General features: G+C 39.5%; 1 protein-coding gene and 1 non-coding gene across 4 annotated transcripts; both read left to right on the forward strand.

Moving 5' to 3' along the window:
* The first annotated feature begins 341 nt into the window (after positions 1–341).
* LOC129636429 (cytochrome P450 2C19-like) lies at positions 342–35,052 on the forward strand. 3 transcript variants are annotated; one of them, XM_055559802.1, is made up of 9 exons: positions 342–509; positions 1,659–1,821; positions 1,992–2,141; positions 12,714–12,874; positions 14,196–14,378; positions 23,762–23,903; positions 28,093–28,280; positions 33,819–33,960; positions 34,871–35,052. In XM_055559802.1, the coding sequence occupies exons 1-9, from the start codon at positions 342–344 to the stop codon at positions 35,050–35,052; spliced, it is 1,479 nt and encodes a 492-aa protein (XP_055415777.1). The 3 variants fall into 3 exon arrangements, with proteins under 3 accessions (XP_055415777.1, XP_055415778.1, XP_055415779.1); XM_055559803.1 differs by lacking the exon at positions 14,196–14,378; XM_055559804.1 differs by lacking the exons at positions 342–509; positions 1,659–1,821 and adding an exon at positions 523–547.
* On the forward strand, positions 31,205–31,277 carry TRNAS-GGA (transfer RNA serine (anticodon GGA)). The gene has a single exon. It is a non-coding gene; the product is annotated as a tRNA-Ser (tRNA).
* Positions 35,053–51,673: the final 16,621 nt, after the last annotated feature.

The following is a 51,673-nucleotide window of genomic DNA, read 5'->3' on the forward strand; positions in this document are numbered from 1 at the left end:
TCCTGGAGAATTCCCTGAACAGAGGAGCCTGATGGGTTACAGTCCATAAGTCACAAAAAGTCAGATATGAGTGAACCGACTTGGCATGCACACAAGGGCCCAATCCCAGTACAGCTAAACCAGCTAGACTGGAATTTCCAGAGTGATCATTGGACATAGAGAAAACAAGATTAAAGCACAATTTATTTTTATCATTGGGGCAAAGTCTACTCAGAATAGAGTGCAAAGTGGATGTAACTGGTCTTTTTATATCAGAGAGGCCCAAGTTGAATTAGCAGGGACTGTTATAAAAGCTTTAGATTTCAGGCTCACAGTTGTCTGAGTAAGAAGAGAAGGCGTCAATGGATCTGGCTGTGGTCCTCGTGCTGTGTCTCTCCTGTCTGCTTCTCCTTTCACTCTGGAAACAGAGCTCTGGGAAAGGGAAGCTCCCGCCAGGCCCCACTCCTCTCCCAATTCTTGGAAATATCTTTCAGTTAGATGTTAAGAATATCAGCAAATCTTTAACCAGTGTAAGTAGATTTTATGTTTCTCCAGGGTCTTGCAAATGGTAAGTAAGTTAAGCCTAATTATGATGCTAATACATATATTTCTATGGGCACACTGTCAAAATATGTAAATGTGAAGCAAATTACTTCCTGTAAATTTTGACACTTTTCTTGCCTAAATAGAGGAAAAAGGAATGTGTTTTGCGAGTAGAGAAACACTTAGCTCTTTGTATGGTAAAATGAAAATAATAAAGTATTAAAAGCTGGGAGTATTGCCTCCCTCCTTTGTTTCACAGCCATTTGCTATGATTTGGGGCTGATTTTTGGCGTTTTGTGATTCAAGATTTTCTTCCAGAAGTCATATACTACGTAAGCCGTGTGTTTTGTTCAGAGTCAGGAAAATATAACTTTTTTGCAAAAGGGGATTGTGCCTGATGTAGAGGAATTGACTTGGGATCAAGACAAGCATGAGTGATTGAAAGAAAGAAGTCATCACTCAGGATTCTGCAGGAAGCTGCCGTCTGTACCCTGTGAATGCTGCAGGGTGTCAGATGCTGTTCTTCCATGAGATGCAGTCTCTCCAAGCACTGCCTCTACGATGTTTCCTCTCTTTCTGTATTAGTCATACCAGTGGATCTCAAACGAGGCTGGGAATTTATTTTTTGAAATGATAAATTTCTAGTATTCATCATAGGGCTATACAATCAGAATTCTAAGTGCTGCTGTGTGAGTGATTCTGAAACAGTCAGCTGGCTGATGGTTTAAAGCTGGGCCTTGAGGACTGCTACATTCTTCTCATGGATCAGAGGGTGATTATGAAGATCTTCAAACTGGAATTCTTTATATATTAGCCTTGGGATGCTGGAAATACACCAGAATTCCTCTACTTTAGTTTCCTTATTTATAGTGGGGCAAATAAATATGCTGAAAGTGCTGATTTGAGGATTAATTATAATCTGTGTACCAGTTATTTGGACCGTTATCCAGGCTCTCAGGTCATCCATAAGTGGAAACTGTAACAATCACCATCATACTTATGAATTGAATTGAGAAATATTTTAAGCTATGTGGCAGAATAAAAACATAATAGTAGGATGATAACACATTCTGTATCAGGCACAATATATATCAAGTATTGACTTCTTTTGCTATTACATGCATTTCCATTCCCAGCTCTCAAAAGTCTATGGCCCTGTGTTCACTGTGTATTTTGGAATGAAGCCCACAGTAGTTTTGCATGGATATGAAGCAGTGAAGGAAGCTCTGATTGATTTGGGAGAGGAGTTTTCTAGAAGAGGCAGTTTCCCAGTGATTGAAAGAAATGTTAAGGGACATGGTAGGTGTGTATTTGCACATGTTCAGCTTTGATAATGGGTAGGGGTGGTCAGGGTGAAAAACAGGAATTTCAGAGCCCCCCAGCAGAGCTTGTTCGTCTCAGTCTCCCAAGTGTCAGTTCACGCCTCCTTCCCTAGGACCTCCCTCCTATTCTGTTTCTCCTCCCATCAGGAATCGTATTCAGCAACGGGAAAACGTGGAAGGAGACCCGGCGCTTCTCCCTCATGACGCTGCGGAATTTCGGGATGGGCAAGAGGAGCATCGAGGACCGTGTTCAAGAGGAAGCATGCTGCATGGTGGAGGAGCTGCGAAAAACCAATGGTGGGTGATTCTGTGCTCTGTAACTCTGACCTTAGCAGTCTTCTCTCTCTCTCCGGTGATGCTCTTGGCAACATTTCCAGGCAGCCACATCTTTCCTATGGGTGGTGGTTGTCAGTCTTTAGATGAAGGGGAGGAGGGTGTGAAGCACAGACAGCCAGGGGAGCTTTTGTGTATCTGTGATTGTCATGTGTGTCATAAGATTGTCCCATGATGGTACACACCATGTAGGTATAAATGTGTTTTAATAATACTCTATCTTGCACTTTGTGTTCAATTCAGAAATCACAGAGGATAGTTTTGAGTCTTTTCCTGAAAAAGAGAACAATGTCTTTCCTGTAGCATTAAAGTGGGTTTTCTATTCCAGAGCTTTTTACCAGGAAATACTTGTTAATTGGACAGGGTGAGAAGGACACTTATGGGGATGTCACACTTATGATGAAAATGACACTCATGAAACAGTGACATTTATGTTCATTTAATTGAACAATTTTTATACATACAGCCTCACAGAAGTGTCTGAGAGTCACTTCAGGGCCCAAGGCTACAATTCTGGCAAATAGTAATGACATTTAGGGATTTTAATAGTTTCAGTTCAGTTCAGTTCAGTCGCTCAGTCGTGTCCGACTCTTTGCGACCCCATGAATCGCAGCACGCCAGGCCTTCCTGTCCATCACCAATTCCCGGAGTTCACCCAGACTCACGTCCATCGAGTCAGTGATGCCATCCAGCCATCTCATCCTCTGTCGTCCCCTTCTCCTCTTGCCCTCAATCCCTCCCAGCATCAGAGTCTTTTCCAATGAGTCAACTCTTCACATGAGGTGGCCAAAGTACTGGAGTTTCAGCTTTAGCATCATTCCTTCCAAAAAAATCCCAGGGCTGATCTCCTTCAGAATGGACTGGTTGGATCTCCTTGCAGTCCAAGGGACTCTCAAGAGTCTTCTCCAACACCACAGTTCAAAAGCATCAATTCTTTGGCACTCAGCCTTCTTCACAGTCCAACTCTTACATCCATACATGACCACAGGAAAAACCATAGCCTTGACTAGACGAACCTTTGTTGGCAAAGTAATGTCTCTGCTTTTTAATATGCTATCTAGGTTGGTCATAACTTTCCTTCCAAGGAGTAGGCGTCTTTTAATTTCATGGCTGCAGTCACCATCTGCAGTAATTTTGGAGCCCAGAAAAATAAAGTCTGACACTGTTTCCACTGTTTCCCCATCTATTTCCCATGACGTGATGGGACCAGATGCCATGCTCTTCATTTTCTGAATGTTGAGCTTTAAGCCAACTTTTTCACTCTCCACTTTCACTTTCATCAAGAGGCTTTTTAGTTCCTCTTCACTTTCTGCCATAAGGGTGGTGTCATCTGCATATCTGAGGTTATTGATATTTCTCCCGGCAATCTTGATTCCAGCTTGTGTTTCTTCCAGTCCAGCATTTCTCATGATGTACTCTGCATATAAGTTAAATAAGCAGGGTGACAATATACAGCCTTGACATACTCCTTTTCCTATTTGGAACTAGTCTGTTGTTCCATGTCCAGTTCTAACTGTTGCTTCCTGACCTGCATACAGATTTCTCAAGAGGCAGGTCAGGTGGTCTGGTATTCCCATCTCTTTAAGAATTTTCCACAGTTTATTGTGATCCACACAGTCAAAGGCTTTGGCATAGTCAATAAAGCAGAAATAGATGTTTTTCTGGAACTCTCTTGCTTCTTCCATGATCGTTTAGGTATGTCTTAATGCAGTTCTCAATTATGACTTCATTAAAATGTAGCATTAAAAAAAATAACTTTACTGTGTATTTGCCTTTACCGTGTATTTGAGCTTTCTCCATTGTAATTTTCCCATTTCTAGTTGTGGCTTTTTCTTTTCTCTTAGAGAAGTCTCTTTACTATTTCCTGTAAAGCTGATTTGGTGTTGCTGAAGTCTTTTAGCTTTTGCTTGTCTGTAAAATTTGATTGAGAATCTGATTGAGAAACTTGTGAGTACAGCATTCTTGTTTGTCTATTTTTTCTTTCAATCACTTAAAAAAATTTTTTTTAAGTATGTCATGCCACTTTCTTCTGGCCTGCAGAATTTCTGTTGAAAAGTCAGCTGATTGTGTAATGGGAGTTTCCTTAGGTTTAACTTGTTAATTTTCCCTTGCAGCTTTTAATCTCTCTTTAATTGTTTGACATTTTAATTACAGTGCATCTTGATTTATTGCTTTTTGGATAAACCTGTTCAGGACTCTGTGTTTCCTGGACTTGTTTGTCTGTTACTGATCCCAGGTTAGGGAAGTTTTTAGCTATTTTGTCTTCAGATGTGTTCTCTGACCCTTTATCTTTCTCTTCTCCTGGAACCTCTATAATGTGAGTGTATGATTGCTGGTGTCAGAGTCTCCTAAACAGCCCTCATTTCTTTTCATTATTTTTTCTCTTCCTTGTCAGTGATTTCTGCTACTGTCTTTCACCTCAGTGATCCATTCCTCCATTTCATTTAGTCTGTTCTTGATTCCTTCTAGTGTATTTTTCATGTCAGTTATTATATTCTTCATCTCTGGTTGGTTGTTCGTTATATTTTTCAATTCTTTCTTAAAAACTACTAACTTCTTGCATAGTGTATCCATTCTTCTCCAAAGTTCTTTGATCATCTTTTTTTTTTTTTTTTTCCATTTGAGTCATGTGGCATGTGGGATCTTAGTTCCCTGACCAGGGATGAAACCTATACCTTCTACAGTGGAAACACAGTTTCTTAACCACTGGATCACCAGAGAATCCCTGATCATCTTATTGATCATTACCCTGAACTCTTTCTGGAGTAGATTATATATCTCCACTTCACTTTGAAACATGTTCTTCTGTTACCCCATTTTTTCTCCCTAACTTGCTATTTTTATTTCTGTATATCTGGTAGGTTGGTTATAATTCCTGACCTTGGAGAAATAATGTTTTTTAGGAGACGGCCAATGTATCCCAACAACACACTGCCCACTCATCATTAGAGCTGTATTGATCAGGATTTCCCCCATGTGGACTGTGTTTGTCTTTCTGTTGTGGGCTGACTACTGTAGGCAGCCTGGTAGTCTTGGTTGACCTCGGTCAGATTGGCTGATTGTTCCTGCCTTGTACAGAGGTTGCCAGTTGCTGCTTGGTCATGCTGTCCCAAGAAGTGGCTGATTGTGGAACCCTGGGGCATTCCAGAGGTAGTGCTGGTTCACTAGTGGGTGAGTCAGGGTTCACGAGATCCAAGGAATGGTGCCTGACCACTGGAAGGTAAAGCCAGGTGCTGGATCACATGCTGGCCCAGGGGAGCAGAGCCAGATCCTGGAATCTGCCTAAGGGGCCCAAGGATCCCAGAGTTGGTATGGGACCGCTGGTTGGTGAGACTGGTTCCTGACACAGCAGGTTGTGGGTTCTGGGATATTCAGAAGCTTGTGTTGGCCTGCTGGTTGTTGAGGCTGGGGCAACAGGAAAGGTGCTGGCCTTTTAGAATTGGGTGGCTTGGGTCCACAATCTGCAGTGCTCTGGGGCTGGTGTCTGTCCACCAGTGGGTGAGGCTGGTGCTGAGCCTAGGCAGGTCTGAAGTCCAGCAGGTTGGTGCTGGCCTGATGATAACTGAGCTGGTCCACGACTGTAGGCCTGTGGTAGTCCTGTGACTGGTGTCCACTCATGTTGCAAAAGGCTGGTCACAAGGCTAGGGCAGGCCTACTGGTTGGCAGAGCCAGGGCCTAGGTGGTGCTATTGTATGTATGTGCAGTCAGTTGTGTCCAACTCTTTGCAACCCCATAGACTGTAGCCTGCCAGGCTCCTCCATCCATGGAATTTTCTAGGCAAGAATACTGAAGTGGGTTGCCATTTCCTTCTGCAGGGAATCTTCCTGACCCAAGGATCAAACCTGTGTCTCTTGCATCACCTGCATTGGTGGGTTCTTTACCAGCTAAGCCACCATTTACCTACTGGTATGTGGACTGGGTCTGCATGCTGTTGGGCTGTCATTGTCCTGGGGTTCTTATCCACATGCTAATGGTGAGGCTTGTCTGACGAGAGCAGGCTTGCTGGTGGGTAGGCTGGGGATTCTGGCACTGGTGCCTGACCAGTGGTGTTTGAGCTGAGTCCTTTGCTTTCTGATTGTAGGGCCCTGGAATTCCTGGGTCTAGTGCCTGTGCAGTGCTGTTTGGAGCTGAGTCCTGGTCCTCTGGTGGACAGGGCTGTGTACAGGGGTGGTTGTGAGGTCAGAGAATCTTAAGGCAGCCTCTCTGCTGGTGGGTAGGGCTATGTCTCCATTCAGTTAGCTGCTTGGCCTTGGGCAAGTCCTGGTGCCTACGGGCTCTTGGGAGGTAGGAGGGGGCTGGTCATGATACTAAGCCAGAGGGAAGATTCCAAAATGGCACTTGCCAGCACCAGTGTCCAGGGGGCAGAGCAAGCTCCCCAAAATGGCTCCTGCCAGTATTTATGGCCCCAGGGTGAGCCCCAGGTGCCTCCGACCTCTCTGGGAGGCTTTTCGAGATCAGCAGGTGGGTCTGACCCAGGCTTCTTTCAAATGAATGCTTCTATGCTGGGTACAAAGCCTGTGAAATTTTGTATGCCCTCTTCATGAGTGGAGTTTCTATTTCCTCAGCCCCCTGGGACAGCTGAAAGTAAGCCCCGCTGGCCTTCAAAGCCAAACATTCTGGGGATTCATCTTCCTGTTGCAAGACCATCAGGCTAGGGAGCCCAGTGTGGGGCTCAGAAAACTCACTTCTTGAGGCAGTCTCTGCAATTGTAATTTTTCTTGCCTTTGTGCTTTGTTTATGTGGGGGTGTGGTACTTCACCACTCCTTCTCATCTCCTTGTGGTTTCTTCTTTATATCTTTATTTGTTGAAGATCTTTTCTGGTGGCTTCTGGTTTTTTTTCATCAATGAAACCAGAAAAAACCTTTCTTCTGTATATTGTTATAGTTTGGGGATGCCCATGAGAGGAGATGAGCTCAGGATCTTCCTGCTCTGCCATCTTTGTCAGTCTCCTCCCACATTACTTTATCTGTAATTGTTGATGGACCTTTAGAATGTTTCAGGGGAGTGCAGCCATCTCTTTGAGATCCTGATTCAGCTATTTTGCATGAAAACTCAAAAGTGGGATTGCTGGGTAATATGGTAAATTTCTTTTTATTGTTTGAGAAATGGCCATACTGCTTTTCATAGTAAATCATCTGACATTCTATCAAGTATACATAAGGGTTCAATTTCTCAACTCCCTCATCAACACTTGTTATTTTCTTCTTCTCTCTCTCCTTCCCTCCCTCTTTCCTCCCTTTCTTTCTTTCTTTTCTGATAATGACCATACTAATAGGTGTGAGGTGCTACCTCTTGCTTTTGATTTTCATTTTCTAATGCGTAGTTTAAATTCAGACAGTTCTGGGTTTTTTTCTTTTTTGTAATGCAAATTCCTGATGTTGGCTGTGATTGCCAAGGCATCTGCTTCCAAACAGCATCCGTTTCAAAGGTGGTTATCTGCAATAAACACAAACTAGCCAGGAGACTAAAGAGCTCTTCCCACTGAGCCTCCTTTGTTCTTGGATGCTTTCAATTACAAGCGTTTTGGCTACTTGTTTTTTCTCTTTCAGTGCTTTGTATTTCCACTTTCTATGTTCTAAATTCACCCATAATGAGCCCTTGAAACACTGTGCCCTGAACTTTACCGCAGTGAGAGCAGAACTCCGGGCCACTGTGTGAGTTGTCACTCTCTGTCACTCTCCACTCACAACCTCACAGTGTGTTCCCAGGTGTGTTGGCAATATTCAGGTCTTGTTGGTGATAAAGTTCTATGTTTCAAAGTTTCCTGATGACTTTTGCTGAAGGACTTCTTGCAGTCATAAAAAGCACCACAAGGTCTAGTTCTTCTATAGCTTTGGTTATTGATAGGCTGAGACCAGCACAAAACATGATGATTAACTTAATACTTTCATGTGATTTTCTGTTGCTGCTCAGTGTTCTGTTGTTTTAACTTTATGAACCCTTTTTAGCATTTCTTCTAAGACATGTCTTTGTTGTTGTTGTTATTTAGTTGCTAAGTCATGTCCAGCTCTTTTGAGACCCCATGGACTGTAGCCCACCAGGCTCCTCTGTCCATGGGATTTCCCAGGCAAGAATACTGGAGTGGGTCGCCATTTCCTTCTCCAGGGGATCTTCCCAACCCAGGGATTGAACATGCATCTCATGCATTGGCAGGCGGGTTCTTTACCCCTGAGACACCAGGGAAATCCTAAGTCATGTCTAGTGTGGATTAACTCCCTCAGCTTTTGTTTATTTGAGAAAGTGATTATTTGTCTTTTATTTTTGAAAAATTGTCTTGTCAGATAGGGTATTCTTGGTTGATAGCTTTTTTCTTTCCGCATTTTGAGTATATCATCCCATTGTTTTCTGGCCTGCAATGTTTTTGCTTAGAAATGAGTTGTTAGTATTATGATGGTTCTACTGGATCTGACATATCACTTGTCCTGCTGCTGTCAAAATTCTCTCCTTGTCTCTGATTTTGACAGTTTGAGTATAATGTATCTCACTGTGAGTTTCTTTTGTTCATCCTAGTTAGAGTGTACTGGCCTTCTAGAATCTGTGTCAGTTTTTCACTCAGATGTAGGAAGTTTTTGCCATTATTTCTTCAAATAAGCTTTCTCTCTCTCTTTTCCCATAATGTGTATATAGATCCCCTTGTTGATGTCCTGTAAGTCCCTTGTATTTTCTTCACTCTTTAAATTTTTTTTTTCCTTTTGTTCTTCTGAGTAATAGCAAATGACCCACCTTTGAGCAAAAATTTTATGTGACTTATTGTATTCTTCAACTTGACAGATTTCAGCTGTTTTTAAGAAATGTATTCTGTTTCTTGATATTCTCATTTGTTCATGCATCATTTCCTTGAGTTTGTGGAACATTATGTCACTTTTTTTTTTGGCTTCACTGTGAGGCATGTGAGATCTTAGCTCCCAGACCAGGGATCGAACCAGTGACTTTGCATTGGAAGTACACCATCTTAACTACTGGACCACTAGGAAAGTCCCTGCATCACTTTCTGATAAAAACTTTGTTTAGATAAGTGATATTACTCCATTCCTTTAGGATCAGTTTCTGGGATTTATTTTGTACATTGTTTGAGCCATTTTTCCTGCTTCTTTGTGTGTTTCATGACTTTATGTTTAGATTCATTAACTTGAAAAAATAGCTACTTCTTCCAGATTTTATGGACCAGCTTTATATAGAGCAAAAGCACTTAGCAAGCATCTTGGCTGGAGATTCTGAGGCCCTCCGAAACCTGTTTCTTTTGGTGGCCGCAATTACTGTGGGCTTGTGTGTAGAATTTCATGACTAGGAAAGCTTGCCAAGCTCATTCTCAGGAGCTAGTCCTCTCTTGCTGTCTTTGTTATCTGTTTGCACACTGAAAGTTCTGTAGTTCAACAGAAGTGAGCTCTTCCACCTTCCCCTTTTCAGTGGCATCCAAAATCTGTAGGCTCCCCTTCAATGCCCTGAATCAGGTTAGACAGTTACCAGTCCTTTGAGTTGCCTTCCAAAAAAACCAGGGCACTGGATGAAACTCCACTCCTCTCCCCCCATTAGAGGATGAGCCTCAAGTTGTGCACCTCAAGTCAGGCCATGCTGGTCACAGCAAATCACTTCTCTCACCCTCTATTCTCAGTGATTCCAGACATCCAGACTATGCCAGTTCTGTCAGCACTCCAAGCGAGGCAGGACAGAAGCCACTTCCTCAAGCAGCCCACTGCAGCATTGAATGCATGCCTCATCCATTTCTTTCCTGGGTTAATCACAACCTGGGGCATTCTTTTCGAAGAAGGCAATGGCACCCCACTCCAGGCCTCTTGCCTGGAGAATCCCGTGGACGGAGGAGCCTGGTAGGCTACAGTCCATGGGGTCGCTAAGAGTCAGACACGACTGAGCGACTTCACTTTCACTTTTCACTTTCACGCATTGGAGAAGGAAATGGTAGCCCACTCCAGTGTTCTTGCCTGGAGAATCCCAGGGACAGGGGAGCCTGGTGGGCTGCCGTCTCTGGGGTCGCACAGAGTCGGACACGACTGACGCGACTTAGCAGCAGCAGCAGCAGCAGCAGCAGGGGCATTCTTTTGCCTCAGCATTGAGGTTTTGCGGGGGAGGTGTTGATGCAGGCGAAGTGATATTGCACTTCTTATCAGTTTTATTGTATCTGTTTTCAGCTTCGTAGTGGCCTATGGTATTGTGACTTCTTAAAAGTTTCTGGAAGTCTCATAAAGAAATTTTAATCCACATATCATTGCTAAACAGGTGTTTCTGTGGGGGAAGGAAGGCTGGGACTTCCTCTTACACCATCATTCTGATGTTACTCCTTACTGTATTTTGATTCAAGTAATCTTTAATCACATCTATATATGTGAATATTGTATCTCTCTTTCTATCGTGATTTTTTTTTTTAAAGTTGATTTATCTCAGCCTCAACAAATTCAAATCAGTCGTCCTTTTTAGCTCCCGTGGAACTGTTTTGTACCTGCTTCTTTACTAGTCTACCCTAGTGCCATCCACCAGCTTTACTCACACACACACACAAACACAATTTTAACTTGGTTTTTCTTTTTTTTTTTTGTAAATAATGTACATACTGTCAATTTTTTATTAAAGGAAATATGCTTTGATGTGCTAGCATAACTGCTCTAGCTTCTTGTGTACCATAGTTCTATGTGGCTTCAGGTTTAGTACCTGTGAACAGGTGTACAAGACATTTATTACACTTTTTACCAAAGGGAGTTACCATTGTAGTACTTTTGTGTAAAATTTGTCTTCCTTCTTGCCCCAACTTTTTTTTTTTGTAAATAAATAAAGCTTGGTTCTTAAGGAAAAAAAAAAAAATAAAGTTGATTTATTTATTTGACTGCTTCAGGCCTTAGCTGTGGCACGTGGAATCTTCACTGTGTCATGTGAAATCTTTCGCTGAAGCACAAGGGCTGCCCCAGGGCCTATGGGATCTTAGCTCCCCAACTAGGGATCGAACCTGTATTCCTTGCATTACAAAGCAGATTCTTAACCACTGGACCACAAGGGAAGTCCCAGAATTTTCTTTGATTATTTGATTGCACCAATTTTATTTTATAGATCTCCTACCAAAAAAGAAAACTTTTCTTCTAGTGTAATTTCTTCATTGGAAATATAATAAACTTGATATAAGTGATGAAAAATTTAAATTTATCAAAGTTTAATATTCTGTTGATGGGTAAACAGAAGACTAACCCAGAGGTCCACATAATGCAGCCTTGCTTAAATTAATTAATTTTTATGGTTTTTGTAAATGAAGGTCATTTAATTCTTAAGCAAAGAAATTTTTTTAACATTGAAATGACACATAAACTCCATTTACCAATTAACCTTTTCTGGTTTCACTTACCTGGAATTTATGTTTGATATAAAAATTATATTTTATATTTACTTTGGACAAAAAAATCCAGTTCATAATAATTGTTCACTCATATTAGTTTTTCTTCTCATACAGCATGGATTCTTCCTGCTTTTATACATTTATTTTTTCACATACACGTAGTCTACAATCTCTCTCTCTTTAGCTTCCTCATTGCTGATTCTACACATGACTCTTTCAACTATTCATTATATAAAAAACATTTCAAGGTCCCTAACTGTTGTCATTTTCCTATGTCAGTGTTTATGATACTGATAATGTTAGTAATTAAATGATACAAAAAATGGTCTCTTCAGTGTTTTCATCATTCACCCTTCAAATTAAGATCCCTTAGGTGAAAAAGATATAAGAAAAGGCAGTCAATATGAATTGAATTTATTTTAAATTTTTTGGCTGTGCCATATGGTGTGTGAGATCTTAGTTCCCTGACAAAGGATCCCACCTGCACCCCCTGAAGTGGAAGTGTGGAGTCTTAACCACTGGATGGCCAGGGAAGTCCCTGGATTGATTAAAAAAAAAAATTATTTAAACACCATTTGCAGCAACATGGATGGACTTAGAGATTATCATACTAAATGAAGTAAGTCAGAATGACAAAGACAAATATCATATGATATCAGTTGTGTGTGGAATCTGAAATGTGACACAAATGAGTATATCTGTGAAAAACACAGACTCACAGACATAAAGAATAGACTTGTAGTTTCCAGCAGTGAGAGAGGGAAGGATTGGAAGTTTGGATTAGCAGAGGTAAACTATTATAAATGTAATGGATAAACAACAGGGTACTACTGTCTTCAACAGGGAACTATATTAAACAACCTATGATAAACCATAATGGAAAAAAATTTGAAAAACTATATATATATGTATGTATAACTGAAACACTTTGCTGTACAGTAGAAATTAACAATGTAAATAAGCTATACATCAATACAATTTAAAGATAAATAAATAGATAAACCTTCTTTAAATAGGTTAACATGGTCTTTTAGATTAAGGTAAAAGTTATGTGTCAATTTTTGCATTTTGAATATTTTGCTGTTAAGGGAAACAACAAATATTGATTTAAAGTTTCTAACAGTCTACCTGTTGTTTCAAAGATAAAAGTGTTTCATGTGTATGTTTTAATGGTGTTTAAATGTTTGTTATTCTTCAGGGTTGCCCTGTGACCCCACTTTCATCCTGGGCTGTGCTCCCTGCAATGTGATCTGCTCCATTATTTTCCAGAACCGTTTTGATTATAAAGATCAAACTTTCCTAAATCTAATGAAAACAATAAATGAAAATATCAAGATTTTGGGCTCTCCGTGGATTCAGGTGAGGCCAAGGGCCTTTCTTCTGGAGGAATCACTTATTCTCTTTTTTCTATGAGGTCCAGATCTCTATACACCAAGCTGTGAGGTGAAAGTGTGAAGAGCACAGCCCTGCCCAGAGCTTAGCATCATGGAGTGCTCATCTGGAGCTGCTGGCTGAGCCCTTTAATGTTAGACAGGAAAATACATGCCCACAATTCAGTCCTGTTGACACTGTTCAGTGGTTTTTATACCAATTTTCAAAGCCCAGTTTCCATAAACTACTTTGGTAACATCCCCAAAGCATGCCCACACCAATAGAAGGACTTCCAGGCCCTTCTGTAAAGGCTTCCATTACTCACAAGTCTTATCATTCAGTCTCCACCTAGTTACTACTTCACCACCTTAGTTGGCAGAAATACCTGCATTTAGGAAGGAGAATATCTCCTTTGAGTGAAAGAGTGCTGCCAGGGAACACTGACTAGGTTAGGACTGTTTGATGCTTAAGTTGTCATCCTAACTGACATAGTAATTGCTTTGTGGATGACAAAAAATGGGATTTTTTTTTTTTTTGGTGTAGGAACCACAAACCAACATCACAGGTGTACCCTATACTGAGCTGACATGTTCTGCCTTCTGCCTAAAAGACAGTGGTGTGACCTTACAGAGGTCACTTAAGTGCTCTGGTGCTCAGTTACTTTAGCCATAAAATGTTGAGTTTCATGGTGTCTTTAGGACACTTTCTGGAGAAGGAAATGGCAACCCACTCCAGTCCTCTTGCCTGGAAAATCCCATGGACAGAGGAGCCTGGTTGGCTACAGTCCATGGGGTCGTAAAGAGTCAGACATGACTGAGCGACTTCACTTGCACTTTCTTCACTTAGGACCCTTTCAGTCCTATTAATAAAATACTTATTTTATGTTTGAGTCTATGAGACAGAGGCAGAAACATCAGGGACCGGCTCTGTGCTCTGTATCAGGATGTGCAAACTCTCTTAACCTCTGTTGTCATCTACAAAATGTGAGTCATTGTCCTTTGTGCAGACCCTTATTTCATGGTTGTAGAGAAGAACTGATGTAAAAAACAGGGAGAATTGATATAAAGATGTTTTCATACTGGAAACATGATATGTACATATAGGAAATGATTATTATTTTTGATCCCTGACCAGAATTTTCTCCTTGAAATACTTCTATCAGCATAGAAAATTATGTATTTGTATAATAAAAATACTCCTCAACATTTAGAGACCATATTTATTTTAATATTTATACTACAGTTTCCAACCAGGACTTGGCATGTGAGTTTTAACTATTTATTTAATAAACTGTAGTTTTCTCTTCTAGGTCCTCAATATTTTCCCTGTGCTCCTTGATTTTTTCCCATGGAGTTATAGTTATAAAAAACTTTCTACAAATACTGCTTATGTAAGAAATTATGTTTTGGAGAAATCAAGGGAACACCAAGCATCCCTGGATATTAACAATCCTCGAGACTTTATTGATTGCTTCCTGATCAAGATGGAGCAGGTAATAGGTTAAAGACAGCTCAATTATTTGATTACTTGTGCATTTTATAGATCATTGAATCTTCTGTATTTACCAAGGATGTTTCAGTGGTCTGGCAAGCAATGCTGACAAGCATTTTAAGTACTTGTGTGCATGAATCTATGCTAACCATTAAGAAGATGTAATATTTAGTCATTAAATAAGTGAAATACCTTGATTTTGCTCTTTGGGTGCTAATAATCTACCCAAGGAAAAACAGAATGATGTCATAGGTGAATTGGAAACTGATAACAATGAGTTAAAAGTAACAAAATATCATAGTATAATATGATGATGAACATGATCATAGCACACACAGTGTAAAGGGAATAAAGAATGACTAGGTCTAACTGGGCTTCCTGCTTAGCTGGTAGTTGCAAATAGATCAACATATTTGCATCGAAGGACAAGGGAGGGAATATGAGATATATGAATGAAGTATGTATGCTGCTGTTTACATAGGCATGTGATGGCAAAGAGTAGGTGTGTGGACAGAAGAAGCCTTAACTGAGTGTAAAGTAAATGGATTAGCAAAGATACGGAGTTATATTATATGATGTGAGCATGAACCCTGCACTCCATGTTGGAAAGACCATTTTCCCACATGAATTATCTTGGCAACCTTGTCAGAAATCAACTGACTCATAATTTGAGCATTTTTGCAACCTGGCATCTGTTTCAGTAAGCTAAATGTCAGTTTTTACATCAGTGGCACATCATCTGGACATCTTAATTACTAGTTTTGTAATTAGTTTTGAAGTTGAGTAGTGTGAGACCTCTAATTTTTTGTCATTTTATAAGATTGTTTTTGTTTTTCTGTGCCACTTAAATTTAGGAAAAACTTGTCAATTTATGCAAAGAAATCAGTGGTGATTTTTATAGAGATTGTGTGAAATCTGTCGATTTATGGAGTAATGTTATTTAAAAAATTAAGGTGAAATTCACATCAATTCAGTTCAGTCGCTTAGGCATGTATGATTCTTTGTGTCCCCATGGACTGTAGCATGCCAGGCAGCCCTGTCCATCACCTACTCCCAGAGCCTACTCAAATTCATGTCCACTGAGTTGGTGATGCCATTCAACCATCTCATCCTCTGTCGTCCCCTTCTCCTCCTGCCTTCAATTTTTCCCAGCATCAGGCTCTTTTCCAATGAGTCCTTTCTTCGAATCAGGTGGCCCAAGTATTGGAGCTTCAGCTTCAGCATCAGTCCTTCCAATGAATATTCAGGACTGATTTCCTTTAGGATTGACTGGTTGGATCTCCTTGCAGTCCAAGGGACTCTCAAGAGTCTTCTCCAACACCACAGTTCAAAAGCATCAATTCTTTAGCATTCAGGTTTCTTTATGGTCCAACTCTCACATCTATACATGACTCCTGGAAAAACCATAGCTTTGACTAGATGGACCTTTGCTGGCAAAGGAATGTCTCTGCTTTTTAGTATGGTGTCTAGGTTGGTCATAGCTTTTGTTCCAAGGAGCAAGCATCTTTTAATTTCATGGCTGCAGTCACCATCTGCAATGATTTTGGAACCCAAGAAAATAAAGTTTCTCACTGTTTCCATTGTTTCCCTATCTATTTTCCAAGAAGTGATGGGACCAGATGCCATCATCTTTGTTTTTTGAGTGTTGAGTTTTAAGCCAACTTTTTCACTCTCCTCTTTCACGTTCATCATGAGGCTCTTTAGTTCCTCTACATTTTCTGCCATAAGGGTGGTGTCATCTGTGTATCTGAGGTATTGGTATTTTTCTGGCAGTCTTGATTGCAGCTTGTGCTTCATCCAGCCTGGCATTACATGTGATGTACTCTGCATATAAGTTAAATAAGCAGGGTGACAATATACAGCCTTGACGTACTCCTTTCCCAATTTGGAACCAGTCTGTTGTTCCATGTCTGGTTCTAACTGTTGCTTCTTGACCTGTATACAGATTTCTCAGGAGGCAGGTCAGGTGGTCTGGTATTCTTATTTCTTTCAAAATTTTCCACAGTTTTCTGTGATCTACACAGTCAAAGGATTTAGTGTAATCAATAAAGCAGAAGTAGATGTTTTTCTGGAACACTCTTGCTTTTCTGTGATCCAGCGGATTTTGGCAATTTGTTCTCTAGTTCCTCTGCCTTTTCTAAATCCACTTGAACATCTGGAAGATCTTGCTTCAGGTACTGTTGAAGCCTAGCTTGGAGAATTTTGAACATTACTTTGGTAGTGTTTAAGATGAGTGCAAATGTGTGGTAGTTTGAACATTCTTTGGCATTGCCTTTCTTTGGGATTGGAATGAAAACTGACCTTTTCTAGTCCTATGGCCACTGCTGAGTTTCTCAAATTTGCTGGCGTATTGAGTGCAGCACTGTAAAAGCATCATCTTCTAAAACATGAAATAGATCAGCTGGAATTCCACCACCTCCACTAGCTTTGTTTGTAGTGATGCTCTCTGAGGCTTGCCTCACTTTGGACTCCATGATGTCTGGCTCGAGGTGAGTGATCACACCATCATGGTTGTCTGGGTCATTAAGATCTTTTCTGTATAGTTCTTGCCACCCTTTCTTAATATCTTCTGCATGCCATACAATTAATAGTGTACATTTTGGTTGTATTTAGTGCATTCACAATGTTGTGTGATCACTAGTTCTTGTTTCCAAACTTTCTCATCACTGTACAGAAGCATATGATGTCTATTAAATGATTGCTGTCCATTCTCTCCACCCCATCATGTGTCAACTTAATCTGCTTTATGTCTCTATGATTTGCCTTTTATGGATTCATTGTATAAAAGGACTCATAGCATCAACCCTTTTGTTTCTGGCTTCTTTCACCCTCTATAATGTTTTGGAGTATTTTCTAAGTTGTGATATGTATGAGCACTTTGCTTTTTTCATTTATGGCTGAATAATATTCAATTGTATGTGTGTACTATAATTTTTTATGCATCCACGTAATGGTCAACATTTGTGTTGTTTTTCTTTGGGTGTTCTGAAAGATACTGCTACTAATATTTGTGTACAAATTTCTTCATGGGCACATTTTCCTTTTTGTTTGATATTTTCCTTGGAGTGGAATTGAGAAGACATATGATATTAATAATTTTATGTCTAGCATTTGAGGAATAGTCAGACTTTCCAACAGTGACTGCAGCATTTATATTCCCGCCAGCAATGTATAGAGTTCCTGTTTTCACACATAATTGCCAATACTTACTTTCTAATTCTTAACACTATTAAACCTTGCTTAGGTAATGTGAAATTGCATCTGATTGTGACTATATTTTGTGTTTCCTTAATGAACAATGACGTTGAATGTATTTCCTTGTTTGGAGAAATATCATCTAAGTCCTTCGCCTTTTTAAAACTGGGTTCCTTGTCATTGTTGTTGAGCTGTTTTTCCAACATACTGGTTGTCATTTCACATCTTTCATTATGCTTTTGATACATAAACATTTTAATTTTATTGAAATATGATATATATTAGACAGATACATATGTACACACGTATGTATATTTGTTACTTTGGTGTCAAATTTAAGGATCAGTTGCCATTTCTGAGTTTCTAAAGCTATACTACAAATGTTTTCTTCTAAGTGTTTTATAGATTTAACTCCTGTAAAATATTTTTCTGTTTTTTTTTTAGAATTTATTTTTAATTGGAGGATAATTGCTTTACAATATTGTGCTAGTTTCTGCCATACATAATGGCAGAAAACATAAATCAGCCATAGAAATACATATGTCTCTGCCCTCTTGAACTTCCCTCCCACCTCCCACCTCCAACCCCATCCCACCCCTCCAGGTTGTCAGAGAGTGCTGGCCAGTGTGTTAATTTGATACATGTACATATTATAGAGTGAGTACCACACTAAGTGAAGTTGCTCAGTTGTGTCTGACTCTTTGTGACCTGTGGACTGTAGCCCACCACATTCCTCCATCCATGGGATTTTCCAGGCAAGAACACTGGAGTGGATTGCCATTTCCTTCTCCAGGGGATCTTCCCAACCCAGGGATTGAACCTGGGTCTCCCGCATTGTAAGCAGACGCTTTACCATCTGAGCCACCAGGGTTACCACACTAGCATTGGGTTAAGTCCTCTATCTACTCACATAATTACTATTTCCTTTTTTTATAGTGAGGACATTCAACACGTTACTCTGTTGGTAACTGTCAAGTGTATAATACAGTATTATTAGCTATAATCACCATTATGTACATTAAATCCCCCAAACATATTCATCATACACCTGGAGATTTTTATCCTTTGACCAATTATCTCCCTATTTCTCCTGCTACCCCCACCCCAACTCCTGATTGTTGCTATTCTGCTCTCTCTTTCTGTGAGTTTTTTTGAGTTGGGCATTAAATATATATGTGTGTGTATCATATTTAAATTTTTCATCTATTTTGAGTTAAATTTTTTATATGGAGTGAGACAGGGTCCATTCAATGTCACTGTTCATTAAGGAAACAAACACAAACACAGGGTCATGTCCTGTGTTTTTCCTGCACCTAGTTATTCCTGCACGATTTCACTGTCAGTGTAACTATCTCATAGTAACAAAATAATTCTAATTCTTCCCTTCCATCCCTTGTAGCATGCTGTCATTCATTCCACCTGTATATAAGCATATATATATTTATATATGAAGTATTCATAGGCATTACTCCATCAAATACATTGCTGTTATTTTGAACTTTTAGCTGTTAAACAAGTTATGAATGAGGAAAAGAAAACTTTTTTATGTTTATACATTCTTTTCTTTGTAATTCTTTATTTCTTTATGTAGATGTGGTTTTGATTGATATGATTTTCCTTCTCTTGAAAGAATTTCTTTTAACACTTCTAGCAAGGTAGTCATACTGGTAACAGATTACTTCTATTTTTTTTTTTTTTTGGTCTGAGCAGTTCTTCATTTTTGTACCCAGCAGTTTTGCAGGGTACACAGTCTTGGTTTGTGGTTTCTTTTTCTCAACACTTTAAATATTTCACTCCACTCTCTTCTTACTTGCAAGGTATGTGAAGTAAAGTCAGAATAATTCTTATCCTTTTTCCTCTTAAGCAAGGCACTTTTTACTTTCGGCTTTTTAAGAATTTTAAATTTACCTTTGACTTTTTGTTGTTTGAATATGTATGCCTAGAGTAGGATTTGTTTTTGTTTTTTGGCAATATTTTAATCAGTGTTCTTTGAGTTTCTTAGATCTGTAGTTTGGTGTATGATACTAATTTGGGGGAAATTCTGATTCATTATTATCTCAAATTTTTTTCTATTTCTTTTCCTCTTACTTTTCCTTCTGGCATTTCCAATATGAGTATGTTACACATTTTGAACTTGTCCCATAGTCCTTAGATTTGCTTTTTCTTTTGTCTGTCTCTCTTTTTAAAGTCTCTTTCTCTTTGTTTTAGAGATTTCTACTGTGATATCCTCAGGTTCATAGATTATTTCTTCACTGTGTCTAGTGTAATACTAAGCCTGTCTCCTACTATTATTATAGAACTCTTCATTTATCCTTTCAATTATTTCAATGTTTGCTTCATATATTTTGTGGCTCTGTTGTTTGGTGCACATAGGTGATGTTGTTATTGTTGTTGCTTAGTAGCTAAGTCCTGTCCGACTCTTTTGTGACCCTATGGGCTGTAGCCCATTATGCTTCTTTGTTTATGAGATGTTCCAAGTGAGAATACTGGGTGGATTGCCATTTTCTTCTGCATGGGATCTTCCCAACCCAGGGATCGAACCTGGAGGCAGATTCTTTACTGCTGAGCCACTGGAGAAGCCCACAGATAGATGTATAATGTTATAGCTTCATGAAGAATTCACCTTTGTTGATCCAGTAAAAAAACACTCCATTCTCATTTGTTCCATTTAATTTCTTTGTGATTAAAATCTAACTTTTTTTTTCTAACATTCCTGCTGTATTTGGTTACTCACTGCTTGCAAAATCTTTTTCTCTCTTTTTCATTCAACATATTTTTATCTTTCAGTCTTAAGTGGGTCTCTTGTAGACAATATGCAGTTTTTAATTGAAAAGAATTGACATAAAATATATTAATTATAGATATACAACATAGTGATTCAATATGTGTATATATTACAAGATGATTAGTGTAATAAATGTAGTTACCATCCATTCACACATGTTTATAGGTTTTCTTTCTTGTAATGAGAACTTTTAATATTTCCTTTCTTAGAAACTTTCAGAGATACAATACAGTATTAGCTATAGTCATCATGCTGTGTAGTAGTTACCCATGACTTATTTATTTTATAACTGGAATTTTGTACCTTTTGAGTTCCGTTATTCATCTTGACCACTCCCCATCTCTGGCAGCCAGTGTGTTCTCTGTATTTATGAGATCAGATTTGTAAAATATTTCACATGTAAGTTTGATCATATGGTAGTTATCTTTCTGTATCTGATGTTTCATTTACTGTGATAACTTCAAGGGCCATCCTTCATGATATCACAAGTGTTAGGATTTTCTTTTCTTTTGCATGCCTGAATTATATTCTATATATGTATGGATATATATATATATATATATATATATATTAAAATTTTGTTCTTTAAATATCTGTCTTAAATTGTGAGTTTTAGTCAGAGTGACTAATCACTTTAATTAATTTTGAAGAATTATTTTAATATTAATGGCTTTATTTCTGTTCTGCTGCTTTTTGCTGTAATGCATTTTATGATTGCTGTTTCTCAATTTTTTCATTATAGTCATATTTTTTGCTTGATCAATTTCGCAGGCACTTTTTTAATGCCTTCTTCAAATTTTTTGTGTTATTTTTAATTGATTTCTTAGTACTTATAATTGGGATTACTCTTAACATCCTAAATATATAGCAGTCCAGTATAAATTGCTTCCACAGTAGCTTCAAATTGCATATGTTAACTCTGCTCCCAACCAATGTCATCTCCCTTTATTTTGTTGATGTTATAAATTTCATCTTTGTATCTTTTGTGCCTAGAACAGGTATTTCTAATGATTTTTATTCAATTTTATGTTAAATAATATATAAAAGAAGAGTTTTTATACTAGGATACAATAATATTAGCTTTAGTACTTACCTACATTATTATTTTCAACAAAAATATTTATTTGTCAATCTGGGTTTGAATGATCATGTAATACATTTTCGTTTTAAGCTGAAAGGTGATTCCCTTTAGCATTTCTTATAGGGCCAGTCTTTTAAAAAGGAACCCCTTAGGTTTTATTTTGGAGATGTCTTCTATCACCTATTTTGTGGAGAGATAGTTATACCAGATATAGAATTTTTGGTTGACATTTTTACACTGAGGGCTTAATATCTTTCCATTGATTTATGGTTCCCACAGTTTCTGGAGAAAAATGATATATTATGCTATTGTGGGTCCTTTGTACATGATGAGTCACTTCTCCCTTGATGCTTCAAACATTCTCTAGTTTTGGCTTTTGACAGTTTGATTAAAATACACCCTTGCTCTGGGTCTTTTTGGCTTCAATATTCTTGAAGTTTGTTTAGCTTCTTTTATTCATACATTCATGTATTTCACCAAAATTTGGAAGTTTTTAGCCATTCTTTTTTCAAATATTTATTTTTTATTTCTTCTTTCTTTCTTTTCTGGGGCTCCTATTAAGTGGATGTTGGTGTACTTGTTTGAGTTCCAGTTGTGTCTCAGGCTCTGTTCATTTTTCTTTCTTCCTTTTTCTTCCTGATATTCACAGAAAATTTCTGTTCTCCTGGCTTCATGTTTGGTGTATTTTTTGGTGGGGGAGGCGGGGGCTTCCTCCAAGTCTGCTGTTGAAAAATTCTGGTAATTTTTTTTTTTTTAATTTCAGGTATTGTACTTTTCAGCTCCAAAGTTTCTCTTTGGTTCCTTTTCTCATTATTCCCCACTTATTTATATATTTTCCTGATTTGCTTTAGTTCTTGTATGTAGTTTTCTTCAGCTCTTTGAGCCAGTTTCAGACATGAATTTTAAAGTTTTTATTGAGTAAATCCAATATATCTGGGGTTCATCAGGAATGATTTGTGTCGATTTGTTTTTTACTTGTTAATGGGCAATGTTTACCTGCTTTTGGTATGCGTTCTAATTTTTTTTTTTTAATATATGCACACGGTTTTATATATAATGCAGCATCACACCATGTAGGGCATTTACTCTTATTTTATACATTCAGATATGTTTGAAACACTTCTTAAGGCTACAAAACAGAACATAGAAAAATAAACAGGAATATATTCAACACTTACAAAAAGTGATATGATAAAGAATATAAAGTACTATTTTCCTTTCAACACTTCAAAAGATGTATATATACTTTTTTTTTTACAAGTAACATCACAAATAATCACATCTTCACATGCTTTAAGTATTATTTGTACTCAGTGTAAGGCTATTATCATTTTTCATACATAAATTTTTTTCTAGCTCTGTAACAATGCAATTTTTTATCCATTCAAGTAAATTCAACCCCCAAATTGCTGTTTCCCAGCATTAAGACATGCACCCACCCCTCTTGTAGGATTTTCTAAAATTTTTATTTCAGGGGAGAAAAAACCTAAATTAGTGGGAATTCCCAGTTAGTGGGAGAGTAAGTGGCTTATACTAACAGCAAAACCTTAGTTCTTTGAAACTGACATACTGGAACTGAGCCATTATTAAGATTTGAAACAACACAATAGCATTTAGACATTAAATAGGAAGCAAAATACAGTAAACAGAAATAGTGTAGCCAAATATGCATTCTTTTCAGCTACACTAAAATGGACCTTGCTTAGTACCATAAGTGAAAGACTAAGGTAAAATAAATGAGGCATGAATAAATATTGCTAGTTCTAGGATGGCTGAAAGTTTTCTAAACCAGAAATGGTTAGAAAGGAACTTTATTGCACCAAGTCAATTATAAGCAAGTTTGTAGTTCACAGGCATTATTCAACCTTGAGTCACAAAGGAAACACACTGAAAGAATATAGAGTTGGCATCAAATATGATGACTATCAGTAGGGAAAATCTACTCCAGCCAGGCCCCAGCAGGGTCTGAGCTTAGGTCAGCCGTGAAAACGCACACACAGGTTAACAGGGAACAACAGGATGAGGACTACACAGATGCTAGCATCCTGCCGCCAGTGGGTATGTGGAACAAGAACTGAATCTATATGAGAGGAAATGAAATATACACAATACTAAAAGGAAAGGGGCTGGAATCAAATTCAGCAAAAGCCAACAAAAATGAGAAAAAGTGAGCTTTGGTCATGCTAAACGTTTGTTCTTCAAAATGTATATGATCATTAAGAGAGTAAGTTTCATAATTTCCAACTCAAAATACAAATGATTCTCACTTCTAAGCTTTTGCTTTTCTCTGAAACATTTTTATCTCATGTCAAATCATTCCTAGGAAAAACACAATCATCAGTCAGAATATACATTTGAAAACCTGACAATCACTGTATCTGATTTGTTTGGAGCTGGGACAGAGACAACGAGCACCACGCTGAGATACGGACTCCTCCTCCTGCTGAAGCACCCCGAGGTCACAGGTATGATAACATGGTGGGCAGGGTGATTTCAGGAACGATATTAGAAAGAGACTAGGAGTGTTTTACACTTTATTTCTCTTATGGTGGTAATTTAGTCTCTAAGTCGTGTCCAACTCTTGAGACCCCATGGACTATAGCGTGCTGGGCTCCTCTGTCCATGGGATTTCCCAGACTAGAATACTGGAGTGGTTTGCCATTTTCTTCTCCAGGGGATCTTCCTGACCCAGGGATCGAGCCCAGGTCTCCTGCATTGCAGGCAATCTCTTGTATTGCAGGCAGATTCTTTAGGGACCAAGCCACCAGGGAAGCCCCTTAAATCTCTGTTTGAGCACCTTAATGCTTTTCAGATTTAGTGAAGGAAAAGTAATGGGACATCTTAACATAATATAGCAGGATGACAGGAGTGAAGACACTGTGAAAGGTAGGAAAATCAACACAGCAGCATCTGGATTTCATGAGAGGTCATGTGCAGCAGGCATAGCCAGCATGAATTGACCTGCAGTTGCATAATGGCTTTCTTATGGAAAGATCACTCTGGAGTTTCCCCATTCTGAAAATGCAGTGTTCTAAAGCCAGGGCACAGAAAATGGAAATTCTGCTTATTGAAATATAAATGGAAATCCTGGAAATTTTGTGAGATTGCCTGATGAAATTTTCAGTGTTATGAGGGCTTAAAAAAGTTATATTGACAGGGAATTGGTTTAAGATGTGCATATAAAGGAATTTTATTAGTCAAGAGGTTTATTTCCAGGAAAATATTTCTTACCAAAATAAGAATTTGGTAGTGGTGGGGGTTGGGGTCAATAATTTTATCCTTTGCAAATAACTTTTTGTTAGAAATTAACCTTTAAAGAGTTAAGAGTTGTGAACAGCAGTTTAGAAATACATATGATCTTCTGTCATGTTAGGGTTTCAGTAAAATGACCATAGCCTCTTAACAGGCCAGAGTTAGCTTTTTAAAACTGGAGAGGCAGCTAACACATCTTCAACAAATTTTTGAAACACAGAGCATATTGAGAGGTGACAGTGAAATCAGACAGAGAATGAAGTTATGGCCTACATGTCAGAAGAGAAAGTTGTATAATGAGGAGAGTCATTTGTATCCTTACCATCCTGTAAGTTTCAGTATTTAGAAGTACCAAGAATCAAAGAGGATAGAGGGAGAAATAGGCTGATAAAGGTAGCTGTCCCAGCCATGACCCTTTCAGTTCAGTTCAGTTCAGTCACTCAGTCGTGTCCGACTCTTTGTGACCCCATGAATTGCAGCATGTCAGGCCTCCCTGTCCATCACCAACTCCCAGAGTCTACCCAAACCCATGTCTATTGAATCAGTGATGCCATCCAGCCGTCTCATCCTCTGTTGTTCCCTTCTCCTCCTGCCCTCAATCTCTCCCAGCATCAGAGTCTTTTCAAATGAGTCAGCTCTTTGCATGAGGTGGCCAAAGTACTGGAGTTTAAGCTTCAGCATCAGTCCTTCCAATGAACACCCAGGACTTATCTCCTTTAGGATGGACTGGTTGGATCTCCTTGCAGTCCAAGGGACTCTCAAGAGCCTTCTCCAACACCACAGTTCAAAAGCATCAATTCTTCAGCGCTCAGCTTTTTTCATAGTCCAACTCTCACATCCATACATGACCACTGGAAAAACCATAGCCTTGACTAGACAGACCTTTGTTGACAAAGTCATATCTCTGCTTTTTAATATGCTGTCTAGGTTGGTCATAACATTCCTTCCAAGGAGCAAATGTCTTTTAATTTTATGGCTGCAGTCACCATCTGCAGTGATTTTGGAGCCCCCCAAAATAAAGTCTGCCACTGTTTTCACTGTTTCCCCATCTATTTGCCAGGAAGTGATGGGACCAGATGCCATGATCTTCATTTTCTGAATGTTGAGCTTTAAGCCAACTTTTTCACTCTCCTCTTTCACTTTCATCAAGAGGCTTTTGAGTTCGTCTTCACTTTCTGCCATAAGGGTGGTGTCATCTGCGTATCTGAGGTTATTGATATTTCTCCTGGCAATCTTGATTCCAGCTTGTGCTTCTTCCAGCCCAGCTTTTCTCATGATGTACTCTGCATAGAAGTTAGATAATCAGGGTGACAATATACAGCCTTGATGTATTCCTTTTCCTCTTTGGAACCAGTCTGTTGTTCCATGTCTGGTTCTAACTGTTGCTTCCTGACCTACATACAGGTTTCTCAAGAGGCAGGTCAAGTGGTCTGGTATTCCCATCTCTTTCAGAATTTTCCACAGTTTATTGTGATCCACACAGTCAAAGGCTTTGGCATAGTCAGTAAAGCAGAAATAGATGTTTTTCTGGAACTCTCTTCCTTTTTCGATGATCCAGCAGATGTTGGCAACTTGATCTCTGGTTCCTTTGCCTTTTCTAAACCAGCTTGAACATCTGGAATTTCACAGTTCACGTATTGCTGAAGCCTGGCTTGGAGAATTTTGAACATTACTTTACTAGCGTGTGACATGAGTGCAATTGTGTGATAGTTTGAGCATTCTTTAGCCTTACCTTTCTTTGGGATTGGAATGAAAACTGACCCTTTCTAGTCCTGTGACCACTGCTGAGTTTCCCAAAATTTCTGACATATTGAGTGCAGCACTTTCACAGCATCATCTTTCAAGATTTGAAATAGCATGACCCTTTGACAGCTCCTTTTATCAGGTCATTCTTTCCCCAGTAGGATGGGAGAAGCTTATTGCCTAGAGAAACTGAAACTAAGAGGCTTTACACTCAGGACACTGGGCAGAGACAGGGACAAAGAGTGAGGTCACAACTTGGAGCAAAGTTTAGGGAAAAATTCTCTTCTTGAGTTCAGGGACTCTTAGCTCCTTTCTCCATCCTGCTTTCTGAATTTGAGCATGCCAGAGAAAAACTCCAGAGAGTGAGGACACTGGAGAAAAGGCCTCCAAACTTTACCATGTACATAGAAAATTCTCTCAACATGTCTAGCAGAGTGAATGAAATAAAACTTTCCATCCCATGACACAGGTCATGAAATTTCAGAACACCAGAATAAAAGAGAAAATCACAAAAACTTTCAGAGAGATGTAGCATGTCATAGATAAAGGATTAGAGTTCAGTAAGGCATCAGAATTCAAGTCAAGTATCAAACTTTCATATTCAAATGCCTGAAGTCATGTCAGAGGAAGTCATGGGCTTTGGGAATCTTGAGAACTTGTGAAGCAGAAAAAGTGTCAGGGCTGTTGCTAGATAGCAGGTTTGGCAAATGTCCACTTCTAAATGGATCAGGTGGATAAAGCAAGTATGAAAGGAGATGCCAAGAACAAAAGACAAAAGGTGATGGATTATTTGTGACTTCTGAATAATAGGGAAATTATTATTAGGAGTTTGAAACATCTACCTCAGTATTTGGAAAGACTCATAAATCAGGGTACGGAGTTTTATGAATTGGACTAAAGAAACATAGTAAGCTCCAAGAAAGTACCAAAAGGAAGCATAATCATAGTTTTCTTAAGAGTGAGCATGTTTATTTAGTCAGAATGATGTTAAAATGAATGTTTTGAGAGCTAAAAATTATGGTGTAAATATATTGAAAGTGGAGTAAGGGGATTTGTGTGTGTATTTTGTATGAGGTGGGGATAGAGATGTAAATTCTCAACTCTCAAAGCAGGAAATCAGATATTGTTTAAAAATCTATAAAAAATAGAAACAGAGTCATTGATTAGAAATAGGGCAAACATTTCAGAAGAAACGACTAGAATGTTGAGTGACAGCATTTGGCAATTGGAGGAAGAGAGTAGCACTGCATATTGCACACATACAATACACAAATACACTAAAACACATATAACTTACCTTTTCAATCCACATATTATTTTGATATAAAATTAATAGATTCCCATTTTTCTCCCTCCAATGACTTTAGTTTCTTGACCCTGTGTTGTGTTTTTATTTTCAAACATTTTATCATTTCTGCTTGTATTATTGCGTATGCTAACATAGAAGTCTGTTTAGCTGTATCTTAAGTCTAGCTTGTCAGAGACTTACATGTATTTGTGTTATGGCAATTCTCTCTCCATGTCGAGGTCCATTTCTGAGCATATAACTTAAGTGTATAATGCTGTTGAGATAACTCATGAAGCATCATATATCCCTGAATTGCTCTGCATATGTGGTGTGCATTTTTTTCTTCTTCAGTCTTACTTATCTCTTATCAGCTAAGATCCAGGAAGAGATTGACCGTGTGATTGGCAGACACCGGAGCCCCTGCATGCAGGACAGGACCCACATGCCCTACATGGATGCTGTGCTGCATGAGATCCAGAGATACATTGACCTGGCTCCTACGAGCGTACCTCATGCTGTGAACTGTGACGTGAAATTCAGAAACTACCTCATCCCCAAGGTAACATTGGTTTCTCTTATACTGACCTCAGTGGTACTGAAGTTCCCATTTTAGACAGTTTGTGTGCCATCCTCTATGAAAGCAAGACAAAAGAAGTATAAGTAATCATTTGTGTGCAAGCTTGATGAATTGTGTGCTTTTTCAAGTTTAGTCTGTAAGCTTTATAACAGATTTTGACAGCTAGCAGTGCAAGACTTCCAAATTTTCTGTTTCTTTTATTTGGTTTGATGAAAGTTAACTGTTTACATTTCCAAATAAATCCTTTTTTTCCCCTTAGGTGCTTATTGTTGTTTTAAATGTTTTAAAATGCCTTTTCCATTCTGCTATCTGGATTGAAAATATAACTGATTTTATCATTTTAATAACTTTATATGAAGCAATCTTGCCAAATTTAAAATCATTGTTTAAAATTTCCCTCTAGATTAATTGCAGTTTCTCTATACATTGTCATGCTGTCTGGGCTAATAACTTTCTTTTAGCCTTGTTTTTATTTCTGATCTCAGAAGAATGGCGGTTAACATTTCACTATTGATAATGATATTTTCATGCAAAGATGGGCTCGATAAAGGACAGAAATGGTATGGACCTAACAGAAGCAGAAGATATTAAGAAGAGGTGGCAAGAATACACAAAAGAACTGTACAAAAAAGATCTTCATGACCAAGATAATCATGATGGTGTGATCACTCACCTAGAGCCAGACATCCTGGAATGTGAAGTCAAGTGGGCCTTAGAAAGCATCACTACAAAGCTAGTGGAGATGATGGAATTCCAGTTGAGCTATTTCAAATCCTGGAAGATGTTGCTGTGAAAGTGCTGCACTCAATATGTCAGCAAATTTGGAAAATTCAGCAGTGGCCACAGGACTGTAAAAAGTCAGTTTTCATTCCAATCCCAAAGAAAGGCAATGCCAAAGAATGCTCAAACTACCTCACAATTGACTCATCTCACATACTAGTAAAATAATGCTCAAAATTCTCCAAGCCAGGCTTCAGCAATATGTAAACTGTGAACTCCCAGATGTTCAAGCTGTTTTTAGAAAAGCCAGAAGAACCAGAGATCAAATTAATTGCCAACATCCACTGGATCATGGAAAAAGGAAGAGAGTTCCAGAAAAACATCTGTTTCTGCTTTATTGACTATGCCAAAGCCTTTGACTGTGTGGATCACAATAAACTGTAGAAAATTCTTCAAAAGATGGGAATACCAGACCACCTGACCTGCCTCTTGAGAAACCTATATGCAGGTCAGGAAGCAACAGTTAGAACTGGACGTGGAACAATGGACTGGTTCCAAATAGGAAAAGGAGTACGTCAAGGCTGTATATTGGCCACTTACTTGTGTCTTTGAAATGCCTAGTTACTTTTGGTTAAATACCAATTTTTATAAATGAAAAAATGCAGAGTTCAGATGTTATTTATTTTCTTCCAGAAAGGGTCCATCCCTCTCCTCCTTGGCAGATGGAATGATGTAACCTCTCCCATTTTGGGTATTTTGAGTAAAATTTGAACATTGACAGAGACTAATATTAACTTTATGTGTCAGCTTTCCTCTTTGAGGTTCTCCAAACTTTGGAATATTGAGACAGATTTTTGTCTTAGCAGATTTCTCATGCTCTCTAACACAGAATATCTGTATATATTCAGACTTTCTAGTTGGTGTGCTGAAAACTTCTCTTATCTACTTAAAGCCAAGTCATGGTGTTATTAAAATTATAAAATAATATAACTAAAATTTATATTTTGTTGGGGAAAGAAAGGAATGAGATTCTTAAGATACAAGTACTAGTGCCAATCCTTGGAGAAGACAGAATTGATGATTTTACTAGATTGTGAGACTTGTCTCAGTGATTGCAGTTTTGATACAAGGGTTAGAACTTCAAGTCTACTATTTTTTTTAACCAAAGGACATACTGAGAGAAGACTTTTCTTTTGTGACATTGGGGTCTAAGGTAATAATTGATCGAGCTTGTTTCTCCTTTTATTTCTAAGTATGTGGGAAACACTGTACTAAAATGGAGTGGCCCATCTCTCACATCCACGGTATTGGCAAATGACCATTATATTGTCATATGTCTATTACCAAATACTGGGGATGACCATCCCCTTCTGCATAGTCCCCCCAGTGTAGAAACATAAATATTGAGTTTTATTCTTGTTTAGTCACTAAGTCATGTCCAACTCTTTGTGACCCCATGGACTGTAGCACAGCAAGCTCTGCGGTCCTCCACTGTCTTCCAGTTTCCTTAATTTCATGTCCATTAAGTAGGTGATGCTGTCTAACCATCTCATCCTCTGCTGCCCTCTTCTGCTTTTGCCTTCAATCTTTCCCAGCATCAGGGTCTTTTTCAATAAGATTATTAGGAGGCTGATTCTGTTATACCTTTTTACCAATCATGTAAGTGATTAGCTTTATCCAAGGCTGGAGCTACCGGGCTAACTGGAGAATGCTCTAAGACAGGAGTATTACAGTATTTATGTAATACTTCAAAGTGTAAGTATTTCAGAATTTGAAGCTTTGAAGTGTCTGATGCCTTTTGTATCCTTTTGTATACTTCTGCTGTTGTAGCATGGAAGTAGTCAAGGACACATTAAACAAACAAGAATGGCTATATCCCTGTCTTTTTGGAAGCAAAAATTTAGATTGCATATAATTCCCATGTGTCACAAAGTGTCTTCCTTGATTATTTTCCATTTAAAATACTTAGGTCATTGTTTGTACTAAGGCCATATTTGCACATAGGTTGATATTTGTTAGTATATAAGTCTGTCTAAAAGAACATTTTGCAATGCTGTAAGATTGATGTGTGGGATTGTTTTGTTTGTTTATCTAAAGAACGTTTTCCAGCACAGGGTCTGAAAGATTTACCCTTATAAACTTCATAATTTTAGTGCTTACATTTAGATGATGGTTTATGCAGGGCTTCCCTGGTGGCTCAGAGGTTAAAGCGTCTGCCTGGAATGCAGGAGACCCAGGTTCGATCCCTGGGTCAGGAAGATCCCCTGGAGAAGGAAATGGCAACCCACTCCAGTACTCTTGCCTGGAGAATCCCATGGAGGGAGGAGCCTGGTAGGGTACAGTCCATGGGGTCGCAAAGAGTCGGACGCGACTGAGCGACTTCACTTTCACTTTCATGCAGGTAATTTTTACTTATGACTAAGAGTAATGATTATGCTTCTTTTATTTCTCTATGAAATATGCATTTGTTTGGGCGGCATTTGCTGAAAGTATTGCCTTTTGTACCTTTTTTTGTTATCTTAGATGTTTTATTTCTTATATAAACACAAACAAGGGAATAATAAAGAGTTGTATACCTTTTATATGATAACCTTAGGGGATGGAAGATTCCCCAAGTTTGCATTAATTATTTTTTAAACATAGAACCTTAAAAACATGTTTATATGTATGTTATACATGAATTTGTATATTTACCTGCTTTTGCAATGTTGAGAGATAATCAATAAAAAATCTGTAATAGGAATAGAAAAGAATTTTATTTGAGCTAAACTGAGGACTATAGCCCAAAAGACAACCTCTCAGATAACTCTGAGGAACTGCTCTGGAGAGGTATGGTTTATCCACACAATTGTATATCTTGTCAGAGCAAAGAACATCAGGAAGCCAGAGATACATTCTTACAAGGTTTCAAAAACAGATTATTAACATATGCACAGCAAGTTGGTATGGCCTTGGCACTTGAGAGAGGAGTCTTCTCGTTGCAAGAGTTTCAACATTGGTGTCCAAGAAAGGAGGCATTTAATCTTTATTTTTAACATGGACATTCTTTATTTCTGTTCAATATACATTTTCTTAATAATTAGTGCGTATGTTTGATAGGCCACAAACAGGATGTTCTAGTTAGCATTTAAGTTAAATTCAAGTTTATAAATTAGACTGACTTCTCCATACCTCAATATGTAAAAACTTCTTCCACAAATATTCATTTAACAATCTATCATCTACTTTTCTACACTTCTCTATTTCAGTATGTATAGCTCAAAATAGCAATTTTTGTATACAGAGCAATAATAGCAATTATACTCAAGAGTTATCATTGATAGAATAATATTATCTAGTGTACAGCCTATATTGAAAATTTCCGAGTTTTTCTGTAATAAACTTTATGGCTTTTTTCTTTGAAAATCAGTGTCCAGCCTGGAAACAAGATTATAATTTGGATATCTTTTCCTGGTTCTCCCTGTTCTCTCCTGTTACTAGTTTTGTTTGCCCTCTTTGTTTTCTTTTAGTACATTTTAACTCTGTGAAGAGTTCAATTTAGTAGTCATGTGAAATATTCCTCAGGCTGGTTTTGTGTGATTGTTTTCTGGACATAGATTCCAGTTACGATTTCAACTATATAGGTGCTTTGTGTTTCCCACTGAAATTTATTAGGTAGGTGAAGGCACATATGTGAGTTATCCCATTATTGGTTATGTAGTATTGTTCATAACCTCCCCCACAATGTAATTGTGGTCTGATATGGACTAAAAATGGCACCCCACTCCAGTACTTCTGCCTGGAAAATCCCATGGACAGAGAAGCTTGGTAGGCTGCAGTCCATGGGGTCACTGAGGGTCGGACACGACTGAGCGACTTCACTTTCACTTTTCACTTTCATGCATTGGAGAAGGAAATGGCAACCCCCTCCAGTGTTCTTGCCTGGAGAATCCCAGGGACTGGGGAGCCTGGTGGGCTGTCGTCTATGAGGTCACACAGAGTCGGACACGACTGAAGTGACTTAGCAGCAGTAGCAGCAGTATTGTTCACATGATAAAGTGGTATCTGCCTGATTACTCCATGAAACAGGTCCTTTTTTTCCACATTTAATTAATAAAAGATTACCTGGTACTTTATAGATTTGTATCTTTCTTCTCAATCATTTACCCAATAGTTTTAGTGTTAATGGATAAAACTTGCTTAAATTAATGATCGTAAGCTGAATTACTGTGAAATGATTTTGTGAATTTTACAGTCCTTTCTGTGTTTCAAATCTAGGATTAATCTGTGATGAAGTCTGCCCTATATTTTAAAATAAAGACATACAATCTGCATGTCAATGGTAAACAATAATATTTGTTACTGTACTTACCTTGTTATTATAGAAGAGGTTATTTTGTATTAGATCAAATGCCTGTTTACAAAAGCCATACAAACAGATAATTTGAGACATTTCAAGCACAATAGAGACTTCCACATTAAACCATAATCCACATATGAGATGAGTAAAAATTGAAATGATAAAGCAGCTGGTGGGGGCAGATACCATGTCCTAATGTGGTGATTAGCAGAATGGATTCATAAGTTCTAGGACCCATGTACTGAGTATTTCAGATGCTGCCAGTGTTCATTTTGGCAGCATCACCACCACTAGTCTTAAACTTATCCTTATTACTTGTTCTGTCTGACTCAAAATGCCACTGACCTTCTTTTGAACCAAAATTAATCATCTATCCTAAGATTGGACTAAATGATTTTCAGCAGTTCTTCTAGGTCTGTGACTTCTTCATAGTTTAGTTTATCTTCATCTGTTCTTTCCAGGGCACAGATATACTAACATCACTGACTTCTGTGCTGCATGATGACAAAGAATTCCCCAACCCAGAGGTATTTGACCCTGGCCACTTCCTGGATGAGAATGGCAACTTTAGGAAGAGCGACTATTTCATGGCTTTCTCAGCAGGTAACACACATTTATTTTTTTCATTGCTTCAGTGGACAATTTTCCCTTGTGGCTCAGTGGTTAAATAATCCACCTGGAATGAGGGAGACCAGTGTTCAATCCCTGGTTTGGAAAGATCCCCTGGAGAAGGGAAAGGCTACCTACTCCAGTATTCTGGCCTAGAGAATTCCATGGACAGCACATGGGTTGCAAAGAGTCGGACACTACTGAGTGACTTTCACTTTCAGTGGACAAGGTGCCTTTGGGCATCCTTTGGAACTTCCATAGTGCCCACTCTGCTTCTGGTCAAAATGCTCTTTTTCCATGATGAGAGACAGCAGTACCAATGCCCGCACACTTTCCCTCCCTATGAGACATCCTCATTTTTGGAGTAGATTATTGGAGCTTTGGAGAGGTGACACAGTTCTTTCTAATTCAGAAATAAAATTTAAGCTACATTCTGAAAATACAAGAGAAGTGCATTGTAGACAAAAGTAACTCTGTGTTATAAAACTTTAAAACTTCAAGGTCAATGTAGATTTGATATATTTCCAACAGAGAATAGAGGCTGTGAAGAATGGAAAGAAAGACATTGGACCATCACTAGGAACAAAATACAACCAATATATGAGTATTTCTAGAAAAAAAATTGATGGAACCTTGAAAATGTCAAAATGGAGTTACAATACACTTAATGAAGTATATGATATAGTGCTGATAACTCAATAAATATCTGCTGAGAGGATACCTGTTAAGATTAGACGTTAGATGGATAGCATGAGTGTCTACCCTTTGTCCTTCTGTCTATCTAACCATTTGTGTTCCATCCATCCATTCAAACATTCATCAAAAAGTTACTGCATAGTCTGTTTCTGGCAGCCAGAAACACAGTGTTCAAGGAGTATGTACTCTCTGTGTTTGTTATTTTCAGGAAAACGGGTTTGTGTGGGAGAGGGCCTGGCCCGCATGGAGCTGTTTTTATTCCTGACCACAATTTTACAAAAATTTACCTTGAAATCTGTGGTTGACCCAAAGGACCTCGACACCACCCCAGCTGTTACTGGAATAGCTAATGTGCCACCTCCTTACCAGCTCTGCTTTATTCCTGTGTGAAGAATGCTAAATTATACAGCTTTCTCAGTGGTGTTGTCTTTAACTCCCTTTCATGGGGGGCATTGTTCACCAGTGTCATGTTAATCTTTCCTGAGAACACATCTCTGGCCTCTTCTCATTCCCTGTGCAATTTCACTACAGAAATATATCTGCTATTCTCCCTATCCTGTAACATTTGTATTGGCCATCACATATGCTAATACATATCTAATATTAAGTAGTAGTGTGTGCCTAGTACCATGTACTCAGTACAAAGTAATGCATGATGATTAATGTGTGCCAATGAGACCTATTTCTCCAGTGCATGTTTTTTCTAATAAAAAGCAGAATCTGATGAGCCACTTCTCAGTCTTTCCTTCTTTTGTGCATATTGCAAGTAAGAAAGGAAAAAAAAAAAACAAGACAAAGATGTCATGCTGGTCATTATAGTGATACACACAGAGGACAGAGGGAATGAGAGCAGAAAATCTCCCTTGAATGCTTGTATGTACTTATTTGAGATTTGGTTTAAAAACTGAGAGAAATTGTTTTCAAGAGCAGCTTCATCCTGTAGGGAATATTGAGATCCGTGATAGTGAGCAATTAAAAGTCAGACACAGAAAACCACAATTAAAAATCAGAACAGAAATCAATGAGATTGTGTATAAGAAATCACCTATAGGCAGTCTCTTTCCAAAATAAGAGAGAACATTTCACAAGTTGTAATTAAAAGAGGGGCCATCTCTTTGATGCCATGGATTTTGAAAGCATAATGGAGTATTATGAACAGCAGAAATAGAGAAGCCATGCTAAAATTTGTATGTAACCAAAAAGACCCTGAAAAGCCAAAGCAATCCTGAGAAAGAAGAACAAGGCCAGAGGCATTATACTTTCTGATCTCAAACTATACAATGAAGCTACTGGACTGGCAAAAACTGTTGTGAAAATATTTATACTACCCAAAGCAATCTATGTATTTAATGTAATCCTTATCAAAATACCCTTGAAATTTTCCACAGCACTGTAACAATTTTAAGCTTCATGTAGAACTACAAAAGACCATGAATTGCCAAAGCACTCTTGAGAAAAAAGAATGAAGCTCCCAGACTTCAAACTATACTACAAGGCTACAGTAATCAAAATAGCATGGTATGGCGTAAGCACAGACAGAGCAATGGAAAAGAACAGACAGCTCAGATATAAACTCAAGCACATGTGGTCAATTAATCTATGACAAAGGAGGCAAGTATGTACAATAGTGAAAAGACAGTATCTTCCATAAGTGGTACTGGGAAAACGTGGCACTACATGTAAAATAATGAAATTAGAACTACTTACACCATACACAAAAGAAACTTTAAAATTGGTGAGACACCTAAATGTAAGATGAGAAACCATGAAACTCAAAGAAGAAAACATAGAACACTCTTTGACATAAATTATAGCAATATTTTTTTTGGATTGGTCTCTTAAGGCAAAATAAATAAAAGCAAAAATAAACAAATGAACTTAATTAAACATAAAAACGTCATACAACAAAGGATGTCATCAGCAAAAAGACAACCTTCAGAATTAGAGAAAATATTTACAAATAATATGACCAATAGGGGTTAATATCCAAAAAACATAAACAACTCATACAACTCAATATCAAACAAGCGATTCTGTTAAAAATGGTAGAAGATATGAATAGACTTTTTAAAGAAAGACATACTGATGGCTACCAGGCACATGAAAAGATGTTCAACATTGCTAATCATCAGTTCAGTTCAGTGCAGTCATTCAGTCGTGTCTGACTCTTTGCGACCCCATGAATTGCAGCATGCCAGGCCTCCCTGACCATCACCAACTCCTAGAGTTTACCCAAATTCATGTCCATCGAGTCAGTGATGCCATCCAGCCATCTTATCCTCTGTTGTCCCCTTCTCCTCCTTCCCCCAACCCCTGCCAGCATCAGGGTCATTCCAATGAGTCAACTCTTCGCATGAGGTGGCCAAAGTACTGGAGTTTCAGCTTCAGCATCAGTCCTTCCAATGAACACCCAAGACTGATCTCCTTTAGGATGGACTAGTTGGATCTCCTTGCAGTCCAAGGGACTCTCAAGAGCCTTCTCCAACACCACAGTTCAAAAGCATCAATTCTTTGGTGTTCAGCTTTCTTCACAGTCCAGCTCTCACATCCATACATGACTACTGGAAAAACCATAGCCTTGACTAGATGGACTTTTGTTGACAAAATAATGTCTCTGCTTTTGAATATGCTGTCTAGGTTGGTCATAACTTTCCTTCCAAGGAGTAAGCATCTTTTAATTTCATGGCTGCAATCACCATCTGCAGTTATTTTGGAGCCCCCCAAAATAGTCAACCACTGTTTCCACTGTTTCCCCATTTATTTCCCAGGAAGTGATGGGACGAGATGGCATGATCTTAGTTTTCTGAATGTTGAGCTTTAAGCCAACTTTTTCACTCTCCTCCTTCACTTTCATCAAGAGGCTTTTTAATTCCTCTTCACTTTCTGCCATAAGGGTGGTGTCATCTGCGTATCTGAGGTTATTGATATTTCTCCCGGCAACCTTGATTCCAGCTTGTGCTTCTTCCAGCCCAGCATTTCTGATGATGTACTCTGCATAGAAGTTAAATAAGCAGGGTGACAATATACAGACTTGACGTACTCCTTTTCCTATTTGGAACCAGTCTGTTGTTCCATGTCCAGTTCTAACTGTTGCTTCCTGTCTTGCTAATCATCAGAAAAATTCAAATCAGAAAGACAATGAGAAATCACCTCACACCTGTCAAAATGGCTATCATCAAAAAGACCACAAATAACAAATGTTGGAGAGGGTGAAGAGAAAAGAGAACTCTTGTACACTGTTGGTGGGAACATAAAGTGGTGCAGGCACTATGGAAAACAGTAAGGAGGGTGCTTAAAAACTAATAATAGGACTACCATACGATCCAGCAATTCCACCCCTGGGTATAGCCAAGGAAAATGAAAACAGTAATTCAAAGAGATATATGCAGCCCAGTGTTCATAGAAGCACTGCCTATAAGTCAAGTCATAGAAGCAACCCAGGATCCATCAACAGACAGATGGAAAAAGAAGATGCAGTATAAACATACAATGGAATATTACTCAGGCATAAAAAGAATGAAATTCTGCCAATTATAGGAAGGTGAATGTTCCTAAAGAATATTATGCTTACTGAAATAAGTTAGAGAAAGAAAAATACTATATGATAACACTTATATGTGAAATCTAAAAAAATTATTCAAATTTAGACTTGAGATTTCAAGGTAAAAGTCATGTACATTTACTTACATAGTTGCTTTATATGTCTTTGGTTGTTTAAGAGGTTTAAATTTTATTATTGTTAACTATGAATTCCCAGAATGGAGATCTGGTTGAAATCACGAAGTGTTTATTTGGGATTTGTTAGGACTGCTGCCCAGGACACACAGATCCAAAAAATGCTTAAACTTTATTCTTCCAGACTACAAAATGTGAAAGTTTATAAAGGCAAAAATGGAAAATTGTTTCAAGAATTAGGATTGGATATTTTGTAATAACTGTTAAGGGAAAATAACCTTTAAAAATTGTACAGAAAATTAAGAATTTTAAAGAGTAAGTATTTTGAGACTAGAAAAATACTCTTAGATTACCTGCCACACCCAGTGGAATCACAAGAGTCTCTGAAGGAGGAGGTCAAGGGGATCAAAGAACATTGAAGATGCTGTGCTGCTGACCTTGACAAAGGAGGAGGTGGTCGTGAGTTAAGGAATGCGGGTAGCCTGTAGAAACTGCAAAAGATAAGGAAATGGGTTCTCCTGAGAGCCTCCAGGAGGAATGCAGCCCTGTCAACACCTTAATTTTCAGACTTGTGACCTCTAGAATTGTAATATAATAAATTAGTGTTATTTTAAGCCAGAAAAAATATGAGGATTGGAGATGGCAAGATGTAAAGATTCTTGTTAAGCGAGGTTTGGTTGTGTTTGAAATGATTGAACAGTTGTGAAGCAGGCAGTTTTGAAACTACAAACTTGCAGTTAACAGCTACTAGTCTATGTCATTTTGAAAATGGCTGGTGGAGTACTTGAGTTTGACACAGTTCAGAATTGAAGTAGTCAGTGATGCATGAACATGTCTGAAATCACATCCACAATGACTGCCCACAGTTACTCCATTTTTATTTCCTTAAATATGTCATCATTTTGAAGGCAAAAGAAGAGAGCAGAAGAGGGTTAGATGTTTAGATAGCATTACCGACTTAATGGACATGAACTTAAGCAAACTCCTAGAGATAATGGAGGACAGGGAGTCCTGGCGTGCTATGGTCCATGGAGTTGAAAGAGTCAGATATGACTTAGTGACTGAACAACAACAACTGTAACGTTGGATTTCTGTGGTAACTCAGTGGTAAAGAATCCACCTGCTAATGCAGGAGAGGTGGGTTCGATCCCTGGGTCAGGAAGATTCCTTGGAGAAGGAAATGGCAACCCACTTTAGTATTCTTGCCTGGAGAATCCCATGGACACAGAAGCCTGGCAGGCTACAGTCCATGGGGTTCCAAGAATCGGACATGACTTAGTGACTAAACCATTACCACCAGTGGCTTGGAAACAGTAAGTAAATTAAGCTCAACTAAAATAATAAATATTTCTGTGGGCAAACTGTTAACATAAGTCACATTACTTCTATAAACTTTGATGTTTCTCTTGCTTTTTAACTCTGTCACTGTCATAAATAGAGAAGCAATGTGCTTTTTGAGTAGAGGAACACTTAGCTTTTTGTATGACAGAATCAAAATAATAAAGTGTCTAAAGCATGAGTGTTGCTTCCCTTCTTTGTTTCACAGCAATTTGCTATGATTTGGGGCTGAAGGTAATTGGTAAATGAAATGGTTGGTGATAAAAAATTTCCTTGCGAAAGATGTGCACTGTATAAGCTGTGTGTTTTGTTCAGACAGCCGTGAAAATAGAACTTTTCTGAAGAATCACATTGTGCTTGGCATTAAGGAAATAGCTCTGCATGCATCAGTGAAAGAAGTCATTAGTTAGAGTCCAACTGGCAGCAGCAGCATTCATTGGGATTCTGGAGGAAGCTGCCATCTGTATCTTGTGAATGGTGCAGGATGCAAAATGTTGTTCTTCTATGGGATGCAGCATGTCCTGGCACTGTCTCTATGATGCTTCCTTTCTTTCTGTGTTAGTGATACAAGTGTATCTCAAAGTAGTCTGGGCACTAGAATTATTTGAACTTATTTTTTAAAATACAGAATTATAGTATATTCAGTATTTTGTAATGGCCTATAATGAAACAGAATTTGAAAAAATAATATATGTCATATATATATAATTTAGTCAATTTGCAGTACTCTTGAGACTAGTTATTGTAGTTTTATAACACAGTATTATAAATCAACCATACTTCAAAATATAATCATAGTATTCATCATGCATGCATGCATGCTAGGTCAGTTCAGGCATGTCCAACACTTTGCAACCCTGTGGACTAGGGAATCAGAATTCTCATCGAAAGAATTCTATATGTAACTCTGAAGCAGTCAGCTGGTTATTGGTTTAAAGGTGGGCTTTGATGATTGATATATTGCTCAAGAATCAAAAGTTGAACAAGACGAGTTTCAAATATGAATCCTCTGTCTAGTAGCCATTGGGATTGGAAATTAATTGCTATTTCTTGACCTCAGTTTCCTTATTTATAAGTGGAGCAAATAAACCTGCTGAAGGTGCTGATATGAGGATTAATTGTAATCTCTGTACCAGTTACTTGGGCCTTTTCCTGGCATTGCAGTTAATTCATTAGTGGAAGCTGTAGCAATCGCCATCATATTTATATATTATATTCAGGAACATTTTATGCTGTATGTGGCAGAATCAAAGCATAATTGTAGGATGATAATACATTTTGCATCAGGCACAATATAATATCACATATAGACTTCTTTTGCTATTACATGCATCTCCATTCCCAGCTCTCAAAAGTCTGTGGCCCTGTGTTCACTGTGTATTTTGGCATGAAGCCCACGGTGGTTTTGCATGGCTACAAAGCCCTGCAGGAAGCACTGATTGATCTGGGAGAGGAGTTTTCTGGAAGATACAGTTTCCCAGTGAATGAGAAAACTAGAAAAGGACATAGTAGGTGTGCATGTGTGCATGCTCTGCATTGGCAATAGGGGTGAAACTGAAAGTCGCTCGGTCGTGTCCAACTCTTTGTGACTCCATGGACTGCAGAGTTCATGGAATTCTTCAGGCTAGAATATCGGAGTGGGTAGCCTTTCCCTTCTCCAGGGGATCTTCCCAACTCAGGGATCGAACCCAGGTCTTCTGCACTGCAGATGGATTCTTTACCAGCTGAGCCACAAGGGAAGCCCAAGAATACTGGAGTGGGTAACCTATCACTTCTACAGTGGATCTTCCCAACCCAGGGATTGAACCCTGGTCTCACGCATTGCAGGTGGATTCTTTACCAACTGAGCTATCAGGGAAGCCCCAGGCAATAGGGGTTGGGAGGATGGAAAAGAGGGATTTGAGGAGCATTCCATCAGAGCTGGATCCACCAGAAAGGCTGCCAACAGTCAGCTCACTCCTCTTTCCCTACTGGTTTCTGTTTATTCTCCTAGTGTAGGAATCCTTTTCAGCAATGGGAAGAATTGGAAAGGGACCCAGTACTTCTCCCTCATGATCCTGCAGAATTTGGGAATGGGGAAGAGGAACATTGAGAACCATGTTCAAGAGGAAGTGTGCTTGCTGCCTTGTGGAGGAGTTGAGAAAAACCAATGGTGGGTGATGCTGTATTCTGTAACTATGACCTTAACACACTGCTCTCTTCTCCAATGACTCCCTTGGAAACATTTCAGGAGTGGCCACATCTTTCCTATGGATCATGATTGCAGCCTTTCTTTGGAAGGGAGGGGTGTGAAGAAGAGGAAGCCAAGGGAGCTTTTGTGTAGCCATGCTGATTGTCGTATGTACACCCATGATTGTGCACACAATGTGGGTTTAAAGGTAATTTAATTATACTTTCTCCTGAACTTTGTTCACAAAGAATAGTTTCAAGTCATTTCCTGGAAAACTTAGAGAACAATATTTTTCATTGCATAAATATAGGTTGTCTATTTCAGGGGCTTTCAACAGGGAATATTTGTTAACTTGACAGGGTGGGAATGACCTCCACATACCCTTATGGAGCATGAAACAAATGTCATGTGCATTCACTTAATTGAATTAGATTTATATGTTCAGCCTCACAGAAATGGCTGACAGTATGTGCAGGGCCCAAAGCTATCCTTCTGACTGATAGAATTGTTCTGGTCACACTTGCTAGAAAATATCAGCATTCTTATTGAAAGGTTGCTACTGCAAACTGTGTGTTAGGCCAGGATTCATGACCTCCAGAGGAGAATTTTGACCCGAGGTCAGAGGAGAATTTTGACCCGAGGTCAGACAAGGCTTGACTACTTGGAGCTTTTGCATAGCAGACTTTTAGAGATAGGGAAAGTATAATAGAGATAGGGAAAGCTTCTGACATAGACATCAGAAGGGGACAGAAAGAGTGCCCCCTTGCAAGTTTTTAGCAAGGTGTTTTATGCAGGAGGAGAAGGAGACAACAGAGGATGAGATGGTTGGATGGCATCATTGACTCAATGGACATGAGTTTGAGTAAACTGCAGGAGTTAGTGATGGACAGGGAGGCCTGGCATGCTGCAGTCCATGGGGTCGCAAAGAGTTGGACATGACTGAGCAACTGAACTGAACTGAACTGAACTGACTTTATGCCTGTTAGAAAGCTATTAATCAGATAAGAGAGACACCTCAAGGCTGAGGGAGTTTCACCAGGCCCCTCTTCCACAGTATGCATTTTTGACATAAGATGGCATGATGTCTGTCATCCCTTGGCCATAAAACAATTGACTAGGAATACTAGCTTGTTGAGCCATTATCAGCCCAAGGTTTGAGAAAAGAAAAAAATTTAGTCTTAGGCAGAACCATTTTGAAGAAAGGCAGATTCCAAAACATAGTTTCTCTAACATAGCTTAAGAAAATCATTTCCATAAGAAAAAAGCATCAGTTAGCTCAAGGCAGAACCAGGTGTGCCAACACAGAATTAAAAGAAGCCTCTTTTAATTTTGTGTCAGTCAGTCAGTTCAGTCGCTTAGTCGTGTCTGACTCTTTGCGACCCCATGAACCGCAGCACACCAGGCCTCCCTGTCCAACTCCTGGAGTTTACTCAGACACACCTCCATTGAGTTGGTGATGTCATCCAAACATCTCATCCTCCATTGTCCCCTTCTCTTCCTGCTTTCAATCTTTCCCAGCATCAGGATCTTTTGAAATGACTCAGTTCTTCGCATCAGGCAGCCAAAGTATTGGAGTTTCAGCTTTAGTATCAGTCCTTTCAGTGAACATTCAGGACTGATTTCCTTTAGAATGGACTGGTTGGATCTCCTTGCAGTCCAAGGGACTCTCAAGAGACTTCTCCAACACCACAGTTCAAAAGCATCAATTCTTCTGTGCTCGGCTTTCTTTATAGTCCAACTCTCACATCCATACATGACTATTGGAAAAACCATAACTTTAACTAGGTGGACTTTTGTTGGCAAAGTAATGTCTCTGCTTTTTAAAATGCTGTCTAGGTTGGTCATAACTTTTCTTCCAAGGAGCAAGCGTCTTTTAATTTTATGGCTGCAATCACCATCTGCAGTGATTTTGGAGCTCCCCCCAAAAAAGTCTGTCACTGTTTCCACATCTATTTGCCATGAAGTGATGGGACCAGATGCCATGATCTTAGTTTTCTGGATGTTGTGTAGAAAGGGAAAAAAACGTTTGCCACTTGCAGTTTATTTCTTCCTGCCGCTTGGGGTCCTCTGGTCTTCCTACCTGTTGTGAAAGTGAAAGTCACTCAGTCGTGTCCAACTCTTGGCTATCCCATGGACTATGCAGTCCATGGCATTCTCCAGCCCAGAATACTAAAGTGGGTAGCCTTTCCCCTCTCCAGGGGATCTTCTCAACCCAGGGATAGAACCCAGGTCTCCCACATTGCAGGTGGATTCTTTACCAGCTGAACCACAAGGGAAGCCCAAGAATACTGGAGTGGGTAGCCTGTCCCTTCTCCAGAGGATCTTCCCAACCCAGGAATTGAACTGGGGTCTCCTGTATTGCAGGTGGATTCTTTACCAACTGAGCTATGAGGGAAGTTACCCTCTCATTTCCTGTTTTCAGTACTCACTGTATTGATTTATATGTTTTGAATAAATATTTGCTATGTTATAATTCTCCAAAAATACCATTATAAAATATTTTAATAGATTTCAACATTATCAACACCCACTTACCTGTCTTCTCTAAATCCAATTTGATTCTCTTTTCAACTTGCAAACTTTGCCCCATCTTTACTGAATTTTGGTAACAAATATGTGGTAATTATTTACTTCCCACAACCAGATGTAATAACCTGTAAAGTGTTTGTCACATTGAGTCTAATTTTAAGCTTATATTACAAATTCCACTGTTTGAAAATTCTTTATTCTGTATTAAGTGAAACAAAAGACACCAAATCAGATTTTACCTGTGACTCACATATAGATAAAGAAATACCCATGGCTTTTCCAAGTTACCTCTTCTAGTCTAGCTAAAATAAATGTTGTTTTAAGACTTAGAGCCCTGGGATGTCTAAAGGAGCCTGGCATAGAAGATACAAGCTGCATATTTCTTTAATCTATGTCCTACCATTTCTTCCCAACACCTTTCAAAAATTTATAGTAAAAAACACCTGAGATCTGCCATCTTAACAAGTTATTAAGTGAATACTACAGTACTGAGTATTGTTAACTATAATCATACTGTTATACAGCTGGTCTCTAGAACTTTTCATCTTTTCATGCAATAAGAAAAGAAAAAGAAATAACAGTTATACAGATTTGGAAGGAAGAAATAAAACTATTTTTGTTTGACAATACTGTGATTATATAAGTATAAAATCTCAAAGAATTAAAAAACATCTAAGAAGCAATTTTAGCGTGGTTTCAGTATTTGTTAGAGAACAGGCAATAATCAATTGCTTTCCTATTATGCTAGCAATGGACATGGACTTGGGCAAACTCTGGGAGATGGTGAGGGACAGGGAGCCCTGGCGTGCTGCAGTCCATGGGGTCACAAAGAGTCGGACACGACTGAGCGACTGAACAACAACAGGAATCACACTTCAGGTGTACAAAAATGGGAGTCAGGAGGCCATTGAGAATCTGGCCAAAGAACTGTCTCTGCACCATTTAGAACTTGACGTTTCTTTTACCTGTATCAGACCCAGGGAGAGGATCAGCCCTCTTCAGAGCAACACCTGCCAGTTGCACTCAGTCTCAAGGTCTCCACTTTCAACTCTGCAACCATTTTGGACCCCAGTTGATCCATACTTAATGGGAACCCTTACTTGCCAGGTCCAATTATACTTCTTAACAGACAACTTATGGAATTTTATAGGTTTTGCCCTTATAAGCCTCCCTCATTTTGTAGTCTGATGGAAGCACCATTCAACTGCTTCTTGAATCTATGTCTCTCATGCTGCAGTCCTAAGAAACCCCTCAGAAACATGTTTTATTTCAGTCAGGTCTTTTCTCAAATTTTGATTAACACTGTGCATATTTCATTCCATTATATCTGATAAAGACAGACTTCAAAAGGCAACAGAAAGGTTGTATCTCATGGCAACTGGGAGGTTTAAGCCATAATTTCTCAAGCCTTCCACCTAAATTCTTGAGATTGGCTCTTCCCTCAGTTACTTGAGCAAGTTTTACCTGTTTGGTGATGGAGAGGGGGAGAATCCCTAATTTTGGTTTATTCCCTTGAGAATCCGTGACCTTTTTTTCCTTGGAGTCCAGGGACTTCTATTTATTGTGAAGCCTGTTACTTTGTGAACCATCAGTTGGGTGCATATTCAGAGTAATATTTTAGGGGTTTGGTTTTGTTTTTCTGAAATTATTCTTGAGGCAGCTGTGGTATATATGAGAGAGCATCACAGTGGGCATCAGAAGGTCTCAGTTTGAATCCTAGTCTTATTAATTATAAGCTATATGACATTGGACATTTCTGTTCACCCAGAATCTTCCTTTCTCTCATTTGAAAGATATAAAATTACAATCTCTACCTTCCAATGTTTATTTTGGTTGGGTAGACATGGGATTTCAAGGTAAAAGTCATGTACATTTAATTATATACTTATGTCTTTGGTCATTGAAGATGTTTGAATTAGGTTAGTGTTAACCAAGAATTCCAAGAATGTAGATCTGGTTGAAATCAAGAGGTGTTTGTTTGGGGTTTGTTAGGACTGTTGCCCAGGAGACAGAGATCCAAGAAGCACTTAAATTGTGTTCTTCCAGACTACAAAATGGGGAAATTTATAAAGGCAAAAAAACACAGGGATAGATAAATGTTTTGACAGGAATTAGAACTGTAGATGACAAGATGTAAGAAAGCTTGTAAGCAAGAATTTGATGGGTTCAAAACAGTTATATTGTTGTGAAGGGGGTGGGAAACTTTGAAAATACAAAACTGCAGCAAGCACCTGCTAGCAGATATTGTTTTGAAATGGTTGGTGGAGTCCTTGGTTTGCCACGGTTGGGAATTCAAGCTCTCAGTAATGCAGGAACATGTCTGAACACACCCGTGATGACTGTGCGGCTTCATTTTGGAGGCCTTGTTATAGCCACGCGTTCTGGGAAACAAGCTCACTCAGAAGGACAATGCAGATAGTGGAGTGCTGTTTATTACACCGGCGGGCCCAAGGCAGAGTCTCCTCTTAGCCAAGGACCCCGACCAGCATTTGTGAAAATCTTTTATACCCCATGTGTATGTGTCTGAACCCACCACCCCAATTTCCTTAAGACTTACATAAAACAAAGGAAGGGTAAACACAATCACAATAACCCCATCATCCATGTGTTAGGTGTTTAAACAGTTAATAATCAATAAGCCTGCAGTTGCAACCCGATAGATACAGCAAGAATTTATGACCTGTCTGGAGGCAGGGGTGATTAGAGTATGTTTTCTCTTAGGCGATGAGTAACCTGGATATGATCTTCAAGATTCCCCTGTCCAGAGGGGGTCTTATCCTTCTATTGTAGTTTCCATAGGCACTAAGCACGGAGTTCAGAGTCCATTGGAGAGGTGGCCGAGCATGATCAGCACAAACAGGCCTAAGATGGAGTCCAGCTCTGTCTGTTTCCTCCTTCATTCCCCCGTCTTGATGCTCTTAACTCATGTTATAAGCATCATTCATAGGGATATATTGTACTCTGGCTCTCTGACCGCCAATTTGGGAGAATGACATCAACCTTTGGGTTACGAAGTTCATAATACATTGTAAAATTCAGGGTCCACAAAGCAGAACTATCGAGGCAACTATAACATTGGTAAATATAGTTTTCCACCAATTGCCTTTCACCCAAGATAGGACCGAAGTCCAGAAAGGAATGTTTTAATTTGACATTGCTTTTACCTGGTTTTTCATGTCCTCTAAAGCAGTCGATACATTGCCAGATAAGTCAGGAATGTATACACAACATTCAACCTTAATTATAGCACAGGTCCTTCCTTGAGCAGCTGTGAGTATGTCCAAAGCCATTCTATTATGAATTACTGCTTTTCTCATTTGGTTTTGCTCTTCATTTAAGGCTTGGATGAATTTTGTTCTATCTAGGAGGGCCTGTTTTGTGAAATTACTCAAGGCCTCTACTTTAATCATGGTATCTGTTGTCCCTATAGAGGGTACAAATAAGGCAGCAATATACTCATACCATTGAAACACGGATCTTGTCCACCTAGAATGTAAATAAGGTAGATTTACTGGGGCTTGTTGTAGGTTAGGCTTTTATTACATTGGCATTTATATCAAATGTAACCCCATGACCTGACTCTATTGACTGTAGGTCTTACACCAAGAGAGCAAGGAGAGGTTATGATTGACAAGAGAGAGGAAAAGTCTCTTTTTGTCATCCCAGAGAAGAGCAGAGTGGTTTAAAATCTCCTTGGCAGAGCAGTGACACCCACCAAGAAAGTCCATCCATCACTGACAGAGGCATAGCCCTACATCCCCAGCAGTTGGAAGTGTTGTGGAAGTCTGCGTAGGAATGTGCCCATGAGATGAAAACGTTGTCCTGAGTTGAAATGGAAGTTAAATTCAAAATCACGTTGATGAGGCCAAGCAGCAGGAGTTGATTGTGTGGCTTCATCCTGAAGGGGCTCGTCCATGATCTTCTTTTCCTTCTTCTTAAAGATGGTCTTAGTCTTTTGAGGGTCAGCAGGGTCCCCCTGTGCAGTCCACTCAGCGTTTTTTGGGTCTGCATGGTATGTTCTCTTCACCCTTGTATGATGGATCCAAGGGACAATACCTGCAACTTTAACTGCAGTAGGGGTAGTTAGAATAACATAAGGGCCTTTCACCAAGGGGCTAGCAAATCATGTTTCCAATCTTTGACCCATACTTGGTCACCAACGTAAACTCATGAATCTGTTCCCCAAGGGGGAACAGCACTCTTTCTTGTACAAACTTAGTTACCCGATTTATTACCTTCAGTTCAGTTCAGTTCAGTTCAGTTCAGTCGCTCAGTCGTGTCCGACTTTTTGTGACCCTATTACCTTACCCAGTTCCATCTGCTGTGAAATCCTATCCCCCCTTACCTGAGGCAAATTTGTTGACACCTGTTTTATTATGGGAGGGGGCCTCCCATACACAATATCATATGGAGAATAGCCTTGGGACTGTGGGGTCATCCTGTGTCTGAGCAGAGCCGTCAGAAGCAAGTCCACCCAGGAGCAGTCAGTCTCTATGATCCACTTGGAGAGTCTCTTTAATGTCCGGTTGGTTCATTCCACCATCTCAAAACTCTGGGCCTATATGCAGTGTGCAGTTTCCATTTGATGTTTAAAGTTTTGCTTACTTGTTGTACTAAATCAGCAACAAAAGCCAGGCCATTGTCTGATCCAATGTAGTAGGAAATCCAAATCTGGGAACTATTTCCCTAAGCAGGCACCGGGCTACTTCTGATGCTCTTTTAGTCCAGGTAGGAAAAGCTTCTACCCATCCCGAGACCGTACATACCATGACCAGCAGGTAACGGTAGTGTTAGTGAGGTTTCATTTCAGTGAAGTCCACTCCCAGGTGTTCAAAGGGCAGTGTGCTTTTCAGCCAAAAACCCAGAGGTTTTTGTCTGAATACCCGAGAGGCAGCATTAACCTGTGAGCAGGCAGCATGGCCTCGGTAGGTCCCTTGGTGTGTTTGGCTTACCAGATTGTGTGCCAGCTCCTCTGGTACCAATAATTTGCCACTTGGCAATTCCCACCATCCCTTTTCAGTCTTGATGGCCCCTTCCACTTTGGCTAACCTGACAGCTGTTGTCCTTGTTTTATCAGGCTAGTGCCATCGGTATATAGGACCCAACTAGGGTCTGGAACCTTGTGTCCTTCTTTAAAACAAACCCCAGATACCTTACCTTACCTTGCAGATCTGTGCCTTCTTCTTTGACACCTGGTAACGTGCTTCCATCAGCAGCTGGAGCAGTGCTTTTGTCCCTTTCCAGCATTTTTCCTTGGTCTCAGCAGCCAGCAACAGGTCATCCCCGTATTGTAGGAGCCAACATCCATACTCTTCCGGATGGAATGAGTTCAGGTCAGAAGCCAAGGCTTCCCCAAAGGTGGCTGGGGAGTTCTTAAACCCTTGTGGGGGAGTCCAGATGAAGTGTTGTTTGGTGCCCCTGACTGGATCTTCCCATTTAAAGGCAAAGATGGGCTGTGATGCTGGGGCAAAATGTACGCAGAAGAAGGCATCCTTGAGATCTAGGCGAGTATAAACTTTAGTCCTCAGCGGGAGGAGGCTAAGTAAAGTATAGGAGTTTGGAACAGTGGGGTGTAAAGTCACAGTAGCCTGGTTGACTAGCCTGAGATCCTGTACAGTCCTATAGTCCTGTCCTCCTTACTTTTTGACTGGCATGATTGGCGTATTCCAAGCCGACTGGCACTCTACTAGAATGCCCACTTGTTTTAATCTATTGATGTGGGGCAGTATGCCGGCCCAGGCCTCTATTGGTAGCGGGTACTGGTGCTTTCTAACCGGAATGGTGCCTGGTTTGAGTTCTATTATCACTGGGGCTTGATGTTTAGCCAGCCTGGAGGGAGAGGGGGGTTGTCTTCCGTCCAGACCTCAGGGAATAATTGAGTTAGCTCTCTCTCATGCTCTTCCAGCCCACCCGGTTCTTCCTTCGGAGGATCATGCAACCTCCACTCATCTTGGGGTGGTATTGAGACAGAGAGCAAATAAGTCATACTGTCCATCTGGAAGGTGGGCCTCTCCTCAGGGGAGAAAGTCACTTGTGCTCCTAGTTGGGAGAGCAAGTCTCTTCCCAACAGGGGTACTGAGCACTCAGGAATGTAGAGGAATTCATGAATCACTTGGTGCCCCCACATCTGACATTTTCTGGGCTGGCAAAACGATTTAATCATCGCTTCTCCCGATACCCCAGTTACAGCGGTAGTCTTTTTGGACAGTGGTGCCACAGGCTTTGTTACTACCGACAGTTCTGCTCCTGTATCCACCATGAAGTCAATGTTTTGGTCCCCCACTTTTAAGGTTACCATGGGCTCTTGGGGACCTTATATCTCTGAGCCCTAGCAGCCCTATTTAATTTCCAAGTCAGCAAGCCCCACAACTCGGGGAACTTCCTCTTCCTTCCTTGTCTTAGGGCATTAATTCTTCCAGTGGCCAAAAGCTTGGCACCAGGCACACTGGTTTGGCTGTTACGGGGCCTGGGGCCTCCATTGGGACTGGTTGAAGGACTGTCCTGTCCCTGGGGCAGAGGAGGTTTTCTGAAGGGCCCGAGATAGACTTTCCCAGAGCAGCAGCTAGCATTGTAAATTTCTTGTCTGTTCTCTTTCATTCCCTCCAGCTCTCTGGCAGAGCGCAGTCTCTGCTTACTTCCAACGTCTCCCTCCCCTTCTTGTCAGTACTCACCAGGAGAGGCGGGTATAGCTTGGGCGGTTCGGCTGGAGCCGGATCCTGGAAGTGTTGGGCAGAGGCTTCTGTCACCGGGATCTGAGCCTGCCGAGGTGGTGGCTCTACGACCTCAGGGAGAGCTGGTGGAGGAGCAGCGGCTGCTGCAGGTTTTCACCTGGCCCTGGATTGGGCAGTAAGGCAGCCTCGGTCCTGGTGGAGCACTGAGGCAGGAGCGTCATTATCCAGTGTGGGGGAGGGGTCAGGTCATCTCCGTCCAAATCCTGTAGAATTTCCTTTTTTATCATCAGTCACTTTTTGTCATATTTTTCCCTTTCCCTTCTGGATATAGAACCTTGTCCAAGTAGGAGAGTCTTGAGCTAACCCTAGCCATGAGTCTATATATGGATATTGATCCAGGTGTCCTGGCTCTCCTGTGACTGCTGTATAGACTGCTTCCACTATTTTTAAGTTCATGGTGTTCTCTGGTGGCCATCCTACTCCCATAGGGGGCCATTCGACCTCACAGAGTATTTGGAGGCGGTTAGGCTTCATCTTCACCCCATAGTCTCCTCCTAATCCCTTCTTAAAATTTTTAATCATGCACTCCAATACAGTTGCCTTAGATTCACTTCCTCCCATCTTGCTT

The sequence above is a fragment of the Bubalus kerabau genome, chromosome 22 (genome assembly GCF_029407905.1).
Source record: "Bubalus kerabau isolate K-KA32 ecotype Philippines breed swamp buffalo chromosome 22, PCC_UOA_SB_1v2, whole genome shotgun sequence".
Taxonomy (NCBI): domain Eukaryota; kingdom Metazoa; phylum Chordata; class Mammalia; order Artiodactyla; family Bovidae; genus Bubalus; species Bubalus kerabau.

Excerpts from the sequence above, each read along its gene's own strand:
- LOC129636429 (XM_055559802.1), top strand. The coding sequence starts at position 342 with ATGGATCTGGCTGTGGTCCTCGTGCTGTGTCTCTCCTGTCTGCTTCTC. Across the intron at positions 510-1,658 it reads TCAGCAAATCTTTAACCAGT|CTCTCAAAAGTCTATGGCCC; the intron begins GTAAGTAGATTT and ends TTCCATTCCCAG. Across the intron at positions 23,904-28,092 it reads GAAGCACCCCGAGGTCACAG|CTAAGATCCAGGAAGAGATT; the intron begins GTATGATAACAT and ends ATCTCTTATCAG.